Here is a 65,889-nt window from a genome sequence, read left to right as displayed (position 1 = left end):
TTTTCCAGCAGTTGAGGTTGGGACGAAGTCTGGCTCCCGTAGGAGTCCGGACGAAGTCTGCCTGTAGCTGGAGTCGGAGACGAGATCTGGCTCCCGTAGGAGTCGTCGAAGTCCACCTGCAATCAAGGTCAAGGATGAAGTCCGGCTCCCGTAGGAGTCCGGACGGAGTTTACTGTAAGTGAAGTCGTAGGCGGAGCTCGGCTCCCGTAGGAGTCCGGCGAAGCCTTCCCGCAGTCAAGGTCGAGGACGGAGCCCGGCTCCCATGGGAGTCCGGCGAAGCCTTCCAGCAGTTGAGGTTGGGGACGAAGTCTGGCTCCGTAGGAGTCCGGACTAAGTCTGCCTGTAGCTGGAGTCGGAGACGAGATCTGGCTCCCGTAGGAGTCCGGTCGAAGTCCACCTGCAATCAAGGTCAGGGACGAAGTCTGGCTCCCGTAGGAGTCCGGACGGAGTTTACCTGTAAGTGAAGTCGTGGGCGGAGCTCGGCTCCGTAGGAGTCCGGGCGAAGCTTCCCGCAGTCGAGGTCGAGGACGGAGCCCGGCTCCCATGGGAGTCCGGCGAAGCCTTCCAGCAGTTGAGGTTGGGGACGAAGTCGGCTCCCGTAGGAATCCGGACAAGTCGCTGTCGCTGGAGTCGGAGACGAGATCTGGCTCCCGTAGGAGCCGATCGAAGTCCACCTGCAATCAAGGTCAAGGACGAAGTCCGGCTCCCGTAGGAGTCCGGACGGAGTTTACCTGTAAGTGAAGTCGTGGGCGGAGCTCGGCTCCGTAGGAGTCCGGACGAAGTCTTCCGCAGTCGAGGCTGAGGACGGAGCCCGGCTCCCATGGGAGTCCGGGCGAAGCCTTCCAGCAGTTGAGGTTGGGGACGAAGTCCGGCTCCCGTAGGAGTCCGAGAAGTTGCCTGAGTGGAGTCGAGCGAGATCTGGCCCCGTAGATCCGGTCGAGCTTGTCAGCTGGATCCCAGAGGGTCACCCCATCACGAACTTCGGCTGGGGGTATTTTATACCCAACACCAGTCCCCCTACTTTCGAGTTCGAATTTCGAATGAAGGAAGTACAGAGAAATTTTCGCAGCCGAAGTTATCCCCTTGAATCCTGTGCACGATCGTCCCCAGATATTTTGGCATTAAATACGCACGTGCTGGAGTCTTTTCGAATCGGGGCGATTCGAAGGGACCCTTCAGAATTTTCGCTGGTACGTTGGCCCAGATATGGCTAATAATGGCTCCGTCAGCTGTCAGCCGCTTTTAGCCACCTGCCGTGGCGAGTGGGATACGTGTCGAGCGCGGGTCAGCCTGGGGGATTCACGATCATTATGGCGCCGGATCCAGAGTCTATTTAAACCTGCCCTTCCGCCTGAAAGTTCTATCGGTATCCGCCTTTTCTTCGAGAGCCCTGACCCTCCTTGGCGTCTTCTTTGGTCCTAGGCATCCTTCGAGTCATCCCTATCCTCGCCCCTCTGCATCCTTCAGAGCAATCTAGGTTAGTCCCGGAACCTTGCTTTTCTTCTTGCCATTTAGGGGCCTTTTCTCCTCATTTTCTTCTGTCGCATTCCTCTGATTTGGTCTCCCGCAATCCTTCGTCCCTTGTCCCGCCTGATTTCTCCGGGATCTTTAGGATCTTCATTTGAAATCATTCGAAATTCTTCCGGCCTCTGCCTCTAGCGGTTTCGAGAGTTCTTCCGCCTCAGCCCCCCAGGACCCCATTCTGTAGATGAACCCATATTGGGACTGGGCTTCGCCCAATTTTTGCGTCGAGTGTCATTCCCTGCTCCATGACTCTGGATGAACTCCTACTGATAAGGGTTCAGTACGGAGTTCCTCCGGAGTACGACCTGGAGCTTCCTGGCCCCTCCGACCGAGCTAGCACTCCCCCACCCGGTCGTTTCTGCCTGTATCAGGAGGCGTTCTGTGCTGGACTCCGGCTTCCGCTTCCACCCTTTGTCGTCGCCCTTTTCCGCTTCTTAGATATCTCTTTAGCTTCAGTTGCTCCGAATTCCTTTAGGTTTTTGATAGGGTTCATTTTCTTTGCCACGTAGTCGAAGTTCAGCCATCCCTTTCTTTGTTTAGGCATTTTTACACCTTCAAGCGTCACCCTTTGGTGAAGGACTGGTGGTATTTCTCCCCCTAGTTTGGCAAGAAGGGGTTGCTGAAAGGTGCTCCCTCTTCAATCCACAACTGGAAGAAAAAATACCTCTTCATCCACTGCCCGACTTTGAGGCTGGCCTACCCCTTTGGGGCTCTCTGAGGGACTCTGTCCGCCGGGCTCCCACCTGGGGGAGGACGACCTTCAGGCCGCCCGGAAGCTTCTTGACTATTCCGCTCCTTCCCTTCTCAACCTTTTGAAGGAGCAATTTTTGTTCAACATCGGCTTGAGCCCCCAGGATCCTGCGAGTACTCCATCTTTTCTTTTCTCTTCTTTTCTTCCGTCCTTCTTCTTTTTCTTCCTTTTTCCTTTTTTTTTTTTTTTTGCGCGTCACTTCTTCCTTTTTCACCCATTGTTGATTTTCGATTTTTTTTTTTCAGGAATGGACGCCGAAGCAGCACGGATGCTCGCCAGGGGCCTCAAGGCCCACAAGAGAAAAGGTGCCGCGGCCTCCGGATCAGCAAAGAAGGTCAGAGTGGAGGAGACAAGCTCGGCCGCGCCTGTCCAGGCGGCTCCCGCGATCGACGTTCCTTTAGACGCCGAACCACCGACCCCCGGGCCTCTTCAAGGAGTCTGCCGACTGGGGCTCCCGTTTCGGGGGTCCGTTCCACGGAGGCGCCCGGAGTCGAGAGGGGGATGAGAAGGAAGTTGGTGGCCCGCAGGGAGAGTAGCCACCGAGCCGTCGTTGAAGAGTCTCTTGGTTCGAAGAAGAGCCGGAGAATCCCTTCAATGACAGGGACTTGATCAAGCGGCTGATCGACGGCTGCATTCTGCCTGAAGTCGTCGAGAGGATCGACCGCGCCGATCTTGAGCAGCGGGTTTGGGACTCCCTAGGGTCCTTTCTTGAGGTAAATAAATCTTCATTTAATTGGCTTTTCGACCCTTGTTCTGATCCCCTAGCCGCCCTTGTAGATTGGGCACCAGCTCCTTGCCAACATCGAGGTGACGAACCAGGCGAGGAGGAATGCCATCCAAGCGAAAGAGCATCGCCGGACCGAAGTCACCTGCCTTACAGAAAAGGCCGCCGAAGTAGTTACCCTCCAAGAGGTCCTGGAGAAAGAAAAGCAGGCCCGGGAGGAAGAGAAGCAGACCTCAGAGGAGGCGGTGAGAAAGGCGGAGGCCGAGGTCGCCAATTTGGCGGAGTAGATTCCAGTCCTGGTCTCGGAGGCTAGGGTTCTTGCGGTAGAGGAGTTCAAGGCCTCCGCGGAGATGAGGGACCTGAACGTCCGATTCAGCCAGGAAGCATTCATCAAGGGGTTCGAGCTCTGCCAGGAGAAGGTGGCCAGAAAATTTTCGAGCTCGACCTCAGCTTCTTGGGCGAGGATCTGAAGATGAGGCCGGTCCCTCTCCTGCCGCTACTGCTGCCGCAGCCCCCCTTCCAGGGACACCGAGCTCCCCAACCCCTACCGCAGAGGTTTGAGACCTCCGACCTTGTATTTTTCTTTTACTGTAATTTTTCTTTTTCTTTTTGTTTTTAAGAAACATTCGATCAATAAAGTTGAATTTCTCGCCGTGGATGGCTTCTCCTTTCTTCCTTCCCCTTTTTTATTTTTCTTTCTGCAATGAGACGCTCTTGACGCTTTTGTCTCCCGATGACAGTGTCCTGCCGAAGCACTTCCCCTGCCCCAGGGGATTCCGCTGAAGTCCGCGATCCAGCGGCTGAAGAAGAAAGTTCTTCATTTGACGAAAAAGTCGAAGAAGATGGAAGGCGAGCTTCGCAGGTTGAGAGAGGGTCACTCTGAAGCCACCGCGAAGGCCACCCGCTTTCGGAATCTCCACGTGAAGGGGATCATGGAGTACAGTCGGAGGAAGACGAACTTCGCGAAGGAGCTTGAGGAACACAAGAAGAACGCCAGCGATCGAATTTGGGCTCAAGCTGCCAAGATCAGTGCTCTCAGGGTAGAACTGTCAGCTGCGCAGGAGAGAATTGGCTAGCTGGAAGGAAGTTCATCCCGGCTCTTGGCCCGGGTCGACGGCGACCGGGAGTGGTCGAAGAAGGTCTCTGACCTTCAGCAGCAGCTTCAAGATGCCGAGGCGGGCTACGACGCGCATCGGGCTGGCTGGTGCAGGCAGGTGGATGAATACAAAGGGAGACTCAGGGTGGCGACCAACGAAGTTGCCCGTCTTCAAGGGCAGCTAGCTGGCAGGGTTCAACTCGCTTTCGCTCGGGATTCCAGCAAGCTCCAATCCCTAAGAAGAACTGCAGAAGAGCTTTCTATCGCCCTTGGGGGAGGACGGTCGAGCTGCAGTAATTGAAGATCAGCTGGCATGTGAGCAGCAGGCCGTCAAGGACGCGGAGGCGGAATCCGAGGTCCTGAGAAAGAGGCATCGAGAGGTGGAGAACGAAAGCCAGCGACTCCGTCGGGCGCTCCAGGATGCGCTGCTAAAAAGAGAGAGCTAGAAGAAGAAGTCGAAAATTTGAGGCAGTCCTGGATAAGGAGTGAAGCAGATAATTCGAGGTCGGAAGGAGCAGAGCTTCCCTAGGGCTCTTTTTGGCCTTCCGTCTTTCATGCATACATTTTCTCTTTTGCTGTTTTGTTTTGTTCTTGTGGTTTTGCTTTTCTTCCTTTAGCCTTCTGGGCTTCGCGGTGTATATTTCGCAAATGAAATGAAAAGGAAATTTTGTGTTACCTCATCCACGTATTGTATTAAATTGTCGTCCACCGAACTTCTTTTGTCTTTTGACTTGTCCGACATCGACATCGTGTGGAGGTGCCTAGTCATCGCCACACTGATTTGCTTTTCTTGTCATCCATGGCCATAGGCTCGAGCTCGACGGTCCGAACTCCGCGTCACCTCGAAGGGGTCGTTGTTTTCTTGACCTGTGTTGAGAGCCTTCTTAGAGGCCGGGGATGTCTGGTAGGAACTTCCCGTCTTTATTGAGATGAGATTTCCTGGGCCTTTGGTGTGGTTTATTTTTCATCTGTTGCCGATGTAATTCATCGCTTTCCTTTCTAATTTTCCTCCTTTTTTCGAGTGAGGGTCCTCTCCTCGCTTTCTGAGGGGTCGCGTGGGAGTGTAGAGGTGCCATTGAGGGGACTTTTTCCCTTATCCAATTTTGTTGGGCAGTCAGATTTTTGTCATCGTCAGGACGAGGTTCTCCTCCTGTTCCCAACGGGGCTGTGGGGGCACATAAGGGTCGTTGCAAGGGCCTCTCCCCCCATCTGGTCTAAAAGAACTGGGCCTTCGACTTTGCTCATGTTAGGGCGAGGTTCTCCTCCTGTCCCTATCATGGCTGTGAGGGCGCGTAAGGACGTTGTAAGGCCTCTCCCCCCTTCGGTCTAAAAGAATCGGGCCTTTGACTTTGCTCATGTTAGGACGAGGTTCTCCTCCTGTCCCTAACATGGCTGTGGGGGCGCGTAAGGGCATTGTAAGGCCTCTCCCCCCCTCCGATCTAAAAGAACCGGGCCTTTGACTTTGCTCATGTTAGGGCGAAGTTCTCCTCCTGTCCCTAACATGGCTGTGGGGACACGTAAGGGCGTTGTAAGGCCTCTCCTCCCATCTGGTCTAAAAGAACCGGACATTTGACTTTGCTCATGTTAGGGCGAGGTTCTCCTCCTGTCCCTAACATGGCCATGGGGGCACTTAAGGGCCGTTATATGGGCCTCTCCCCAATTCGATCTTAAAATAATCGGACTTCCATTTTGCTCATGCTAGGACGAGGTTCTCCTCCTATTCCTAACATGACCATAGGGGCACCTAAGGGCCGTTATATGGGCCTCTCCCCCAATCCGATCTTAAAACAATCGGACTTCCATTTTGCTCATGCTAGGACGAGGTTCTCCTCCTATTCCTAACATGACCTCATTTTGATTGTTTGAAGGGGTTATCCCCAATCGTAATAAGTCCGTGCCAAAAGGAAAAGACATGCAAAATCGAAAGAAAATTTGATTCAAAGCAAAAGTCGTTAGTAATACATTTACAGATTTTTCAAATCCCATGGTCGTGGAGGGTCTGCTCCTCCTTGAGGTCCTCCGGTGACGGAGTTGATGGTCCCGATTGGAGGTCGATCTCCGGGCTGCTCCTCCCTCTTTGGCGGTTCAGGTTGCGGCAGGGCCCTTGGCCGATCCTCTCTGCCTTCAGGTCGGCGTCGAATAAACCTGTCGAGCCGACCTCATCTGATAAGCTCCTCGATCTCGTTCCGGAGCTGAATGTACTCCTTTGTATCGTGACCGTGGTCACGATGGTAGAGGCAGAACTTGTTAGGATTGCGCTTCTCAGGGTGTGTGCGCATCCTTTCCGGCCTTGGCAGCTGCTCCCTGACCTCCATCAGCACTTGAGTTTTTGAGGCATTGAGGGGGGCATAGTTGCGAAATCTTCCCGGTGGAGAACCCTGTCAAACTCCGCGGTCCGAACTTCTTTGCTTACGTACCCGGGGAGGGGTATGGACACGCTTGTGCCCGGGAGGAGTCCGAGAACATGGCCGAGCTTCTCTCGGCCTTTTTTCGACTGCGGGCTTGCTCGAGTCTCCCGCCTGCCGTTCTCTCGCAGTCTCCTCATCCTTCATTTTGAAGGCTTCTTCCGCTCGGGCGTACCCTTCGATCCGAGCCAACAGATCAGCAAAATCTCTGGGGTACTTTTTCTCCAGGGAGAACAAAAGGTCATTCTTCTGAAGGCCGCCCTTCAGAGCGGCCATTGCTACCGACTGGTCCAAGTTCCGGACCTCCAGCGTGGCGACATTGAAACGGTTGATGTAGGCTCGAATGGACTCCCCCTCCCTCTGCTTGATATTGATGAGGGACTCCGAACGCTTCCGGGAGCGCCGGCTGCTGACAAAATGGGCCACAAATTGGTGGCTCATCTGATCGAAGGAAAAGATGGTACTCGGTTTCAGCATCGAGTACCAATTTTTCGCCGCTCCCTTCAAGGTGGATGGGAAGGCTCGGCATAGAATGGTGTCGGATGCGCCATGAAGCAGCATCATCGTCCGGAAAGCCTCCAGATGATCAATCGGGTCCGAAGTCCCGTCGTAGCTTTCAAACTGGGGGAGTTTGAAGTTTGGCAGGATCGGTTCCTGCATGATCATTTGAGAAAAGGGAGGGTCAGTACAAATATCCTCACCATAAGTGGGGGAAGCATGGCGGAGTTCTTCGATCCGTCGGTTCATCTCCTGGAGCCTCCGATCCAGAAAATCCTCGCGACTACGGGTCTCGAGGGTCCTCTGGCAGAACGGGGGTAGAGATCTTCTAGGGGTGGAGTCATGGTCGGATTGGGGGCTTTCCACCCTTGGATTCGTCTTTCCGGGAAAGACTGGGCGGCTGGCCCAAGTGGCCCATCCCGCCGTCGGATTTTGGAGTTCTGGCGACGCTCTTTCCGGCCGCACCGATGCCTGCGGCGCTGCTGCTGTATGGCCTGCACAGCTTCAGTGAGGCCTCTGACCTGCTGCACCAACAGATCGAATTGCTCCGTGCCAACCGTCGTTGTCGGAGGAGGAGGTAGAGGCTGGGAGACTGGAGATGAGACCGGAGCTTGAGATCTGACCGCGGAGGTCGTGGATCGCCGTGTGGATGCCTTACGGGGAGGCATCGGGCGAAGATCAAGTGGAGGAGGGAGGAGTGGACGTCGGAGAAGATGACCAGAGGCGGTCCCATTGAGTGCTCCTTTAAGAACAAGGGTACTGCGAAGACACAGGCCCCTTCCTCTAGCGCCAATCCTGTTGGTGCAAAAATTTGCTTGCGTCGGAGAAGCTGGAGTTGTGGGGGTCGCGGTCGCCGTCGGGACCTGCAAAAGAAGTCTAAACCGGAGGTGGGGTTGCTCCGGCAAGACCCTTCGACGCTCAAGTCAGTTCTCTGCCTCAACAAGAATGGAGTGCTTGAACAAAAATTTTAGCAGAGTTTTGGGATAGAGAATAGAGCTTAGAGAATAACGTATCTCGGGGCCCCTTTTATAGGCGAAAAGGGGGCAGCAGACTGATAGCGATATCTGTAACCGTCTGGCAGTGGGCTGCCCAGAGTCAGACGGAGTTTGTTGCGAAGAGTAGTGGAGTGGGATCGTGGCCACCGTCGGGACGTGCCACGTGGAGTCTGTTGCGGGTAGTGGAACGGCGTCCGTTGTCGCGACTTGCCAGGAGGTGGGAGGAATCGCGCGGTATCCATCGCAGGGAGTGGAGCAGAATCGTGGTCATTATGGTGATCTACCAGGGAGTGATGGAGCCGTGCAGAATCCGTCGCAGGAGGTGGAGCAGTGTCGTGGCCGGCACTACGGCCTGCCAGAGAGTGATGGAGCCACGCGGAATCTGTTGCAAGAGGTGGAGCAGGGTCGTGGCTGTTGCTGCGGCCTACCAGTGGGCCTAGGCCTGTCGGCCGAAGTTCAGCTGGAGTGTCTGGCGGGGAGAGGTGGCTAGCTACCCGTCTGGAGTCCGGGCGAAGCCTTCCAGCAGTTGAGGTTGGGGACGAGGCCCGGCTCCCGCAGGAATACGGACTAAGTCCGCCTGTCGCTGGAGTCGAAGACGAGATCTGGCTCCCGTAGGAGTCCGGTCGAAGTCCACCTGCAATCAATTTCAAGGACGAAGTCCGGCTCCCGTAGGAGTCCGGACGGAGTTTACCTGCAAGTGAAGTCGTGAGCGGAGCTCGGCTCCCGTAGGAGTCCGGGCGAAGTCTTCCCGCAGTCGAGGTCGAGGACGGAGCCCGGCTCCCATGGGAGTCCGGGCGAAACCTTCCAGCAGTTGAGGTTGGGGACGAAGTCCGACTCCCGTAGGAGTCCGGACGAAATCTACCTGTAGCTGGAGTCGGAGATGAGATCTGACTCCCGTAAGAGCCCGATCGAAGCTTGTCAGCTGGATCCCCGTAGGATCACTCCCGTCACGAACTTCGACTGGGAGATATTTTATACCCAACAATTTGCATGATGAGTTTTTTATCTGACTTGACCTAATCCATCTCTTTTATTTATCCGACTCATCTAACTATTTGATCCGATCTAACCCAAGGCGAGTACAAGACCAATATGGACATAAGATTATTAATTGCGAAATGAATATAGACATTGACCAACTACGAGTACAAGACCAATATGGACATAAGATTATTAATTGTGAAATGAATATAGACATTGACCAACTAGACCCGTGCCCAAACCATTGCCATCCCTATTTGCATATCTGGTTCCCTCCCATGCGCCATGCCCCTCTTAGTTCTGTTGCTAAGACGACCTGCCAACCAACCATGGCCCCAGAATCAAAGGCTGACCCTTTGAAGATGAATTTTGCACCATCTCTTCCACGTCCATCGATTACGCTACCATCAAAATTGATCCGAAAAAATCTAAGATCCCATGCATCCCCTGCTCTAAAGGAGTCTCCAACAGCGGACGGATGGATAACCTTCGCCACCTGCATAAGTGCTCTTTCCAATGTAAATCTGGGCAACTGAATTGTCCTAAAAAATGCAGCGATTTCTTGCAAGCTATGTATGATAGGTGATGTAGGTTAGCACGAATGCACTGCATCCTGCTGAACTTTCTGCTCCTGCCCTCTTTTAGGTGAGCCTCTTCCGTACTAGGGACAAGGTAGGATTCTATGGAACTAGCCAATTAATATGCTTCAACAAGATCTCCTCTCTCATTGCAGGTATTTCAATTGTATTGAAGGACCCAAGTCACCCAATGACGGAAAAGGTGCCCAGGGTAGAAAGAAAAGCAATCGGTAAGACAAACTATCAAAAAGCAAACTTTTCTTTTTTCGGCAAAACTTTTTTCCTTGAAGAGAAGCTATCCCTTTTTTCTTTTCTGGTAGAAAGATGAAAAGCTATCCCATCAGATCCATAGAACATAAGCTTTCAATTACGCATTTACAGGAATAATCTGTATTTACTGAAAAAAGCACCTGGGGAACCCAAAAATAGTTATAGCAAAAGGTTGATACTTGAAACAACCTAAGAAGCACCAACACTAAGAGCACATTCACCCATTCTACCTTGCTGCTTACTGGCATACTCCAAGCACCCTCAAAAATATCATCTACAAAACATCAAGAACCTTTCACCTCTTGTGATGAAACCTCACTTTCAACAAGAACTGCAACTTGACCTGTTCACACAGACAAAAGCACAAACTGAAATAAGATTACCAGAGATGAGGGACAACAATTCAATTTATCAGCAAGACAACCTGAATTTAGAACATTGCTCCCTAAATGAATGTTTCTCTAGGATGCCAGAGATAAAAGGTGTATGCAGAGCCTAGAGAGAAGAGTATTCACCACCAACCTGAGCTGTATCATAAACAATGTACTCATTGTACAATAGCTCTGATGCTCGAATAGATGATGGAACGGGCTTTCCACAAGGCACGACCACTTGATCCTGCCACTTCACAAAATCTGACTCCAGAGGAACAGTCTTGCCAAGTCCTTTGGTTGAGTGCTTTCCTTTTGGGGGCTTCTCCATATACTTTGGGACAAAGAAATGTGCTCCATACAATCAGAGTAATGCTTATAAATGCTGCAGTGAAGATTTTAAGCTTTTTTCTAACAATTTTAAGAAGCAAATGACAGCATCTTATAACACAAAGTTGAACGGGCTGACTACTAGCATGAACAACTACCATTGATACTAAAAACTTGAGCAACAGCTACCAAATTATGCAAATAAGAGGCATACGACAATCATGACAAAGTTGTTAACTACATTAAGTGTTTGACACTATTCCCATGGTCTACGAATCATATAGATGACACACAAGTATTGAATGAATTCAAGCTACATCAACAAGGGTCAGACACTCACCGTGGCTTTCTTGAGCTCATAAATCTCACCCAAAGCAACCTCACTAAGAAGCATCAGACCTACGGGATTCTTTTTGTCCACATAGCAATATTGTGCACTCTTGCTAACAAGATCAGCAAAGTAAATCCCTTTGCCAAACTATAAACCATAACAGGAGACACAAGTAAATTCCTTTGCAATAAACTGTCCACATACACAATCATATACAAACATGATGAACAGAACAAAATTGATGCACTCATGCATGCATGCACCAGCATTTGTGCAAGCACGCGTGCGCCCCACAAGCGTGCATGCGCATACACACACACAAAGAGAGAGAAAGAGAGAGAGAACCATGTAACCCGTTGCTGGAGCTTCTGGAGGTGCTATTCGCAGTCCTTGGCTGATGATACCCACAAAATTTGTCAACCGTGAACCTGCCATTAAATAAATATTTAAGCTTGTTGTCTGGCACATAAATGGCCTTGGATAATTGTCGTTGAAACCAACAAAACTACAATAACTTTCCCCAATACTTGACATTTGGCTGCCTAAAGCCGCATTGCCTTCAAAATGTCGCGCATAATATGTCAAAATTGGGAAAAAAAGGGTAGTGAAGGTGCTATTTTACACCTTCTCGACAAAATCTAACTATATTCCAAGGACTTGCCTAATAAAAATGCCCAGCCACCATTTTCAAGACTTAAAACATACATCTAATGTTTAACCATCATAACATACCATGCCACAGAAGCATCTTATTCTGGAGTTTATCTCTGTAAGGTGTATATTTATCATATTCTCCTTCCCTCTCAAGTGCAAATACTTCTTCTAGTTCAAGTGACCACTCCTAGGAATCAGACAAAAATACAAATTAAACAAGTGAAAGGAATAAAGATGGCAAAGAAACAGTTTTTTAGAACTTGGAGAAGGCAAAACTGCATCACACCTTGTGTGTGGGAGCATGAGTATTAAGGAGATATTTTTCAACCAACTTATAATCTTCACTATCATGAGGCAATGGAGTAATATCACACTGGAGCTTCTTGTACTTCACATCAAGAGATTCGTCATTTCCACTATCAAAACCAACTAGTCTAGAAGCAATTTCTATGTCTTGAAGAGCTTCAAGCATCTTCACCTGAAATCAGAGAAGCATAAAGCTTCACTTTATCATGATAACAAGAATCAACTTGGTTTACTTAGGGATGCATTACATAGAAATAAAGAAACTACTTAATTTCATATGGAGGACAACTATTGCAGAAACATTGATGAACTGGACAACACCAATGAGCAACTCTCATCATTTTCGTCTCAATAATCTCAAGATAGGATCCCCATTTCAGTTGATGGTTAACATAAATAACAAAATAATTTAAGAGCAGTAACCAGTAGAAAAAGAATTGTGCATGTCAACATTAATCAAGATATACAATATAAATCAAGTTTAAAGACCATATTCTACACAAGAAGATGCACGGAAAACAGGGATATACCAGTATTGTCAGGCACCAATGATACCCGATGGTTCATCATCTTCAGATGTGGACTGTTCATGGATTTTCTATGACGGCAAATTATCCAATCAGTCGAAAGTGACGTCCTATGTTTGAGATCTAAAGCCCCAGAAATAGCTTATATCATCAGCCAGCATCAGCTTTTGACTCGATTAATTGTGTAATTTCTATTGATATGATTACTGTAGCTCCACCACTTATGAAAACTACTCATTATTTTGAAGATATGTGACAGAAATCCACCCCTCAAAACAAAAAGAAATTGAGGTAGGCATATTATACAAAACGGATTTTGACACAGTCCCATCACATTATTTCTACAGGAGATGGACATGTTATTTTGTGTACATACCCACTTCAATAAACTCAAGAGTCTATTGTTCACTGTATCCAATCAAGAAACCTCGTGGGTGTTAAGAAGAAGACTGATACACACATCACGAATTAATATATGTACTGTCATTGGAGGATTAACTTCAAGTAGTAAAATTAAAAGGGCATATCCTGTTTTACATTATCAAAGAAAATCAGCATTGATGTACATTAAACATGAGCTACAGAAAGATGGCTGTAAAATTTTATATTGCCCAGTTTACTGACAGGAGGATCAATTTGAACTTGAATAAAATAAGACCTGAGAAGTAGAAGGAATTAATTAAACATGTGTTTTTCTTAACTAGTATCCTTAAGACTAAACTAAGAAGTTCAACCAAAAACCCAATATTTCGTGTATGAACTCAGACTTCACATGCATGGAACTCTTAAGGCCAAAATTAATATTCAGTCTCACTGGAGTTTCATTAATGGAAGCCTGTTATAGACTTTCATTAATAGAGACTCATCATAAAAAGTTTGGCATATTAGAAACCATATGTTAAACATTTTATATGTCTTTGTCTTGAGGTTGGGGGGGTGGAGTGCGAGGCCACCACCAAACATTTCATATGCTGATTGCTGAAACTCCGACTTAAAATAGAGTTTCAGCCTGAGTTTCACCAATGGAAAGTCAAAACTCATTATATTCAGTTTCAGCTAATCTGAAAAACATATATAAAGTTCTATGAGTTGACACTCGATTTTCAAGATTTTATTTGCTGATTCTCTGACTGATTGGTAAGTGGAGTTTCATAATGTTGAAATTCTTAATATATGGATTCTCAATATTGTATTTTTTTCTATATCAATAAAAAGGAGAGTTTTGTAAGGGTTGAAGCTTCAAATTGAAAGTTTCATATGTCAAAACCTTAATTAGAGTTCCATCTTCAAAAACCTCGGAACTTTAATAGGACTTTAGTTTCATATTTTGGAACTCAAGATACAGGGGTCTCACAAGGGCTGAAACTTCTAATCTGAAATTCACATAATGAAAGCTCAGTTGCCAGAAGCGGGAGCAGATGGGAGCATAGATGTGGGAGCAGGTTCAGGGAAGCAGATAATTCAGAAACACCTTTAGTAAGAACGAGATTAGAAAGTCGGTGCAGATTTGAGATTTCAAAAAGATTCTGAACTGAGCGCACTACCCTAGATTGAAGATTCTGGCTACAAAGCTTGAAGCTCAAAGTTTGGGAAGTTCATGTTAAATATTGAAATTATCACTATTTTTTGGTAGAAGAATTCTTTTTAATAGTAGAGTTCTGTTTAGTTGAGTCTCATAAACTGAAGCTCACCAAGTAGAGCTTCAGTAACTCTAAAACTCAAGACTTACAAGATTTATGAGTTGAACTCTTTGAATGAATTTTAACGTTGCAAAGTTCCATGAACTGGAACTCTTCTTAGTTGTGAGTTTTCTACATAATGAAAACCATCCAATGAATCAAATTTTGGCTTCCAAATGAGAAAAAAATTTTAGTGCACGAATTTTATTTATGAAGATTGAACTAAATGTTCTAAATTTGAGCTCTTTCAAATCAGAATTTTATAATGTGAAAATCTTCAATTTCAGAGTCCCGTTTCACCAAAACTTTTTAAGTAACAACTTTCTTGAGTGAAGTTCTGTTTAGTGAGATTCATGACATGAAATTTCAATGTTTCATTACAATTAGGTCCATTGTTTATAAGGTTTCCAGCATTGAAGTTTTTTGAAAAATCAAATTTGTTAGAGTTTCTGGATATAAAAATTCTTCACTTTCAGGGATCCAGGAAACTAACACTCTTTTTTTCTTTTTTTTTTTTGTGCTTTACAGAAGGATCATTCATAAGTTAATTGGTCAGATAACTGGGGATAAAGATTACAATAATTCCAATCAATTTCATTCGGAAAACATTACTTGCTGCCATGACAATGTACCCAGGCCATGTTGAAGAGGTTAAGTTGTTCATTAAACTACTTGAAATAATTCTCGATTAAGTTCAATTGAATTAATTTTAAATATTCATCTGTCTTTCCAACAGTAACGTGTCATCATTTCAAGTGATTTGAATGACCATAAAATGAAGTCAAAGCATCACTCATCACCATTAATCAATGGTAATTTTAACATATCAATAATATTTTAGGAAAAATTATATTAATCTGCAATGTCGTTTATAGCGTATACCAACAATATACACGCTACATTTGTCCTTTAGTTTTAGATTATATTCCCGACAGCATTCAGTGCTTACAGAACATAAATCAGAATGGGATCACAGGAACCAGTTCCCTTAATAAGTCCTTAATAAGACGAATATCAGGGCTAGCAGTCCTCTTTGCCGAGATCAAAGATTTTCTCTTTTTTACAGGAGCCAATTTTTTGCTGCATCAGAAGTTCTACAAACACTGAAGTTCTAATTTAGATGCACAGCAGCAGATCTTTTCATGATTTCAGCACGATCAATGATCTCATTCAACATAAAGTCAAAAGATCTCTTGTTCCATAATCTCCATTAAGTGGTGGGGTTTCGGAATAATGGCAACGCTAGAGGCCCTATCTGCTGATATTGAAATTTAACATCTCATTTATGTAGGAACCAAAAGCTCTTTTAAAACCAAAACACCCACTAACAGTGGGACTTTGATTTTCAAGGCAAGGAAGTAACCTACCTCCATAATATCGAGATCAGTGATCTCTTTTATATAAAAACAAAGGCTCTTCAACATCAAAATGCCTAGTGTTAGGATTTTGAAGTGAAGGCAATGTCAAAATGCCTACTCTTTATACACCGAGATCTGTGATCTCACAAATGTTGAGCCAAAGACTCCTTGTCAGCAAAATCTCCATTAAGATGGAACTTTTGATTTAGGACTCATTTGGTTCGCAGGAAGAGGGGGGGACAAAGTTAATGGGAAAATGGAGAAATGCCTCATGTTTGGTTAGAGTTTTCAAAGGAAAGATAAAAAGATAGCTTTCCTATGGGAACAAGATTCCCACATTTCGTGGGAAAGAAAAACCCACGTGGGACATGGGAAAGTCCAATTGCCACCGACTGAGAATTGCGGTACTTATTTTTCTACCCTTACGTTTTTAGATAGAATGAGGTAAGGTCTTTCATTTTATTAAGAGCATAATAGATAGTTTAAATAACTTTCTCAGGAAAGTAGATGCTCAACTAAAGATAAGCAATTCTGACATGTGCTACTTTTCCATGGTCAACTAAACATGCAAAAACCACTTTTCCATGCATCATATACCCAAGCATCAACTTCCTATGCAAAATATTCCAATGAGGGGATATTCTTCCCCCAAACCAAATAAGCCTTTAAAGGCAAGCCTTAGTCCATTCCTCATATTGTTGAGACTAGTAACCGCATGCGGTATGGAGTCACAAAGACTCCTACATGAAGGCCTTTACTTTTAGTATGAGTCCTTATTTGAAGGCAGGGCTGGTGATATCATATCAGGGAAATCAGTCCAGGACACTCTCCACTAGCAGTGAAATTTCCATTTGACAGGAAGGCCTTCCATTGCATTAACTAAGACCAATAGTTTCAGATAAACAGAGACCAAGGCCCCTGGAATTCTCTGCTAGACAATATGTTAATATTAAAAGCGGGCCAATGACCCTCCTTGACAGATTGAGATTGGTGCTTCTATCTAAATAAAGCTTAAGACTCCCTTGAGAAGGAATTCTCAATGGATTCCATTCATTGATAGAGACCATCAAGTCCAACATCTATTCTTGAAGAATTATGAGGGGGAGAGAATTCTAAGGTTTCTATCTATCGTTGCGCCTGCTTTTTTATGATGTGGATATTTTCCCAAGCAGTGCTTAGTAGCATTTTGGGAATTGCTTGGTACCCTACATGGTTATTTATGAACCTTTTTGACCAGAAATAGGGTGGGGGTCCTCCAGGATATTTTGGGAAGGTAGAAACTACCTTCCTCACCTGAGTTGCAGAGGGGTAGTTGCCCCTATTCTCTGTGGGTCATCAGATATCACCTAGCTGACATGTATGGCAACCCATACCCTGATAGGAGTTATTGTAAAAATAAACTATCAATTTCTGCGGTCAGACAAGCAGAGTTGGTTATAATTCATTGCCATCAGGTCTAGTACAATTAAGAGCACAATGTTCAGTCCAAAAAGCAATGAAGAGTTGAGCACTCATAATGGTGAAGGCAGGTTAGTCTGGCCAATCCAATTGATGGCAACAACTGAAGGACCATTAGACAGAGTTGGAGTTCAACAGCCAACCCAGACCTAATCTAAACTATCCACTTGGTTGGGGCCTGCTGGCCATCCAGATCAGTGTTAGTCCCATCAACTGAAAAGGCAAGCACATATCTGGCTCATCCATTGATGAAGATGGCCAATTTGACGACTATATTAGGTGACTGCAGATCAATCTAAAAGGCAAGTCAATTGGTTTGAACTCTTCCAACAGGTAATTCACCCATCCGTTTAAAAGGTCGGGCAAAATATGGTCCATTGGTTCAATGAATTGTCCATCAGTTAAAGAAGGCAGGCCACATATAGCATGTAAATTTGATCAAGAAAACCTGTTGGCTGATCAAATGAAAAGTTTGCCCATCAAAATTAAGAGGATAGGCTTCATCTACCCTCTTTTGCTTAGACAGCTTTAAAGCCATTTAAATGGCAAAGATCAGTTTTACTACTTTCCCCCTAGTTTAGAATCCCATATACACAGGCTATGCAAAGTATCTAGCATCCAAATGTCCAAATAAGTGTTGGAAGCTTGCTTTTGCTTCCAGTTTCAACCAGGCCAAATGATTTAAGCTTTAGTAGTTTCAGCTCCAGTCTAACATGCTCAACGAAAATAATCATACAATCATGTCAATATTAGAGGAAAAAAAAATTAAAAAGAAGTCAACAAAGATAGTTATCAATTTAAAGTAATAAAGCAATGTCTAAGGTCACTTAATGTATCAATTCAGTCTGACTTGCTAAACAAGCAAAAGATCAATTCTGAGTAAAAAAGTTAAAATACCAATTCACTTTCTTTTAGGACTGGAAAATATTATTTTAACTCTTTAATGACAACATAACACATGAAAATATAAATGTTATTGATAAATAGATGGATAGCCATCTTTATGTTTTTTTTTAAAAAAAAAAAAAACAACTTCTCCAATTTTAGTTAATACAAAATATCATAACACTTTCACGTCTTCTTAAAATTTGTAAAATCCAAGCATGATCTAGAGAAAATTCTTTCAAAAAATTGAAAAAGAAATGTGCCAATCAGTGTCACTGGGCCAGCAATATAAATGTGCATGACTCCGTACTACGTATACCACCCTATGCAGGTCCATATGATCCTTGCTAATGTGTGTGGAGAGTATGAATCAGCATAGATTGAAGCAAACTGCCACACTCTGTTTTATTATATAAGCTCTAACGCATTGCTCAAGCATGTAGATTGTACAAAACGGTGGTGCCTCACATGGTGCTATGTGACTACCATGAGTACATCATGCAACACTTTATCATAAGTTAGCTCCAGCCGAATTCCCAAAACCAACTCCAAATTTGGACTGTTCTAGCTACACAGGAAGAACATAACCTTGGAAGCTTCAGTAGGGTTTCCTATGTCAAATACAAAGGCTCCTTTGTGAGTATTTATTCATTTCTGATCTTCAGAATGACATGAAATATAATGGTAAACTTCCTTTCTTCTAACCGTGGTTGCATTCCGAAAATAAAACATACTTACAGGTACATAGTTGCATATATATGGAAGAGCACCATTTTGCCACTAAAACTCATCTTTTAGATTAAGAAAATTTGACCCAACTTATTAATGTCAAGAGCTTTTTAATGAAGACACTATGCTAAACAAAGATAAGATGGATAGCAAAGAACAGCATACAGAACCAGTGATAAAGACAGATTCAGGAGAAATAGCGATTGCACCATGTGAACTACTGTCATGCCACAAAGTCATAGCTAGAGATATAACAGCATAGAAAGTTGAGTTTGATTTGCTCAGCTACATGATCTGAAAGTTGCAGGAGTTAAGAATGAAAACAAAAGAACATATCAATGCATATGGCAGCACATATGTACTTGCCTTTGCCTTAAAATCATCTTCATCTCTTATCACATGAGGATGGATTGAAGGAATAAGAGTAAAAAAGCGATTGCTGGCATCAACAATCAAGCTCTCTTTAACAACTGGATCATGTTTAGCATTATTATTTAATAAATTTTGTATCTCAGTTAATGCTTCAAAACCTGCAACACAATAACAAAAAATTTTATGACAAATAGCTAAACACATGGTGAAGCATTTATCAATCTGCATTATAACATCATGCTGGAATGGATATGAGATTGCCACAACAATGTAGTATCGCATCTTGAACAAAAACATATAGGATTCGATATACACCTTTCTGGATATTCATTTTACTTAGCTTTCCAAGTGGCATTTCAGACATGTTAATCTCAAATTCCAACATAGCAGCCCTGAAAAGGCATATGTAACCCTTTAAGCATCTTTCACTAAGGGAATAAAATCCAAAATGTGATGGAGCAGTAAGTGATAACCTGTAAGTTTCAACATCAAAAAGCATCTTCATCAATTCTATCAATTGAGGAGCTAGAAGGCTCTTTATATTGGCAGAATCCTTTTTCTTTGATACTTGCTTGACACCATAATCCTACAAAACCACGAATTCATGAAGGACTATAAAAAATCAGAAATCCATAAAAGGTTGTGTGCAAATTGAAACAATTGTTTGCAATCCACACATACAATATCTAGTGGAAAAAATCTGCCTGGTTGCTTCTCAAAGTTCTTCTTCTGTTCCCATGCTTCCCAAGGATTTCCAGTCTTCTCAAGAAATAAACGTTTGAATTCCTGAATTGCATCAGACCTTGACATCTCTTCCAATTTGGTCCCTCCAATTTTATCGTTGCCAACACGACCCCACTTCCGGAATACAAAACAAGCTGATCCTTTATCCTCTTGGATGATCTGAAGGATATAATAACTTCAAGTACAGAAAAGATAGTCAGGTTCACTGGAAAGAAAATAGAAGGGTTATTATCACAGGTGTAAGAAAGCATTACTTGTATGGATTGCTATGAACCAAAGACATATAGCCACACACCACAATTTATGAACGAATTCATCTAGATGAGCATTGGTTACAAGCCTACTACAACCAACCTTAAAAAAGATGTGAACATCTTGGAAGACTCTGGACCATATGACAACACCATTGCAATAAGTGCATCCATGTAAATTACTATGAGTAAAGATAACTTTATTTGTTGCAGAGACAAGATTCAAAAGCCAAATCAATACTCATAAAAAGCTTGGGAGGTTAGGGGTTTTTAACAACATGATACTTGATATTCTTTAACATTCGCTCACTCTCCTTTGTGATGAAAGTGCAACAGGAAGGCACAGAGATTATGCATCTCTGACCGGATATGGCCTATTTGACAAGTTCAGGCAATAGGCGATCAGTTATATTCCCATAGGTATCTTAGTCATCAGTGGCCCATGATAGAATCTTCAAGAGTCCCTTGTAAAATGAAAATGGCTCAGGGGAAAGATAGTTAAAGGTGAGTAACGTGCCAAAGTGATGGTGAAGACCTAAACTCCAAAAGAAACAATGAATCACAAAATACATGAGTGCAATCAAAAACCAAATTAAGTTAAAAATAAAAGAAAACAAGTAGTCCAATTTTAGGGGTGGTAATCGGGTCAAGTCAGACTAGATATGGTTGGGTCAGATATAGGATAGCTCAAAAATCTGTCAACCCGAACCCAACTTGTTTATTAAATGGGTCAAAAATCCAGATCCAAATCTGATCATTTTATTAAAAAGGTAATCCAACCCAACCTAGAATGAGTTGGAACAATTTAAATGGGTTTTCCAATATGATTGAAGTGACATGAAGAGTTTTAAACAGAATTGAAAATATGGGAATGGATGACAGGGTGCACCAAGAACAACCAACAGTACTATTTTCAAACAGTACAATTTTCAAAATTCCAACTTTTAGGACTTGGTTATCTTCCCAATAGCACATTTCTATTTTAAAGGAAGCATGAAAGACTAGAGACATCTTCCAAGCATGGACAAGAATGGGTATGAAATTATAGCAATGAGATTTGAATTGTACTGAAAATAATGAAGATGGAATCTATACCCAAGAACACCAAAAAAGGGAAAAGAAATCAAATCAAGCACTTAAATTGCAGCGGCATAATTAAGAAAAAAAGAACAATGATATTTTTCTTCTGCCATGAAATGGATGATAAAGCTGTTTAATCCAATAATGTTCAGGTGCAACCAGTTCAACCAGTCAAATATACATGGTAGGTGAGGGTGGAAAGTTGGACCTGATCTTGTTTATCCAAACCAACCCAGACCTGACCACCCATTTAACCTGAACAGCTAGGTAAATGGACTCGTTACGGGTCAAGTAAACCTGACCAGATGGCGGGTCAAGTTGGATTTGGTCAAAGGGTTTTAACCAAGGACCGCGGAACCAGTACCATGACCACTGCCAACCGGCCAACCAGTAGTACGAGTTGGTACGGATCCGTATCGGATCGATGTGAGCCGACATAAAAGCGAAGAAAGGAACCGAAGAAGAAAAGAGAGAGAGAGGGGAGGGGGAGGGTGGGAGGAGGAGATGCCAGCGATGACCACAAGCGGGTCAAGGCATACTCGGAGGGCCGCCAAGGCCTCTACTTCATCAAATCATGACCGAGAGAGAGACAGGGGGAGGGAAAGAAAAGAAGAGAGAAGAAGCTAGCAGAGAGGCCATCGAAGGACCTCTGACTGCCGTTGTGGCCACCGAGCAGCAAAATTGCGGCCTACTGCTCTGCGGACATGAACAGGAGCGATCGCCCCTGTTTCATGAGATCTGATTAAAAAAATTTCAACCATAGTGAAACCGGCAATCGATTTGCCGGCTCACTTAAGTAAAGCCGGCAAATCCATTGCCTCATCATTTAAAAAAAATGATGAACAGGGACGGTCGCCCTTGTTCCACGGCCGCAGCTCTAATCGCCCTTTGAGCTACAAAGGCCTCCACGGCCCTCCGACAGTATTGGCGGGCCACCGCCGAACCTCTAGCAGCATCGTCCCCTCTTTTCCTCTCATCTTCTCTCTCTTCCTCTCTTTTCCTATCTCTATCCGGATTCCGGTGTTCTAATTTGAAAGACCGAACCGTTCTGATTTGCAGCTATATGGCTCGAAACGTCCCGAATCGTTCAGTTCGGGATGGTTCGACGAACCCTCATTCTCACCCAACAAGTTAGAACCCTTTGACATATTTTATATAGTACTCTGATATATATTTTCATATAAATATGTTATATTCTAGTGGAAACCTAAAGCAAAACCATAATCCCACTTATATTCCCCATCTTCCCTTCCCAATCAACATCAACTAGTACCATCCTACTGCCATGTCATTCTCTCCTCTTCTTGCTTCCACCTCCTCTCCATCATCTCCTCCCTTAATCCATCTCCTCCCCCGCCTCCACCTCCCCTTTCAATTCCCCAGTCCATATCCTCTTTTCTCAAGGATGGATAGACAACTCTGATGGACATGAATGCTGCCCCCCAATCTCCTCTCAAGGGCGAATTTTGATGGATCTAGTGGATGTTGATGCTAGGATAGGGGCCAACAAAAAGGCAAATAATAATGTTGACAAGGCACTGCTAACCATCAAGATCTAGTGGGCAAAATTCATTGATGGTGGGAATGCAAGGGCAGAGCTTATGCTTCGGGTTCCATCATCAAATTAAAGGTCTTTCCTCTTCTTTTCCCCTTCCATATGTTGTCTAAGGTGCAGTTTAGAATAGGGGCGAAAGTGGATCGCACAATATCAGTCCAAATCCATTTTCATATCTGAATCTATCTGAATATGAATAAAAATTTAAGCATCTGACTAATATCCGTATCCGTATCTGTATTGTATCCATATCATCAAAGAAAAATAGATATGGATATGGATAGACAACTATCCAATCAGTATTTGAATATCCAATTCAATTTGTAATCTTATTTGTTTTTATATAGCACTCATGAACTTTTGAGGGAAATATATAACCACATTAACATACTATTTTGATTTACGATCCACTTAGTAATATCTTTAGTTCTATGGTCATAAAATTTAGATATTCGACTTATATGCACATTTATAACCATACTTCCAGTATCCCACTTGTATTCGTATCCATTTAAAATAAATATGAATATAAATTTTTGCATCCAACTAGTATATCGTATCCATCAAATAAAATATGGATATGGATATACTGGTACCTGACCCATATCTAATCCGCTTTCAATCCTAGTTTAGAATCTAAGAAAAGCCCAAAATGAATAGCCTAGACCAAGGTTCACCATCTCTGTACCAAACCCCACATAGGTACCATCCTCTTACACTGTCGGCACATAGTACGATATGAGATGGTGAGACATACTGAATGTCAGTATGAAAGAAGACTACATATCAGTACGATATGGTATGCTCAGCACAGTATGGTACCAATCGATACAATGAACCTTGACCTAAACCTTCGATTACCTATATAGTATTAAAAATTTATAAAAAAGGTTAGATTTGACCTTAAACAGGTCAACAGATGATATATAGGATGGTTAGATAGACCATGTCATGTCAGACATTCTTGGCTTCCTGGCAAATCATGTTGGGTTCAAATCGTGTCAAGTCCATACAAACTTAATATGCAGTATTGACCTGACCCGAACTGAATCCAGCAAAACCAATTATCAACCCTAATAATGGTAGGCCAGTTGGAGAAATAAATAACCCATCTAGGGAAAACACTCATGCATTGCAATTTTTTACAAGTAAAATGTGGTCAAATGAGCTTGAGTAGGAATCTTAGTAGTTAAAACATTTCGTATGCATTATTCACCAGCAAGATTGACAATTGATTGAAAAAACTAGCGATCAAGAAATAATTTGACATGACAAATCACATAGGAGGCTCCATAGGTAGTGTCTATAATTAAATCATGAGGATTTTTAATATACCTAACAAAGGTTTTAAATCCCTTGCGATGGGAATGCCCCAGTTTTCCGATGGAATAGGATGCGCTGCCATCTTGCCCCATCCCGACACTTGGGATAGAGAATGTCCCAAGACATGCTAATTAGAATGCTTGTATGACGTTGAGATGATCCCGTCCTGACAAATGGGATGGTATCCCATCCCAATGTCTTGTTAGGACTTGAATCCTTACACCAGACAACATATATTATTTTGTCTAGTGATTGTCAAGGTCTGCATTTCAATAGTACCCACCATTCTAGCTTGACATGAAGCAATCTTCACAAGGATAGTTTTGGCAAGTGCAAAATATTGTAGGGCAAATCCTCCATGTAGGGCATTGCATAAGCTTTAGACCATCGTTTGCTAAACCTATTCAAATTGGGTGGTTCGGCGGCTTCGGGCCATACCAAACTGAACCGACACCCGCCTAGAATGGTTTAGCAGGTCAGGTTGATTCAACCATTATACCACTCCCCCTCAACAACCTCTCTCAAACACTCTTAATCTAGCTCCACCGCTCTCTTTCTATGTAGGCCGCCGCTGAGAAGGTAGGTTCTCTCTCTCGTGATAGTGTCTAGAAGGGCTCTGAGTGGAGGTGCTCCCTCTTCGCATCCTCCCCCCGGGTTTCTCTCTCTCTCTCTCTCTCCCATGTCATATTTGGTGGTCAGAGCCTCAAAGGGCTCCAAGAGGAGGTGCTCCCTCTCCCCCCACTCTGGCAACACCCCCATCTCTCTCTCTCCCTCTCCCTCCCTTCCTCATTGTCCCCTTCTCACTCTCCTCCCTTTGCCCCTCTCCCTATTTTGGTGCACCCCAGAATGGCACAATATGAACCTATATTGTACCAAACCAATTGCCAACCAATATGATATTCAGTAATAGTTTTGCCGAACCTTGCTTTAGACTTCCATCTAGTTGAAACACCTATTTCTGACATTCCCCATCCCTCTTCCATCAAACAGCATACTTTTGCTACCAAATTTTATTAAGATCAAAAAATTTCATGCATATTATTTTACAGACATAGACATCATGTATGCAGCAATTTTTAACAATGAAGTTTATTTATAGAGGAAAAGAAGGGCAAAAAATGGGAAGTTGTATCTAATAATAAATTAAAGCGATATTATACACCTTTTCAACACATTCCTGGTTGCTTTTTTTCTCAAACACATTCCTCCTCGCTCCAACACATTAATAATCTCCTAAATGCTCTAAAGTAGGCGAGTCCTCATCCACCTCATAAGTTTTATAGTCTTCATTAGGACATTTATTGCTTCAAATGCTCCTCTCTAACTAGCTTACGAAGTCTGGCAAAGTAATTCAAGCAACATGGTTCCTCAAGCACCAAGTACAGTTATGGTAATTTCATCCATTCCACCATCTAGGATGTTGCCTTCATTGCTCATGTGGACAACATGATGACCATGGGAGGTATAACCCTCTTCACAAAGCACCTCAAAAAATTTGAAAGGAGATAGCAACTCTCTTCATCATTTTCTTGCTCCCATGGACGCTAATATGTACAAAGGAAACTGCTTTTCATTGTAAAATGGATAATTGATTTCATTTTCATTGCTCATTTAATGTTTGGAATTCTCACGATGCCTATTTAGCTTCATTTGACACTTAAGGTAACAGTGAGTAGTTTGCTTTTCACATTTTCATGCCAATGCATTGACAATCAAGTATATCTACAGTCTACATGCGCTCAACTATTTGTTGTCACATGAAACATTGCAGCATGATGCACTCTCTTGAATTTCATGGAACTTGCACCATGTTAATATTTTTCCACCTTTCACTTTCACCTGTAAGTCACTAATCTTCTCTTGATCAACATCCTTAAGAGAGGGACTAGCTTATCTCTTGGAAGCCTAAGAAGCATACATATTTATCTAGTAATGCATGATAATTCACCTTGACCTATGCTCCTAAGATAATTTGGCACCAGGACATGCCAACTGGCAATGATAATTGTTGCCACATTTGACACCCTGCAGTGTGACAACCAGAATACCGTTAGATAAACAAAACTCCAGCCATCAAAGCATAAGACCATCATTTTCTCACTAAACTGCTTTGCATAAATAATTTTAATCCACCTTGTTAGTCAACCTTTTCATGATGTCCTGCATGAATTACCATCTTTCCTTTATCAACGAAAGTGTTTTTGTTGCACACAAATATTGATGATTATCTTGCAGCAAGTTCAGCAGTATGAAAATCATATGATTATTATATTGTATTATACATTTTATCAATCTATCAAGCTATTGCTCCACTAGAGAATGGAAGCAACAAGAAGTGCATCTTAAGCATGAACAAACAAAATCAATGCTAGCTCACTAACATCAAGGCATGCTAATGATGCATATTCTCCTTTCCCATAGAAATGGTAAATTTCCTGTGACTTGCATGTTGATAATAGAAATCCAGGAGATCTCCTAATATGGAAATCTTACCTGTTAATGCCAGTGGAAAGGTCAGACATATTTAAGGTCGTATTATAGATGCTGTTTCCATCCTCAAGAATGTGGCCAACGTCCTGCAAACCAGACGCCTCATGTACAGCACTTCGCCCTTTAACTTTCACCGTGACCATACCACCTCTAGAAGTTTCAGAGGCCGCCTCAACTTTATATAAATCGAAAGGAATCTTCTTCTGCTTGCTAATACACTCATGCAAGTAATCCTCCCTCACAATGGGTATTTTCATTCTCCTGCCAAATTGGTCTATATACCTTAGGCAAAACTTCAAAGTTGTTGCATAGTTCACAGAACAAATGAAGAACCAACACACATCAGATGCACCCAGAGATGCAGCTAACCTGGCTTTTCTGATTTCAGAATCCTTGTCAACCATCTCTCCAATCAAAACCAAACAATTAGTGTCTGCAGGCAGCAAAAACATCCAGTGAGTTGATATCAATTGTACAACATGATTTGCATGAATCTGAACAACAAAAAGCAAGAAAGAGACTATATTGCAAACCAACTTGGAATGCAGAGTTATACCCTTCTTAATCTTGGCATGAATTTTTCCCCCAGCCTCCTCAAATCTGTGCTTCCACTCCTAAATTTAATCACCAAAAATGTAAATAAATTTCCAATATGTAAACCTCCTTGCAACTCTAAATGGAAAAAATATAGAAGTACAGTAAAAACAATTACAGAAATTCTAAACGTAGAAAACATGATAGAACCAGATATAAGAGCCTTCATGTCATCCAGCTTTCAGTCATTACATGGTCAAGTCTAGAAGAGGCACGATCTTAAATAATAGAGAAGAAAAAAATAATATAAAACATTCTCATTTTTTCAAAGACAACCATCACATTGAGCACAAATATGTAAAACCAGAAATTTTAGGGAAACAACTTACATTGGCTTTTTGAGGTTCTCCAACTACAGCCACTTTCAAACTCTCCAATTTGTCACCATTTGATGGATGTGACTGCATACCAGCACTACAAGAAGATTTATTGGAAGATGGAGAAGGAAGAACTCGGTTAGGTTTCTTTGCCTTTTGCGACTTGAACCACTGCAGCATATCATGCATTGAATTAGCAACTGGTAGAACCCTGTGCATAGGCTTTGATAAACATTGCATGTCATGTACCTTTAAAAGATACCGGTTACTTGTTTCTTCAGGGACTTTCCATTTTTCCTTCAGGCGTAAAGGATCGGTTGTGGAGTAAGAACACCTACTCCATGCTGATACATAGCCATGGCAACGATACTGGCCTCCAGAGTAATGCAGGGAACCAGAACAGATCGGGCACTTACCCAATGCTCCAAAGAGCATCCCATCAGCACTAAACAAGAAAATGGAAATATTGCTGTTTGTCAGCAGTAAATACTCTTCAGGTAAGAATTTATACAGAAAGTCCAGTTTCTAACAGTAATATGTCAGATCACAAAATTGCAGCCAGATAAATAAACAAGATGGCAACATACCAGAAACCAGAATTTGATGTGTGCATTAATCAGTAGAAAACCTCATTGAGCTTTATGGTTAGTTCAAGTTCCATAATGTGGAGTACGTTATATATCAATTTGGAGGTAACTGCCACTATGGTAACTGATCTTTGAACTAACCAGCAACAATTCCTCCTCCATGTTGGATTCATAAGCATGTACCAGGACTAATTAAATGCCTAGTACTAGTCATGACAAGTAATATTAGAGAGATTACTATGATACTCCTGCCTCTTGAAGCTATCATGTGTGTTGTACATGAGAAATACCAGTCAACATAAACATTCAGATCATAACTCCAAATCACTTTCATTGCAGCACTCCAAGCTGCTCCATCATTTGTGTCTAAATGAAATAATATTAATCAGGTTTTCTAGTCACATAACTAATAATGAGTATCATGGTAAATTACCTCAAGGAATCATCTCCAATTGATGGCATCATGAAGATTCTAAACACCAGAACAAGATTTTAAAAAATTACCAACGATCTCGTAGATCATACTCTGATCCTGCTGAATCCTGTCCATTAGCTTCCAGCATCTCCCGCAGCTCTGCAGTCATCACGTGCTTCTTAAGCTCGTCTTTTATCTCCCACAATGCTTTACTTTGCTCTTCCAGCTTTTTTTCCAACTCAATGGAGCTAGAATAAGCATTACCAGATTCAGCAGGATTTTCCTTACTCGATGCCCCACCTGCTGAATCATTTTCATCAGATTTGGGAACTTTAGAGTGATGATCTTCACTCCCAACTTTTTTGCGCTTAGTGCCTTTTGAAAGTTGTTGTTCTTGTGCTACAGCATTTGAAATTAAAAGAGGAATCAAGGTCAGAAAGTCATGACAATGCTCACAATAAATGGAACATCAAAAATCTGATAGAGAACCTCACCAAAATTGAATTCACATTAATACCTGTATTTTTGTTAGATTTATCCTTTTTAACAAGTGCAGTAACTGTCACCTTGTCTTCGGGTGAAAGGCTATCCCACCCAGACATTTTCTCTATAATGGTGGATGGGACATCTCTATAAAACAATTAACATGGTGCCATGCTAGACCCCTAGCACCTTGTCCCTCGGGCTTGGTGGAGACACGAACCTAACATTAAAAGCAGCAAACTCGAATTGAAGTATTCTAGGATCCATTAAGTCATGAACTGAAGTAGGAAGTGACATTAAAAGTGACTTGATAATTGAGGACAATGCTTGATGCTTATGGCTACAGACATGGTTATGGTATTAAGAATGGCTTCAAATCACTCAATTTATAACTGTTTAAAGGACAAAAAAGGAGGATAAAGTAACATATGAAATAAATGAAGATAAACATCTTAAATATATATAATGCTATTTGGAAACATCAGAAATGATAGGTCGAGAGAACAGAAACACCTTATCCACTGGCTATTCTATGTTGGCATCAAAGACATTGAAAACTAAAATGCATCACCTAAAAATGTTAAACTATTTTTTTTTAAAAAAAATGTGGCTCTGCATTTTTTTTTTAAATTACAGAGAATCACTTACAAAAAATTGACGTGAAACCCAGCATCAAGCTTCGAGGAGACATAATGCCTGAAACTAATGGTTTATTTCTTCCCCCCTTTTTTTCATTGAACTCCTAAGCTTGCTTTATTCTACCTTCATGTGGACAAGCATTTTCCTAATTTTGTTGCAATATGATCTAGGGTATATTGATTCATCATTCGAGTCACAAATGATTGGAAAGGGGAAGAATGGCACATGTCAAATATGACCATGTGAACCCTATCCCTTACAATATCTTTCTTAACCACTTACGGTTTCTTTGCCTTTCCTTCTCACATGGGATGAGTGCATTAAACATGAATATCCGTCTCCAATCTCTTAAATTTTTCTCTCATTTGATTTACCTCCTGCTGGTTGACCCTCAAACTTGGGTTGATAATAAGTTAACAATGTCAACATATGTTTTGCCAGAAGTTGGAGATCAACCTACAACACTTGCAATGTGAAAGAACTGCTATTGACCCAATGATGTAAATCATGCACCTCATACAAAAGTGAAATTAATTTAAGAATTTAAACCAATTAAAGATGCCTTCAGCATCAGAAGATATGCAAAGATTGTTATAGACAAAGGGCTTTAGGTAATGCAAGTCATTGATGTGAAGCATAAGACCGTCCTACCAAAAAGCTCAAGGCCGAGCAGCAAAAAACCATATTCCCAATCAAGTGCATTCTGATTTATCACTTTTGAAGTCACGTGTTTTGGAATCATTGCTTAATTTTGGTTCTGTATTGCTTTTATCGAACCAAAAGTCATCTCTAGACCTTCCTGAGAATTAAAGTCATGCGCTCTTCCTAATGTTTAGATGATTAGCAAAGATCGAGTGCCTAGCAGCATTGTTCCTATTTTAAGTGTCTCTTAATGGGTACAGGAATTATGCAAATTGCCTCCTATATATGAAAACCAGAAATATGGAATGTTTCACCTCATGAAAAAGAGGAAGCTACAAAACCAAACAGTTATGTAAAAGAATGAAACCTACAGAACTCTCAAATGACAAATGACAATCTATCTTTAATATACCAGCTGCCACACATATACCTAAAATCATCTCACTAGTTCATAGAAGCAAGTTTGAGAATAGTTTGCTCAGAGGCTATTAATATTAGCCTATAATATAAAAACATTCTTAGCAAGATGTTTATATGCTCATCTAGACTGGTGGTGAATAATGACATGTAATGAAGTGTTCGGCATTTTTATATGCCATAAGAGCATAAATTCATTAAACAACAAGCAAGTTGCATGAAAAACAATCAATTTCGAAACAACATGTCAGCCAATAGCTCATGCAATATATGTAGAGCTTGGCTATGTAGAGGTTGGTTGGGTCAACATCAAATATCTATATTGTTTCCAGCCAAGGTTTGCCATCTTGATACCGGACCTCATGCTGGAAACATCCTATCAAAGTGTTAGTACGTGGTTTGGTACGATATGAAATAGCATACCAAGTGTCGGTACGAGATGAGACAACATACCGATACGAAACTGATACTGTACAGTACGTAACGTATTGAGCAGTATGGCAGACCGTGCTTCTAGCTCAACTCTAGAAAAGATATTTGGCAATGTACCGTCCAATGTCAACTTGGAAGGTAAAAGCCAACGTGCGTTCAACAAAAACTGCTTATATATTCTTTTTATAAAAAAAAGAAACAAAAAGATGTAGCTCTTTATCATTTTGAATTAGCAAGGCAAAGATTTGAGATAAAGACTTAAAAACGGGAAGCTGTTTGTACTATTTCTCAGAAATTCTTATGCTCTTTAGTGTGCATAAAGTTTGAACAATCTCACCCTTATCCTCTAAAAGTTCAAAGTTTACAAACATACTGATGGGATGAATGGTAAGTGATCATCCTTTAGCAATAAAGTTACTGCCATCAGAAATATTATTCAACTGTTCAGAGTCTTCAGACCATTGTTAGCACCCCAACTATATCTCATATCTGCTAGTGTTCTTATCAATTCCAGCACTCCAGCCCAATTAATAATTTAAAAGCAGTATACAAATAACAGTAAATACATGAGGATATCATCCCGCTGGAGATCAATATCAATAAGCAACTTACAATTTTCACATACATTAAAGGCACCCAAATAAGAAAATAACAGGAATGTTTGGAGTTTACCTATAAAACAACTCCAGAGCTGCAGGTTCATATTGTAGGAACAAAAAGTTAAAAGCTTGATTCACATTTTAAAGTTTTTGAGAAGAATTTTGTTAATTATTTTCTCAACCATCATTTTTCCCTGGCGGCATCCTATAGCTACTAAAATTAAGTTTCTTTGCAGAACAATGCACACCTACATGCAAAAACCTTCAAGAGTGACAGACAGAGAGGGTTAATTTAGCCCTAGAAACAGTTGCTTCCCACGAGCGACATGCAATCTGTAAGTGACATCCTAAAGTAGAATGTAAAGGTCATCTAAAATTACCAACCATTCCTTTCATTATTTTCTGGTTGCAACGCCTACAAGCAGCACGAGAAGTTTGAGAAACTTCAATGGTACACTCATCATTACTAACAGCAGTTGTACTCACAGATCCACCCTCTATGTACTTCCTTATCTTCTGCTGATCCTCCCAACGAAGCAAGTCTATGCCTTCAACGTCATCAACACTGGTATCATTGTTAGACACCAGGATCAATTTTCAGGTAACAAGTACTATAACAAGAATTCTGCAATCAATCTAGCAAATGAAAGGTATTGAGGAAATCTTGAATGTAGGCAATTCAACTATTGAACAAGATCTCAATATTATTACTATGACTAATTATTTCAGACATACGATTTAATCTGGTTTCCTTTCTTGAAGATGCACCCAGCATGATTCCACGTCTGAATTCAAAAGAAAAAAAAAAGGAAGAAAGAATAATTAGATCTTCAGATGGTACTAAAATAACAAGATACTAGACATGCATAGCAATACACATATGCAACAAAAGATGATGTGACTTGAATTCAGGATTCTTAACCAATAATGGTTGCAGTGGAAGAAATAAAAGGTGATGCAAAGTGGGGATACTCGCAGATGCAGGAAGAGTTAGACAACATCTGGAGGAAACAGAACATAGAGAACACAAATTAGGGCAACAGAGATTGTTTATCACCCTATGCTGGCACACCTGTCATAAATGAAAATTGCATGAATGAAGAATTTCATAAGTTGCATCATCGCGCAACAGAATCTTACAAGAAGTTTGATGACTATGTGCACCAGTAAATATGAAAAGATTAGGGTAGAATAAGCTCAAATAACAATTAAGAAATGGAAAATGAGCCACAGTATGAGAACAATGTATGGGAAGAAGAACTTTGTGTATCTAGACTTGAGAATAACATGCATGCATGGACACCCCATAAAAGCTCAAAAAACAAAGGCAGTAGTTCTAAACAATTCTTAATAATTAGATAACAATCCTAACTGTTATTTTCTACCATATAATTGTGCATGTTTTATAATGAAATATAAATTATTGCCAAAAAGTGATAACAAAAACAGAACCAGAATATTTAATTTTAGTAAATTACTTTAACATGCAAGTTTGTTTTTTATTTTAAAGATTAACAATTCATTAATGGATGGAAAAGACCAGTTCAATTCTGTATATAACTTTAAAGGATCTATAACATCAATTACAAATATCGAGGCATTCACGCCCACAGTACCACATGACAAATTGATAGCCAGAAGCTAAGTTAAAGATGTACCCCAAACTTTGGTGCAGGCACCATATGCCTCACATTACACTTTTTGCATGAGGGAAGATAGGAGGGAAAGGATAACATCTATCCTTAAATATTACTTCAATTTACCACGCAAGTGTTGGAAGAAGAACTTTTCTACCAATTCTTGTCTGTCTTCTATGAAATGGCAAGCTAAATGGAATCAAGGTGAGATCCCTATTTGAAATATCAATATATAAATATATATAATTTGACTGAATTAGTATTTGGAATTCAAGAAATTCTTGCACTTTGTATGGGTAATATCTCTTGCATCAATTTGGTATTAGATTCACATTGTCAACATGCCCAGGATTATGCTAATACAAAAATGGATTCAGATGGATTAAATAAACGACATATATGAAGTGGCAATGCCAAGATTGGATCACAGATCAACAACAATAGCTTCTCAGATTGTCAAACCTCTTCGCCTATTTCACCTACCATGTAGGATCCTGTCCAATGAAGTGGTTCAGTGTATGATGATAATCAATGATTTGATAATGGAAAAGAATGAAACATTAAGCAGGCCATTTATCACTGACTGCAATGAGAAAAGATAATATATTTCAATTTTGGTTGTAAACAATGTTACTCATTTCTAGGATAAAAATATATGTGAGATGATGGCAGCAGGCATCTTGGGCCCTCTGCTAAATATTTAGCAAGTTGCATTCAATCAACTTGGAGACCTTTGTGTAGAATTACCTTAACCTCACTCATCTCCCTAGGTTTCCTAGGAGTTCTCTAGCTTCAATCATTGGACAGATACTCCATGGTTGTGTCCTTGGACGCTATTTCACCCATTTAGCTCAACTACCATCCTTGTACTGTGCATACCAAATAAAGCAATGGAAAAGGGGAAGATAACAAAGGGAAGAATCAACGACAAAAATGAGAGATCAGTCCCTAGAGGTAATATCTGCACAGAACTGCATAATATTCAATAGATGTGGTTATTATTCCTAGATAAAAATCCAGTGGAACAGTATTAAGGAAACAACTATGCTAGACTTATATAAATTACGAATGCAATAGCTGATATATTTTTTAACGTCACTCAGTAGGACCCAGAAAAAAGCCAAAAAAAAATTGCGGTTCTCCAAACCAAAGCCCCTTACTCTCTAATTGCTCTTTAAAATATGCATGCTAAGAAGAATTTAGGCATATTATACAATTTGGTCAGAGTCTGGCTCCAAATTCCTAGTGTGAAAAAAAAAAAAAAAAAAAACTCAATCTTTTTTAAATTGAAGTGGGACTCTCATAGTTGTCATAGGATTAATGCTATAGTTTGTAAAAGCAAAGTAAGCCTTTTCAAAAGAACTGATGTTCCTATTTTTATTTAAAAAATCATGTAATGGATAGTTACTCAAGTGTGATAGGGAACATGGCAGTGGGGCTTGTAATGTCGACTACATTTTAAAAGCAATGACAAAGTCCGGAAAGTCTATGAAATCACATGCATTTGTGATATTCCGTCACTAGACTTGCGATCACCATGTACTCGTTTAGTCCACAAAGATAACCCCTAAATGCAACCATAGGAAGGACCTGTCATCACACAAGCAACCAAGATCTTCTGATATACTTCGCAAAGACTAAGTGAACCCTAAACAACTACCAAGACATGAGATATTCCACTTGCAGATCAAGATAAATCCCTAATAATCAAAACAAGGAAATCGTCTAACCTTGTTCCAGAACCAATAGATTTAACCACAATAAACTAGATGCTTTTTTTTCTCAATCTGCAACAAAGATCACATCAAAGTAACCCACACAATTGATCAAAACCAGCATGAGAAGATCAAAATTTCAAGAACACACAAAATGGCAAGAATCAAGAACGCAAATCCCTCGTTCTTCAAAAGAATGCCTGAAAGCACAGCGACCAAAGAAAAGAAACAACTTTTTAAAAAAAGGCAAAAAAAGAAGCCAAGAAAAATCCCAACTTTGCAGTTTGCTCCACAATCGTATAACGCAGAACTCGATGGAGAAGGGATATGAATCATCTCATCAAGGACTAGCCTAAATAGTAGGAAAAAAAACCTAGAAAGGACCCTAATGTAGGATGATAAGTTTTTCTTTACCAGAGAAATAAATAAAAAGATTTTTTTTTTGGTCTTACGGGCATGAATCCGTCGAACTGGGTGGCGGTAACCATCTTGCCGAGGCGGAGCTCGTCCTTGCCGATGGAGTTCTTGCACGACTTGCACGAAGACCGCCCCGACTTGGCGTACTCCGCCTTCCATGGTTTCGGCGGGGTCGCCATTGCCGATGAATTTGAGGGCCGACCGAGGTCTAGGAGGATCTCCGCGAGCGAGCGAGCGAGCGAGCGCGCGAGAGAGAGAAGGGGTGCGCCTTTGGAGTATTTAGGTGCTGAGTGCTGACGACGGAAGAAATATAGCTGGTATATATGTCGTGTTTTCGAGTGCGCGGGTGCATTTTAGCAACTGAGGGGACGCGGCACGTGTGGCGTGTGCGAAGCTGGGAGCTGCACGTGCGTTTCACTGATGATTGGAATTCGAGACAGATGGGCCGTTCTTTTCTTGTTTGTTGTACCGCTTGGCTAGAGCTCAAACAGGGCCGGGCTAGGCCGAGCAACATCACTACGTGAGTTCGGTCCGAAAAATTTTTCAAACTTCGGAATAAATTTTGATCTGAAAAAATTTTAAAATGTAAGGATTGAATCTGAATTATTTATTTGAGCTAAATATTGGGCTGACGGGAATTTAAAACCTCCAAATGTTTATGAGGACAACACGATGTCCGGATCATGGATGCCAAGGATTAATCATGGATGTGTCTTGATCCATATCTAAATCCACTCTTGGCGTTGGTGATTTGAGCAAAGAAGATAATGACCACATCAATAGATTATTTAATGTCTTCCATTATTTGTGTTTTTTAATTGATTTGGATGGTTCTCTTCATTATTATTTTGAGTTAATGGAAAATGTATCCAATTGAAGTTTGCTGATATCATCCGGCCCAACCCATTTACCTCAGCTCTTCATTTTATGAAGGCCTGAACCTCCAAAAACAAGTCCTTGTTTCTGTAGAACCATTAGACTGCCTTAGATCTATTCAGCATAGGAATCTCCTATTGGACTGGATACATATAGATTCATTGATTTAACAATAATATATTACAAAGACCCATCCATTTTGTGCATTCAGATTTATGTATTTTACCAATAATATGTTATAAAGGTTCACCTTTTAGTATTACAAGTACAGGTAGCACAGACACTCAGAGAAAGTTCTACTTGATATTATTAGCTGACTAAATTTTAAAAGCATCGGTATCCCTTCCCAAGATGCTGGACTGAAGAACAACTCAGCTCCATCCCTTGGTCTTGGATGTGGATCGAATGCTATACCAGCCTCTAGATTTAGAAATTCCCACCTGCTCCAACAAAACTTGTTGATCAGCCAGGTTCTAAAAATAACATCATGCCATTGCACTCCCTGAGTATTCTTACATATATTGGGGTAAACCGACCGATCCCCGATTTGATCATCACGATGCTGACTACACATCGACTGAACATACAGTTCGACTTTTCATCGACCAACTGAGCAAACTGCACCACTAATATCAGTTGACTGACTAATGATTCGACTACTACTGATCAACAGCGAACGATTTAAACTGTCGGCATAACAGAACTACTAACTGACGGTCACTCATAGATTCTACCGACATACAGTCGGTTCTACCGATATATGGCCAGCTAATCTGCTCAACATATCATAATCGTCACAAATAGTTATCAACTACATGTCATAGTATTAAGAAAAATAGCACCCCACTAATTTCATATTTATGTCCGATAATTTACACATAAAAAATGGAACCACGTGCTCTATGGTTACACCAGAATCATCTATAAAAAGGGATCAGTGAGCATATTGGTAAGCCATCTCGGGACAGAACTCTGCTACTTCTACATTCAAAAACTATTATTCACTAACTTCTTCTCTGACTTAAGCATCGGAGGGTCCCCATCGGACACCAATTCGATCTGTGTGGACGCTGTCTTGCAGGTGCTCGTTCCCGACAATAGGCGACGAGAGTTGGCCGCAATAGATTGACGCGCCAGGTAGAAAAAAGATTATATACACCATGACGAAGATCAAACCCAACACTCGACTGCAATCGGATTAGCAAGGCACCCTTCCGTCGGAAAGAGATTCCTCTCTCTCCTTCAGTAGCAGAGCCTAGTTCCTCACGTCCTGTGATCACCACGGATGTCAGATCCTGCGCTTGTGTAGCAAATGAATGTTCTCATGAAGCAGTCAAAAGCCTCCAACAACAACAAACCCAGCAGCCGCCGGTGGCACGGTTGGTGCCGTCCAGGCACAGCACCGTCATCCACGACGATTACCTTCTCCTTCTCCAGAGTGACCGTCTCGACTCTCCCACAGAAATGATAGCGGCATTCTCGACACTCTCGTCATACCACCCACCACTCGCGACGTTCTCTCTCTCCTTCCCATCTCGACCGTATTAGGAAGGAGAAACGCCGCGAACACCTTCTGCTTCTCCTTCAAACTCATCGGAGGGTTCTACCCCGGAGTTTTTCAACAACGGCGGTTCGACGACTATGAACGCAAGTTTCAGAAAATCAACCGCCGACTTGCCCAGCTTCAGGTGGAAGGTCAGAAGTCCTCCAACGATTACGACTTTCACACCGCCAGCCTCTCTCGGCACATCTTGGATGAGCCGATCCCATCTCGATTAAGATGCCGCTAGTGGAGCCATATGATGGCTCCATCGATCCGATCGACCACCTTGAGAGCTACAAGCTCTCCTGACGATTCAAGGGCAACCAACGTCCTCTTGTGTATCAGCTTCCCGGTGACTCTTCAGAAAGCTGCTCGAGCCTGGTACTCCGAACTTTAGTCGGAAAGCAATACTCCTTCGGACAGCTCAAATACCCTTCGTGGCTTACTTCAATGCTAGTCGAAGGCCCCATGAACCTCCGACAGTCTCTTCTCGATCAAACAAGGAGAGACTGAGACACTTCAGATTTTGTGATCCATTTTAATACGGCTACGCTTGAGGTCAAGATCTCAACGAAGATATGGCCATATCGGCTATGAAAAGAGTCTGAGAGGATCTCGATTCACATTTCTTTGGACAAGACTCTCTCTGGACTTATGCTAAACTTTTGGAGCGTGCATACAGGTATATGTATACGGACGAAGGAGCTTCTGATCGACGTCAGACAGATGGCAAAGGTCAGAAGAAAAAAAATAGAAGAAGGAAGGAGCTCTGGCCGAATCAAGTCGGCCACCTTCCAATAAGCGAGCTTCACCCCGACGACGGAGTCCAAGGCTGAATTACGGCAGGTATGACCCTATACTCCTCTTTTTACTCTCCATGCGTAGATCCTCATGGAGATTAAAGGAGCAGAATACCTATGACACCCTCCATTGATGAAAGTGTTGTCAAGGAATCGCGATCGGAGGAAGTATTGTCAGTTCCATCGTGATCACGATCATGATACCGAACAATGCATTCAACTCAGAGATGAGATAGAAGTTCTGATTCGATGAGGCTACCTCAAAAAATATCAGAGAGATCCACCGACTCAACTCTTATCGATTGACGATCTCAGCCGACTGAGGAAGCTGTAAATAATCAGCCGACTGCAGGGATGATCAACATGATCTCCGGACGACTGGACGGGGAGTAACTTCCGAAGAAGAGTCAGCGAAACGGCGATAACTCAATAATATAATAACTTTTTCGAAAGAGGATGTTCGGAGAATTCAGACTCTCCATGATGATGCTGTTATTGTCTCGACAACAATAGCAAATTATGATGTAAAAAAATTCTTATAGATAATGAAGTTCAACTGATATTCTGTTTTATTTGATTTTTTTTCGAATGCGACTACCGACTAACCAACTCAGGAGAGTCTCGATGCCATTAGTCGGCTTCACAGGAGATGCTATCACAGTGGAAGAAAAAATCTCCCTCCCTTAACCGCTCGAATCGAACCACAACAGAGCACCGTCTTCATAATATTCATGGTAGTTCAAATACCTTCAACTTATAACGTCATACTCAGACGATCTGGACTCAACGCTCTAAAAGTAGTAGTTTCAACATATCATTTATTAGTCCAATTTTCGATGAGAAATAGAGTCGGAGAAATGCATGGAGATCAATAACTTGCCCGACGCTGCTTTCTTGTCTCCATCCAAAATAATAAGCTTGAAGACTCTGCTTGTCGGCAAATTAGACCAAAGAGAGAATCAAAAAAGGGGTGAACCAGTTGAACAACTGATTTCTATCCCATTAAAAGAAAAAAAATCCGAGAAAATGATCCAAATTGGATCGCAATTATCCGACTCAGAGCGACAATAATTAATAAAATTACTCAGAACCAATGTCAATATTTTTGCTTAGTCGGCCACTGACATGCCCGAAATTCCTTCAAAAGTAATAACTCACCGACTTAACATCAATCCAAACGTTAAGCCAGCGAGACAAAAGAAGCGATCTTTTGCCCTTGAAAGATAAAAGGTCATTGATGAAGAAGTCGACAAGCTCCTCGCAGCAGGCTTCATTAGAGAAGCTACATATTCCGATTGGCTCGTCAATGTGGTAATGATGAGAAAAGCCAATGAAAATAGAGAATCTGCATCGACTATATGGATTTGAATGAAGCTTGTCCGAACGATAGCTTCCTATTGTCGAAGATTGATCAATTGGTTGATGCGACTTCAGGTCATCGACTTCTGAGTTTCTGGATGCCTTCGTCGGGTATAATTAAATTCGGATGGCACCAGAAGATGAGGAGCACACGTTTTTGTAACCGACAAAGACATATACTGCTATAAAGTAATACCTTTCAGTTTGAAAAATATCGGAGCTACTTATCAACGACTCGTCAATAAAATCTTCAAGACCCAGATTGGATGAAATATGGAGGTGTACGTAGACAACATACTGATGAAGAGTCTCCAAACTTCAGATCATGTTGAAGATTTGGAGGAAGCTTTTGACACACTTCGACGACATCAGATGAAGTTAAAATCGATCAAGTGTGCATTTGGGATGACCTCCAAAAATTTTTCAAATTTCTTATTTCACAATGAGAAATCGAGGCTAATCCCGAAAAGATAAAGGCCATCATCAACATGAAGCATCCAAGCTCAAAGAAAGAGATACAGCAACTCAATGGAAGGATCGCGCACTCAGTCGATTCATTTCTAGGTCGGTCGAGAATACTTGCCATTCTTCACAATTTTGCGACAGACAAAGGACTTCTTATGGTTGAATGAATACCGACAGTCTTTCAAAGATTTAAAAAATACTTGCTTCTCATCTTTACTTACAAAATCGAAGGTCAGAGAGACATTGTATCTTTACTTGATGACTTCAACAGAAATGATTAGTTCGGTGTTCATCCAGAAGATGAAAATCAAATCCTCGATCGATCTACTATACCAGTAAAGTACTTCACAATGTCGAAGTCCGATACTCAAGAGCGGAGAAAATGATCTATGCTCTAATCATATGACACAACGACTTCGTCCGTACTTTCAAGCACATCCAATTATGGTCTTGACAATCAATCGTTGAAGATGATCTTACATCGACCTGATACATCAGGTCGGATGGCGAAGTGGGCAGTGAAGTTTGACGAGTTCGACATACAATATCGTCCCAACCGTCCATGAAGGCGCAAGTTTTGGCCGACTTCGTCGCAGAATATACAATATCCGACAATAAGTCAGAAGATATAAATGATAATACATTAAAGCAAGTTACGACTCTCGAACCCAACCTAAGGTCAACCTTGGTGCTACACATCGATGGAGCATCTAATGCACAAGATAGTGGAGCCGGTCTTATACTCATAAATTCGAAGGGATAGTCACTGAATACACTCTTCAGTTCAACTTTAAAGCCTCAAATAATCAAACCAAATATGAAGCACTCTTAGATGGCTTGAAGATAGTCAAAGAGCTTAAGATCGACAGTTTGAAGGTCTTTACCGACTCACAACTGATTGCTGGATAAGTCAAGGATGAATTTAAAGTCTGAGATCCCACTATGATGAAGTACTTTCAGAAAATGAAAGATATTACAGTGAGCTTGAATTATTTCAAGATATTTCACATTCTCAGAACCGAAAATGCTCGGATCGACATATTTTCATGATTGGCTACTACCGCTTTCAACTCGCTAGGTCAGATATTCGTTGAATGCCTCGAACAATCGAGTATTGACAAAGTCGAGGAAGTATTGCAGTTCATTATCGAACCAAACTGGATGAATCCGATCATCCAATATTTGATTGATGAGATTCTTCCTGCGGATCCTTTAGAAGCCAAACGAATCCAATGGACAGTCTCTCAATATGTAATAATGAATGGTCATCTCTACAAAAGGTCGTTCTTATTTTTTTGCTAAAGTGTTTGGGACCTACAGATGCTGACTATGCACTTCAAGAAGTACATGAAGAGATTTATAAAAATCACTTGAGGGGCAAATCTCTAGCTTATAAAGTCTGCGACAAGGATACTATTGGACCACCATGAAGAAAGATGCAGCTGAACTTGTCTGGAGGTGTGAACTATATCAAAGGTATGCAAATATACAACATCAATCGACTGGTCAGTTGACATTGGTTGTAGCACCATGGCCCTTCGCACAATAGAGAATCAACATAGTTAGTCCTTTTCCCCTGGCATCTGGTCAGAAAAAATTCATAGAGATTGCTATTGACTGCTTCACCAAATGGGTAGAAGCCGAATCTCTGACCCAAATCACTAAAAATAAAATGAAAGACTTCATTCAGAAATCCATCATTTACAGATTCGGTTTATCGCACACCATCATCATCGATAATGATCGACAATTCGACAATCAAAATTTTAGAAAGTTCTGTGTGAAGTTTCATATCACATACAAACTTACGTCAGTCGGTCATCCACAGTCAAATGGAAAGATGTAGGTAACCAACCGAATAATCTTGCACGGACTCAAGACCCGACTGAATGAAGTCAAAGACCTCTGGATGAAAGAATTATATCCAGTCCTATAAGCGTACCGAACAACTCTCCGCATACCGATTGGAGAATCCCCTTGAAGGGTCGGCAATTTTTCGAACATAGAATGCCGACAATTTGAAGATGTATAACCCATATAGTTGTTGATATATACATTATTTGGAATACAATACAGAAATTTCAGAATCACCAACCTTGGTCAAGTTCTATCAACGATCGACTATGTGTCGGCTTTCATTGTTAAAGCCGAACTATCGACTATACTTCGACATGAAGTTTATTTCAGCTTTCACTGTAAAAGTCAGAGAATCAACTACTTCGGTATCAATTATATTTTGGTTCTCTTGCAAAAATCGATATACTGACTGCAATCTCAAACCGACATCAAATACACAGGCTTTTACTGCAAAAGTCGTAGTGCCGATTATATCTCAATTTTTAATGTCGGCTTTCTACTTTTAAAGCTGACTAAAATCGAAAGACTAATATGCCGACTTAGTCCTAGCTAAGTAGAATGAAATGCCAAAGCAATCAAGGTTGGATTGAAATTATACCGATATGGCTACGGCCAGTCGAAGGATATTTGGCTTACCATCGATTATCAAATGATCTGACGTACAAATCCGATCAAGCATTGGGTACAGGATATTCGACTTACCATCATTATCCTAACTTTATTAAGTACGTCAAAGACTACGCGACTAACGGATATTCTGCAAGCTCTATCGAATGATCGAATAATCGATTAATGTTTGGTGGCTACTTCACATTACAGACATTGCAGACTTAATATTCCAGACAAACAGTTCAAACTCAGAAAAAAATATTTTCATTCATTGTCAAAAAGAAGTTACAAAATTAGATCGAAGTCCGATTATAGGTATCTGATTACACAAAAAGAAAAATAAAATACACCGACTAAGCTTTGTCGTCATTTCTATTCTTCTGCTCTAGTATAGTGTCAGCGATTTAAACAACTTCAAGCACGATCGGTGCTTCGTCTTGAGTCAGCACGGCTTCTTCAATAACCCATCTTTCGATCTTGGAGGGATGATGCTGCTCAAGTCGAGGTTCGGATATAATTTTCTGATCGCATCTTGACCGTCTTCATATCCGATGTAGTACGAGTGGAAGCCACCTTCGAGGATCTCTTCTTTGAATTCTTTCAAACTCCAAAAATCTTTGATTGTCCGACTCAATGCTCCCTTGTCGACTCCGCTTCTGCCTTCTCCAAATCAGCATCGGCTCGAGTAGAGGATGACTTTTCTTCGGCTAGTGCCAATCTTTTCAGGCTGGCCCGATGACGTTCACATTCGGCTTCAAGTTCTTCGATGCATCCATCTCGCTCCCATCGAAGCCGATGGATAGAGTACTTTTTGCTCTTGACCTGTGACTCAAGAGCCGAATAGTCTCGCGAGCTGACTTAAGCTCGGCCTCTGAGGATGTTTAGTCGTTAGTTAGTCGGGAAACCTCCTCCTAAAGCTTGGCTTCCTGCTCCGCTATCGATTTAAGTTGATCGAGTGTGGCCGCTTTCTCAGCATTGACGGCTACCACCTTATTCATCCACGACCTATGAAAATTATCGATCTTCACGTAGCCAGTTTTCAGGTCGAACATATCATGGATCAACTGCAGACAAAAGATAAGTCGGGTTGAAAAAAAAAAAGAAAAGAAGAAACTTACCCCGATTATCATCGGATAAAAGGATGAAAATATCTCGGCCACCATCCATTTCTTTCGATGCTCCCGATCAACCAGAAGAAGAGCGGCTTGGCACAGTCACTTGGCTAATGTCGGATTGGCCAAGGTCGATTCATCACCAGGCTCTTGAAGGTCGAAGTAAACCATCTGGCCCTCCGACGCTGCATCTTCCGTCAAAGTCACCAAAGCTTTCCCCTGGTCCCTTATCGGCGGTCCCACATTCGAAAGCGAGGGGAAGCTTGAACTCGACTACGCCCCAGCTAAAGGAGCAACTAGTGCAGCCGCAGATTGTTCGAGTTCTTCTGCCTCGATTCGAACCTCCTCAGTTGATGAAACTATCGACGGTGCTTCGGCAGTTTCCCTTGCCGTCCTTTCTTCGGATGATGCAGCAGGGAGCACTATCGAGGCCAACAGTGCCAAGATTAGCTCAGGAATCGATGCAGATGGAGCATCGGATTCCTCAATCGACATTGAAGCGACGATTGGAGCTGGTGCTACTTGAACTTGCACCAAAGTTTGATGCCTCTTCGATGGTCGAGAAGGTCCAGCCTCAGATGCGGCCCTCTTTCTGGCAGCATGCTGACGAATGTCAGCATTCGTCAGCATTCGATACTCGCATCCTCGCTGTATGGCTGCAATTACAACAGAAGTCAGTACAACTCAACAAGTAAAAGAAAAATGAAGTCCAAAATAACCGACCGACTATACTATACCTAGATGGACGACCGAACTAAGGTCGACATTATAAAGGGCCTGTTTGGTCACAAGCTCCTTCTACACTGGGATCGTCATGTCTTTCAGTCGATGAAAGTCTTCCCGATCATCAACCTCTACTCGGCTATTATCGTTGGGACTGGTTTGTGGATCGTTCCAACGGGAAGGAAAACCCCAAGGAAGGGTAAAGGAAGCAAAGAAGAATTGGTTCTTCCATCCATGAATGGATGATAGAATATCGGTAATAAAAAAAAGACCTTTCGGAAGAACCACCACTCTCGAGCCTTCGGATGAGGTCGAAGGATGAAGAAAGCTCAAAAAAAAAAGGACGAGGTTTAGTCGGTAGCAACCGACACAACAAGGCAAAACTAATTATCACCCGGACCGAGTTTGGTGCCAGCTGAGCTGGACAAAGTCTGTAGTAATCCAAAATATTTTGGATAAATTTTGAAATTGAAAATCAAAATTCGTCCAAAGATCTTCGATATAAAAGGCCATCTGGCCTGAAGGAGGGGTATTCACCCGACCATCGATCCCAAGAGTGAAAAGCCGAAACTGCTCTGGGATACCATACTGTTCCTGGAGCCGCTTGACATTCGGCTCTGAAAGTGAAGAAACCTCCACCTCCAGATCTGATTAATATTCGTCAGTCGGATTCTCCGACCGATCGTCTCGAGAAGGAGAAGTCCTAGCCATAAGAGACAAGACTCTAAAGAAGCGGAGATTCTAAAGGAAAAGGGACTCAAGGAAAGACAGGAACTTGACCTGAAAAAGATGGAAATAACAACCTCAGACGTTGGGCGACCGTCCGACAAAAAGATGGAAATAACAACCTCAGACGCTGGGGCGACCATCCGGTAGAGTTTCAGCACCAAGAAAGGCAAAATAAAAAGTAGAAGTTTGGTTGAAAGCGACCCTATATATATAGGATCCCTCAACGGTCGAGATGAAGGCGATCGAATCAAAGATTTATCAAATGATGACACGTGACAACATCTGGACCGACCATTGATGGGATGGTTCGACGTACTTGCCCCAGATCAAGCCACGTCACCTTAATTCGCGTGAACAGATCCGACCCAATAACATTCAGACATGTGGCACAAATCTATTTGTCAGAATCATATCGTCCGACGCTGAATCAATTTTTCGAAATGACATCTGACACTGACAACTGATACTGAATCATCCGATCAGTGTGATAGTTTAAAGATGACTGTACCCATCAAAATGATAAAGCAGTCGATCACCCATATCTCAGAGAAAGCGGCATCAAAATCAAGGTTCGACGTGACAAAAATAACTTCCTTTGTCCAATGTGACGAACCACGTGATAATATACATGTCGGTTCACCTTGGACTTGAGAGTGAGGGGCAACTGTTGGGGTAAACCGATCGACCCCCGACTTTGGTCACCACGACTTCGACTGCGCATCGACTGAACATGCGGTTCCGTCTCTTCATCGACTGACTGAGCGAACCGCACCGACTATTATCGACTGACCGACTAATGATTCGACTACTACTGATCGACAGCAAACGACTTAGACCGTCGGCATAACAGAACTACTAACCGACATGCGCTCATAGATTCTACTGATATATAGTTGGTTCTACCGATATATGGCCGGCTAATCTGCTCAACATATCATAACCGTTACAAATGGTTATCAACTACGTGTCACGACAATTAAGGAGAATTAATGCCCCACTAATTTCATATTTATGATCCGATAATTTAGTGCCATAAAAAGCAGGACCACGTGCTCGACGGTTATACCAGAATCATCTATAAAAAGAGGGTAAGTGAGTAGTACTGGTAAGTCATCTCAGGATCAGAACTCTGCTATTTTCTACATTCAAAAACTACTGTTCACCAATTTTCTTCTCTGACTTAAACATCGGAGGGTCCTCACCGGACACCAATCTGATCTGTGTGGATGCTGTCTTACAGATACTTATTTCTGATGACAGACGATGGAGAGTTGGCCGCAATACATAGTGTAAATAAGTCATCAAAGCAAACTACATATTCATTCTTTTTACCTATATTTGAGGCACACATGATGCAGAAATATCATTACTTGAAGCCTTGCAAAGTTGCTGCCTGGTTAATACCTCAGACCTCCACCAAAAATAGAATAAACATTTAGCTTGGGCATAAAATTCTGCACAATGATATGCATTGTATCACTCTCTCTTGTTAGTTTCAGTTTCCTTTCGGTTTTAATGAGTCATTCAATTCAACACAAATGTCATCGTAAAAAGAATGCTGAATTAAAGAACTCTCTTGTTACTTCTCTTCATGCCTATAGAGGTGCTGAGATGAACAGGCGCATTGCATGAGATGCACTTCTTCAATAAAACATCAGCAGCGAGGAAAACAACAAACCAACAGAGATAAGAAGTGTATCCTCTCAATGCACATGGAATCCATGATTGGAATTACCTGCATAGTTAAAAGGTGGACTAGCCCCACTGCAGTAAGTGAAAAGAAATTCTGGATGATGCCCATGAGTCCATGACTTCTGCATGCTTTGAAATCATAGCTTCCTGAATTTGCTCAATAAAAGTAGCATGATAAAGCAGCCCACATGGAAGTATACAAATTAATGGTGAAGGTTGATATGCAACTGATAATGAATAGACAAGCAAATTGGAAAATATAAAGAAGAAATTCTAAAATTATCCAATGAATCCATTCAAAAGTTAATAAAAATAAAGTATGCTCGAATAGCTAAATAAAATATTTTCTAATTCCAACAAATTATTTTTCCTCCATCTTCATTCATCCATTATCATGACAACCTGTATTTAAAATAAATTAAATAATTAAAAGATGAAGATATTTAACTATGAAAATTTATAACTTGATATGGATTAAAAAAATTATAAAAATGGTTACATAATATTATATCTATGTCCCAACTTTACTGCTTAGTTTGCTCCAGAGTACCATCATCTGCATTCAACTTTAAAAAACTTCAGCAACTTGTAACTGTTAATATACATATCAATTATAAATCTTCAAAATGTAAGTACTATAAGCAAATAAAAATATTAGATAAATTAAAATATTTATATATCTTCATCATAATCTTCACGAATCTAATCTTAGGTACAAACTAAGGCGTCGATAGTAAATGGGCTCAATGAACTCTGATACTGATCTATAACTCTACCATCAGTATTGAATACCGACTCTGATGAAACAGTAAAAACTGAAATAGCGAGAATATCTCTAGCCATTATCAATAATATACGATAGACTACTGCATTGATTTTCTATCACGCCAAGATATCAAATCGCTTGTCTCTCAAATCAAAAAGTACATCATTATCCAATAAATAACTATCTAGCTCTAATCTTTTTGGCCTTTTCGAAAAATTTTGATTTCTAAACTGAACAAAATCCATGTCCAATTTTAATTTACTCAAATTAAAAAAAAACTGAACTTATATCATTTTGCCCATCAAAATTAGATATTAGCTCACTTGAACCTATAAGGCTGCATTATTGTTACATCTGCATACTCATCATAAAATTTATAAAGATAAATATGGATATCATCAATCTTCTTCTTGCTCTCCTCCACATCAAATGCCATTTGACAACAAAACTCTATAATTAAATATAACTTTGATTTGAAATCCAAATTAGAAGCAATGACCAATAAAGTATTGCACTGAGACCAATATTTGTTAAACTTTTTTTGCATGTCATTTATCAATTACTTCAGTGTATCATTAATATCAACATTCCCATACATTAATAAAGTCCTAATTTTCAAACTCCTTTATATATAAATTAGATGTGGAATACTTGTAATCAAAAAATACTTTAATGGTATCTAGAAAGCCTTCCAAGAATTTAAGAATTACATCGACTTGTATCCATTTATCATTGCTAGGATATACACATGAATGCTCGATTGCATATCTAATAAATATATCTTTATAAGTAATTGCATCTTTTAAAATCTCATAAGTAGAATTTCATCTAGTAGCAACATCCAAAATGAGACCTTTTTTAGTAGGAAGTCTCATATATTGTACAATTTTATTAAATACTTACATTTGAGATGGGCTTATAAATACATATCTAATAATCTCTCTTATATATTCAAAAGCTTCATAAATTATTTTCATCTTATCTTGAACCATAATATTTAATATGTGTGCATAACATCTAATATGACTATACTCCCCATTAAATAACATTTTAGAATAAAAATGATCTTGAACTTTTCTAATTATAGCATCATTTGTGGAGCAATTATCTAAAATAATAGCATATATTTTAGAATCCAATTCTCATTCAAAAAGATATTTTCCAATAGTATCTTCAATTACAAAACTTGTATGATGGTATACAAATTTTTGAAACTAATTATCTTCTTATGCAGAATAAATTTAGAATCAATATAATATGCTGTGAGAGAAATATAATTGATTTTCTAATTTAATATTCAAATATCGTTAGTGAAAATCAGAGAACTTAATTTCTTAAATACATCATATATTTTTTTTCTATTTGATACAAAGCCATATAATTATTTCTTACTGTCTTACGACCAATAACATTAAACAATAGTTGAACAAGATGCTCAACAATACAAAATGAAAGCTTGACACATATAATAAATTTTGTAAAAAAATTTTTGCCCTCTTTTTGATTAAATTTAAAAGATTTTATGGAGTCTTTTGAACTTGCTACTATAAATATTTGATTAACAAGATTTTTTGATACTTCTTAAAAATATTTTCAAGATATCATTTCAAATGACTTATTCCTCCTTTAGTACTGCCACTTAATATCTTTTTATAATATTTGTATATAACTATTAATCCATTAGATTTTTTTTTCTCAACAAAGTGATTCCATATCTAAGATCTTTTTTTAGAACTTCTATCACTTTCAATAGCTTTAATAGTATCTTTATTTTTGTCATCCTCATCTCTCATATATTTAACAGTCTCATTTTTATCCATTTTAGAACGATGCATTAACAAAAACAATCTATCCAAATAAGAACATACATTATTAAAAAGAAAATCAATATTCAAAAAATCAATATTTCTAAAAGCATGTAATTATTTTATTTCGAAGAATTCTAAAATAATTAAATTTTAGTTTGATTGAATATGGCCTCTTGATGCCATGCTATTATAATTTTATAAATACAATATCAAATTAGCCATTCCAAATGACAAAAATTTAGATTACAGATAAAAGGTGAAATTAACTATTTAAATCATGATGTAAATAGCTATTCCAAATTAGCCACTCCCATTCTCATCCATCACCCCTCAGATATATTATCAATGCAAAGGAAAATAGTAAAATCATTATAGATATAATGAATCACCAAGCTATAGGAATAATTCAAATGTAACTCATTTTAGCTAGTGGTTGTTTGTAGAACCTTCCTTCCACTCATAATAAGTTGCAACTATACGAGTTTTATAGACTATCCCAGCATGTGGCTGATGTGTAGAACAAAGTGATGGCAAACAACAAAAATATAAAGCATCAAAAACAGCAGCAGAATCTAATCAACATTGTTACTATTTGTTATTTCTAATCAATGCTTGATGTAATTTTAAAGTTCTTGCATTATTTCTAAAATGTTATGCTACCAAATCAAGGAGCCAGCTTGTTGGTGCCCCCAATGATTTATGCCCATATCAGAGTGAAGAAGAGGCAATATTATGTTTGCCTTGGACATGATTTTGTACAAATATTGATGTTAGCCCTCTAAATGTCTTGACTAAGTCTTAATCCTAAAACCCTGGACTACAAAAACCCATGTCACTAGGGTGAAGGAAGGAGAGAAATCATTGGCATAAGATTTACCGATAGGTGATGATAGTAGGCAGCAGACGGCCTTTGAGGCTTTGAGCAAGAAGAACTTAAGGTCCTACTAGAGATAGAAGGTGGAGAGGTAGTTGGTGCAAATCTCGACGATATCAACCGATAGTGAAGGTAGAGACGGCTTCAAAAAAAAAATCAAAACTCTACACCCCAAATATTGAGAGGATGAGGGATTGAGATATACCGACAATGAGGAAAGACCGAAAGAAGGGGAGTCAATAGGAGCCGCACTATTAGAGAAGCTGATGAACAACAGACTGGGAACGGTAACCGACGTTGATAGGATTCGTACCAATTAGGGGTGCAGATGAACATGAATGGTGACCGACAAACCTTGAAGTGGCCAATCGGTGGTGGAGGCGGCTGCGAAGAGAACTTCCAAAACTCGAGAGGATGGGCATTGGCGATGGGACAAGATTGAAAGTTGGAAGACAGAAAGAAGAGGGGTTCAGGTTTTTAATCGCTCTTTTATTTGGATAGAGAAATAGAATATAGCAGGAGATTTTATTAGGTACTCTGGGATCGAGCATGATCGGGCCAACTCAAATGACTAATTGACTCAGGCTAACTCAAATGGCTAAATTTATTTGGGATCGAATTTAATCGGATTGAAATTCAGGCTCGGGCCCAGCTCGGACCAAAGTACATCCGAGCTTGGCCCGAAAAAAAAATAAGCTTTATATTTAAGCCCAAGTCCGACTTGAATTGTTTCGGATTGAGTCTGAAGTTCAATCTGGAGTTGGCTCGGCTCGAGCCCACTTTCAGTCCTACATTTGGTGCTGCAAAAATTGAAATAAGTAGAGTTTTATAGTGAAATTTTTTTCTTATAATCATTATTCTTTCTTTTGAAAAGAGTTTTTTTATTTTTTTATTTTTTGATACAATTGGTAAGTCATACCCATGGAGCATAAATACATCCAACAAAATTCAAAAACTAAATATCTCGGAAGTGAGGAGAGACATTAAAATAACGCTCCCACAACATTTAAAAAAAAATAATTGAAAGGAGTTTCTTTTAATTTATAAAAAATAGTGATGTATACAGCTATTGCAGGGGATCAATTTGTGTATGACAGCTAATCCATGGTTGGGACTCCATTTCAATGAGCATAAAATAGAGTATTTGCATGGTCCAATTTTGTCACCTCTTCTCACGCATCATAGAAAGAAAAACCAAAAAGTGTTACATATAACATAATCCTAGACCTATACTTGTATTCAAGCAATTCAATCATCCACCACTAAAGGGGTACATGCTATATGGACAATAATCAACAACTGAATAAGAACTTATCTGCCATACAAACATATATAAGAGGATTTGAACTAACAAGATAAGTGGAAGATACAAGCAAAAAAGTTATACATTTTATAAGAAGGATACGGATGCATCTGCGTTTGCTAGGGACTGAATTTCTATATTAGATCTGTGATTTGATTATTGAAAATTTTATAAATCTAAGCTCATATGTACTTGACTTGATCATGGGTTGAACGTGGGCATAAAAAATATCAAATTTTAAATATATCCGGCCCGGAGCCCGACTAAAAATGGATGTAGTTGCTTCCTGAGGCCCGACATATGATTTAACTCTAATTTGCACATGGAAAGAAAAATAAAGGAAGCTGGAGTTTCAGGAAAATTGGTGGAGATTTTCATGCAAATAATTTGTTTACCCAAAATATTAATTCCAAAAAGTTTAATTTTAAAATCAACAAATACTTTTCTCATATTGGATCATCATGATTAAATATTGCATGGTTATTAAAATAGGAGCAGCAGCTAACCAATTTTGATAAGTTGTCAACTTAGAATGAATGGCACTCATTGTGTTTTTCACTGCGATTACATATATTCCATCAGTATCCATTAATTCGTTATATGGTTCATGTATCGCACCGAAATGAGTGAGACAATGAACCAATGATGACGAACCGGCTGTAGTGATGAGTCCAGAGAAGCAGCAACAGAGCCCTTTTGAAGGGTGAAGTTTGTCAGTGCAAGCCGCTCATCAAATCCTTTTCTCCAAGAATAAGCATCTTGAATTCTCCCGTTGGACATTTCACACTTTTGAAGAAGTCCATAGAAAACATTCATGTTAAACCATGAACAACCAAACCAATACTTTATGATACACAATAACTTAAATTATAGGAGGTTTTTTTTTTTTAAATAAATTACCATGATCTTCATTGAAGTTTGACTTATAAATTTTTACCTAACATTTTAGAAATATACATTCTATTATCTAACTTTTGCTATATATATATGACACATAATCTCCTACGAATGTCTTTCTGTTAAATAAACTAATGATCGTACCAATATTATTACTATCTATTTGAATCTTAAAATATTTTATATTTTTTGTTTTGATATTTTTTATTTTAAAATTTAAAATTTTTATATTTGATCGAGAGGTTACATGTATATTTTTAAAATATTGAATGGAATCATGTAATTATCCCAAATCTCGAAAAGGATCAGTGTATTTTATTCTTTTTTTTTTTTTGGTTGCCTGTTAAGAGGGTAAACCCCTTAGTTACAACCTTCCAGACTGAACCCAGATGCATCAGCAAAACACAAATACAGTAAAGTGGAAGGAAAGGACCATTTCCATTGAGACCAAACAGCAACATTGGCCAGGTAAATAGCAGGTTGATTGTTCTCATGGAAAAACTACACAAGGATCTAAGACGGAAGAATTTTGCTATGACTCTAGCCAAGTGGAAATTGCAATTGCATCTACGTGTTAGACACCAATCAGATATCCTTGGAGGTTCCTGAACAAGAATTGAAAGAAACATTGGTCATAATCTTTTTTTCTTTTGAAAGAAAAAGAAAAAATCTCTCAATAAATTCAAATCAGCTCCACCTCCAAGATCAGCTCAGCATTATATGTAACCACTCAAAGTTTGTCATGATCTTTGTGCAAACCATGGAGACCAGACATGTAGCTCACTCCTCGTTGAGTTAGAGCTGGGCCCATTGGCCCTTCTCATGCTTTCCTCCTGGCCAGATAAGTGATTGCGGTATCTCCGAACCTGAGGTTATAACAAAAGCAAATGCATCCCCAAAGCCAGCACACATGGATCAAATGATAGCAGCAAACCAACCCCCCTTCTCCCCACTCCTCTCCTTCCAAACCAAACCAATCCCCAAACCCACGCACCACCAATCTGCAAACCCTCCTCCCAAACAAACCATCACCACCGCCACCTTGGAACAAACCAAGCAGCTGCATGCCCACCTCATCAGAACCCAATTTGAATACTTCAGTCCCCTTCCTGGCTTCCCACTTCTAACCCATTCCAGCCCTCCAGCGCAACTCAATTTCCTCATCACCTCTTACATCAAGAACAGCAGGCCGGCTGCGGCGCTGAGGCTCTACGCTTACATGCGAAAAACCGGCACCGGGCTCGATAATTTCACCGTGCCGTCGGTCCTCAAGGCTTGCGCGCAGCTCTCGAGCATCCGGCAGGGGATGGAGATCCATGGCTTTGCGCTGAAGGCTGGGTTGGACTGGGATGTCTTTATACATAATTCTTTGATGCAAATGTATTCGGAATGTGAACGTATAGACTCTGCAATCAGAATATTCGATGAAATGCCTGAGAGAGATGTAGTCTCATGGAGTACCATGATTAAAACCTTTGCACGGAGTAAATTTTTCAATGAAGCCATTGATCTTGTCAGAGAAATGTTCCTGCTAAACATGAAACCCAGTGACATAACGATGATAAGCATGCTCAATCTATTTGCCGATATTGCAGATTTAAAGAAGGGAAGACCATTACATACTTACCTGATAAAAAATGGCGATGCTGGATCAGCAAATGTGAATGCTATCACTGCATTGATCGACATGTACGTCAAGTGTGGAAGTGTAAGTGTGGCAAGAAGGGTCTTTGACGGGATGACTGCAAAGAGCATTGCATCATGGAGTGCCATGATTGCTGGATGCATTCACTGCGGAGATTTGGAAGCAGCAGTGCAACTTTTTGGAAAGATGCGGCAGGAGAATGTAAGTCCTAATGAGATCACAATGCTGAGCCTGGTTACAGAATGTGGGCAGACAGAGGCCTTGGAACTGGGCAAATGGCTCCATGCCTACATGCTTCGAAATGGATTCAAGATGTCGGTAGTTTTGGCCACAGCATTGGTTGATATGTACTGCAAATGTGGTGATATGAGGAGTGCAAGAGCATTGTTTGATAGCATGAACGAAAAGGATATACTGACATGGACTGCCATGATTTCAGGATATGCATGGGTCAATCATATCGAAGAGGCTTTTGATCTCTTTGGACAGATGAAGGATGCAGATATAAAGCCGAATGAAGTGACAATGGTTAACCTCCTGTCTTTATGTGCCGAGGCTGGAGCTCTTGACCATGGAAGATGGGTTCATGCCTGCATAGACAAGGAAGGAATAGAATCAGATGTTGTGCTCGCCACTGCCTTAGTAGATATGTATGCAAAATGTGGGGACATAGATGCAGCTTATATGGTGTTCTATGGAGCTACTAATAAAGATGTGTGCATGTGGAATGCAATGCTGAATGGGCTAGCAATCAATGGTCATGGAGATGAAGCAATCAAACTATTTTCCCAATTGGAAAAAGAGGGGATCAAACCTAATGATGTCACCTTCATTGGAATATTGCATGCATGCAGCCATGCAGGACTAGTGGCAGAGGGTAAACAGTTCTTTAACCGAATGGACCATGATTATGGACTGGTTCCAAAGATTGAGCATTATGGATGCATGGTGGATCTCCTTGGCCGAGCTGGAAAACTTGATGAGGCACATGAATTGATAAATGGAATGCCCATCAAGCCAAATGTGGTAATATGGGGGGCACTTCTTGCTGCATGTAAGGTTCATAAAAACCCCAGCTTAGGGGAAGTGGCCGCCAATAATCTTCTCAAGCTAGAGCCTCATAACAGTGGGTACAGAATACTTCTTTCAAATATTTATGCGATGAATCATAGATGGGATGAGGTTGCACAGGTGCGGACGACTATGAAGGACACAGGAATTAAGAAGACGCCTGGGATCAGCTCGATTGAGGTGAATGGGTCAGTTCATGAGTTTGTGATGGGGGATGAATCGCACCTAGAAAATGAGAAGATTCAGATGATGGTGGCTGAGATGCAAGGGGAGCTGAAACAGGCAGGGCATGTTGCTGACACCTCAGGCATCTTTCTTAACATAGATGAGGAGGAGAAGGAAACTGTTCTTGCCTATCACAGTGAGAAACTTGCTATGGCTTTTGGTCTCATTAGCACAGCTCCACATACACCTATTCGGATTGTGAAGAACCTCCGGGTTTGTGATGACTGTCATGCTGCTACGAAGCTTCTCTCCAAGATATACCGCAGAGTGATAATTGTACGGGATCGGAACCGCTTTCATCGCTTCAGTGAAGGCTCCTGTTCGTGCAAAGATTATTGGTAAAAGAAAGTAAAAAAAAAAAGAATAATCTTTGGTTTTTTTGGTAGAAAAAGGCCAATCTTCTGAATGAAACATAGAAAGTTTGCAAATATGTCAAAAGGAATTGCAATTCATATAAAAATGAGGATATTGGATTTTGGTCTCATATAAGCTGCAAGAACCAACAAAACTAGTTAGCCAATCCTTTGCCCGTTGTGATGTTCACCTCCACCTTCAAACACATGCACTTTGACCATTTTCTTGGATGCATATCTTTTCCTGAAGCCATCTGAGAATATTGATCTCAAGTTCTCAAGTGAATGGCTTTGCTTATTTCTGATCTGAATGTCCAAATGCACCGAGAAATAAGAGAATTCGCTGCACCTATTGACATTAGAGGAAAATACTCTGTCCCTCAATTTTAGCTACATTACTTTGTTTTGAACTTTATTCTCTAGAACCTTTCAAGTTTCAGATATTTCCAGTTTATAACCATCCACCCTCCACTGACCAACTTATATTATGTCATTCGGTTCAATTCTCCTTTTCACATGCAGTTTCAATTCTCAATACATTTAAAATATCATGTTTTTCCTGTACTTCAGCACAGTTATGCTTGTGCACACTGCTTTTCCTAAACATTCCATGAACATTCAGGAGCAATTAGCTTGTATTGCACTATAGTTTTGGTAAAATGAGTTTGGCCTGAAAGAATTCTTTCAGGAGTAGGGAGTATTTGCCTTGCTTGTCCAAAGGCATGCAATGATGTAAGTTTTTCTCCAACTCTTGAACACTTCATATCATGCCAGAGCCTTTATTGATAAGGTATCAATTGCAAATACATATATTGAAAAAATAATGCGCTTATTATTATTGTCATATATTACTGAAATGTAGTTTCAATACTTTCCAACAACTGGAGACACTTCTTTAAGCAGTTTATCACTAACAAGGGCATCTCAAATATCTGGTGCTGGAGTGCGATGTTTTTGGCCTAATTCCAGATATCAATACCCAAATTACGGACGTATAGTCAGATCAAACTTCCATTGTAATATGGTAACCCAACTGCAGTATTGTGAAATAGTTGGGAACACATCTACTTTTTCATCATTCAGGGTCACATCATCGCAATTTATCCCTTCTTTTTCCTTCAATAAATCACAATATGAATTCTTCAATTTTCTATATCATGGCATTTATCTCTGATCTTAGAATCCAGTTTCTAATTAATCCTGACTCCTGAATTATCAAAAAGGTCCTCTTCCCCATCTAAAATCCATGTCTACACTCAACCAAACACAAGTGACACATTTAGAATCCACGGGAGATACTAATGGAGTTACAAATTCAAGAAGCACATTCTCTGAGGTTGCGGTTAGTGGCGGAATAGATATGAAATTATAAGCTTATAAAATCTCCGAACAACGCAATTATCACATTGGGAAAAAATGAAAACATAGCAAAACTATTGAAGAAGATGCGCATAACCCAGGGATAAATCAAGAGATCAAGCTGAGAAAAATAGAACGTTAGAGCAGACGAAATCACAAAACTTCATAGCACCATACCTGCCTCCCCCTTTCGTTCACTATTGGACTCCGTGGGCAGTTGTCGCGCTATGTAGGATTTGGAGGGTTTTGGACCCCCGATATCTCGGCCATTTTGTGGGCTGTCGATGCGGACTTTCCAACTGATAGTATCTCGGCCCAGATGGAGTTGCAAGCCTACTATTGCTATGGTGGGTTCGCCAGGGTAACACGACTGGCCCAACCTGCCCTATTTGCATTGTTATTCTAGTGATCATCTTTATCTCTCTACTATAAGTCAGCTTGATTTGAGTGAGAAAAAAATGACTAATTATGTCATAAATGGCTGTGATTTTATAGAATTACAGCAAAAATTATTGCGGCCAATTCTCCCGTCGCCCGATCGCTGGTGTCGCGCACCTGCAAGAAAAGTCCTCACAGACCGGAGATGCCTCCGACGGGGACCTTCCGACGGTCAAGTCAGAGAGGAGACTAGGCAACAGTGGAAAATTAGGGGCTCAGCGGGAGAGTGGGAAAGAGAGTTCAAGAGCTTAGAGGCGCTTCTCGAAACTTAGAACTTAGGCCTTACCAATACTGTTGCCTTACTCCGTTTTATAGTAGAACGCGGTATGGACCCGCCATTAATGGTGCAGACAACTGGGGAGTTGTCAAATCATCGGGAGCTATCAAATCGTTATGGCCTGTCAAGTCACTGGGATCAGTCTGTGTCCTTGGCAGGACAATGCCCCAGGACGGCCATGCCACATGTCTTTGATAGGACAACTGCTAATAGCGATCGTACGGTGTTTGGGTGGGCTGGCCGACTATACGTCGGTATTCGGCTGCCGGGACGTCGGGTGATGACTCGGAGACACCATCGGCTGATTTGGTGCCTGACGGAAGTCGGACGTCGGCTGCCACCCCCAACAGTGAGTCGGTGATTTGAGCTCGACTGCTTGGCTGGTTAGAAACAGTATGGGTCTGTTCGGCCGACATACCTTCGGTCGGATATTGTCGGCAGCCATTGTCGACAGTCGTCGGTCGGTAGAGTCGGGTGTCAGTTGGACAGGTCCGAGGGTAAGTCGGTGTAGAGGGGCCGGTTGGTATATCCCAAGAGTTGCCCCCCCACTCCTGAGTTGGATATCGTGTTGGCCAACGTTTCCACATGGACGACGGCTTCGGGCGAAAGGAGTGGTTATACATCACGTCATGCTCCGACTCTGACGATCGTACCAACGAACGATCTGGTGTCAGACGTCCCATTGGGAACGTGAACTGCCGTCCCCTTGGGAACATGAACCGCCGTCTCCTTGGGAATGCAGACCGCCGTCTCATTGGAAACATGAACCGCCATCTCCTTGAGAACACGAACCGTCGTCGGTTAATGAATCCTGAGACGTGATTTTTCTGCCACGTGTCATGGGGCTATTGGGCCGGAACCATTCACGTGGATGGAGGCGACATGGCTCGATCTGGGGACAGGTGCATCGAACCATCGGACCGAGAAAGGGCCCAGGCACCACCACGTATCGACATCCGAGAAGCCCTCGTTCGACGCGCTTTCATCTCGACCGTTGAAGGGCCTTATATATATGCAGCCACTTACATCCAAAACTTCATTTTTGCTGCAAATCTGCTCCTGACGCTGAGGCTCTGTCGAGTTATCCCCCAGTCTCAGGTAGTTGTCTCCGTCCTCTCCCTTTGAAAGCTCCTTTCGAAGTTTTCTTTTCTGTGCCTGTTTCCTTGCATCCTTTCTTCTTTGCCACTTTTCTCTTTGTTCTTCTTTCTGGGGCTAGCATTATGGCTAGGACCTCTCCTCGAGGAAGTCAGTCGGGGAACCCGACCGACGATTTTCGGTTGACCCCAGAGGTGGAGGCTTCTTCACTTTCGGGGCAGAACGTCGAACGGCTCAGGGAGCAGTACGGTATCCCGGAGCAGTTCGAACTCTTCGCCCCTGAGGCCGAGGGTCGGGTTAACGACCCGCCTTCGGGCCAGGTGGCTTTCTATGTCGAGGACCTTCGGGCAGGTTTTCATTTTTCGATTTCAGAGTTCATCCGAAATGTCTTAGATTACTACGGGCTTTGTCCGACGCAACTGGCACCGAACTCAGTCCGATTGATAATCAGTTTTGCATTGTTGTGTCGGCTTTTGTCGATCTTTCCTCGTATTTCTCTCTTCCGGACGTTCTTCGTCCTCCGACCCCACCCGAAAGCCCGAGAGTGGTGGTTCTTCAATCCCCAGAAGGGTCTTTCGTTTATTACCGATCTTTCATCATCCATCCACGGGTGGAAGAATCAATTTTTCTTTGCTTCTTCTTCGCTTCCTTGGGGGTTTCCTTCTCGTTGGGGCGACCCTCGGACTCGACCGAACGAAAACAGTCGGGTGGAGGATGGAGATCGAGAGGACTTTCTCCGACTGAAAGATGTGTCGGTGCCGAAGCAGAGGAAGCTCGTCACCGAGCAAGCTCTATACGACACCGGCCTGAGTTCGATTCTTCGTTTAGGTACATCTCGGTCCGTCGGTCATTTTTTATCTTTTTCATCTGTCTTTGGACTTGTGCTGACTCTTTGTTGAAATTGCAGGGATGCTGCCGAGAGTGAGGTTGACCGACGCCGACATTTGGCAACATACGGCAAGGAAGAGACCGATGCCCGGGGTCGGACCATCGCAGCCTCCCAAGAGGCCTCAGATATCATCGCCGACCGACCTTACGGCGGTGGCAGCGCAGCCCGACGTCGAACGTGCATCGGGCTACGAGCCGATCATCGCTCTGTCAGTGCCGGCGGTGCCACCTGAGGTGCCGTCCGAGGAAGGGGGGTCGAGGGGCAGCTGAAGGAGCGTCAGCTCCCCCACCCACAGAAGAGGTTCGGGCCGAAGCACGTGAGCCCGAACGACCTGCGGCGGCTCCCGTCGCACCCTCGGGAGGAACTCAATCGAGTTCAAGTTTCCCATCTCTCTCCGATCTCCGGGCCTGGGCGATAGGTCGGGGGAAGGCTCCGATGGCACCGACGGATGACTCGAGGTCGGCAGGCTGCATCGCATCGTCCGACATTCGGGTCCCCGAGGGAGCGTCGGCCCTGGCCAACCATGACTTGGCCAGGAGGTTGTGTCAGGCAACCGTTCTCCCGACTGACCGGGAGCTCTTGAGGGGTCGGCCAGTGTCCGACATGCTTTCTTCCTTTTACCCGATCATGATCCAGGTGAGCTCCTCTTCTTTTTATTTCCTCTTCATTGTTATTTTTATCGTTTCATCTTTCTGACGACCGACCTTCTATTTGCAGCTGATTTACAATATATTCGAGCTGGAGGTCAGGTACCGGAGGTTCGACGACGTCCGAGCGACCTGGAAGAACAGGGCCGAGATCGTCGAAGCTAAGAAGGCAGCACTGGTGGACCAACTGAAGTTGTCGGTCGACCGTGAGGCTAGGCTCGAGGAGGAGATCTCCCGACTCACCAACGGCCTAGCCACCTCGGAGGCCGAACTTCAGTCGGCTCGCGAGCAGATCCAGTGCAAGACCAGCTCCGTCCACCGACTGCGGTGGGAGCGGGACGGCTGTGTCAGGGAGCTCGAGGCCGAGTGCGAACAGCTTTGCATTAGCCTGGAGAACCTGGCTAAGGCCGAAGAGAACTTATCCTCCACCCAAGCTGACGCCGACATAGCGAAGGCGGAGGCGGAGTCAGCCAAGGAGGCACTGAGTCGGGCGGTGGAGGACTTTCATGGCTCGGATGAGTATCGGGAGGAGCTCCTCGAGAGCGGCTTTGCCTCCTATCGGGTGGGGTACGAGGATGCTCGGGATGTGATTCAGAGTCTGCATCTGGAGCTTGACTTAAGCGACATCGTCCCTCCAGGGTCGGAGGACCAAGCCACAGAGGAAGAGGCCGACCCACTGCCGACGGAACGAGTTACCAAGGACGAGGCGGCTCCAACCCCCGATCCCTCCCCAACCCGAGCGGGCACGTCAGTTGCTCTCGAACTCCACCCGATGCAAGAAGTCGACTCCGATGAATAGTCGAAGTATCTGCCCGTTATCTTTGTATTTCTATTTTCTGTTTAATCTTTGATATCTGTAATCGGGTTTCATCCCAATTTTGTAGCCGGACTTCGGCCCAATTTTGTAAATCATTTCAACTTAACAAAATCAAAGACTTTTCTCACTTTTCTTGCGTGCGGTCCAAAGTGTCTAATTTGTCGAGCCATCCCCGAGTGTATAGGTCGTAGCTTCGACACACCTCGTTAGGATGTTCGGTAGAGTCTAGCATAGCCGATCAAAGTAGTCAGTAACGTGCGCTGTGCCAAAGGCAGCGCAAGCTTCGATCGCAGGCCGGCATCCTGACCGTCATATAGACAGCGTAGGATCCGATGGTCGAGTGCCACACCAATTGTAGGTCGAGTGTCCGCCGCCCGAACCTTGGTCGGGCGTGTATGTCAGGCCGAACGTCGGCCAATCACCGAACGTAGCATGTCGACATGATTACTTCGTTGAGTCCGATAGTCGAGTAGGGTCCGACGTATTCGGATAGGACACCGATGAAGGGTCGAATATCTGTTGTTCGGCCTTCAGTCGGGCGTGCACGTCGGGCATATGATAAATGATGGCAAGCCGAATATCTTCCGATCGATCGTGACCAAATCGATTCATCGCAAGTCGAATACCTGTTGCCCAGACCTTGGTCGGGCGGGTACGTCGTGGTGCATGATAAACGGTGGCAAGCCGAATATCCTTCGATCGATCGTAACCAAGTCGGTTTGTCGCAAGTCGAATACCCGTTGCTCAGACCTTGGTCGGGTGGGTACGTCGCGGTTGTCTTGGCATTTTGCCCTTCTCAGTCAAAGCTAAGTGGGCAAGTTAGCCAGCCGCGTTGGTTGAAGCCCTTTGCCTTTAGAGACGAAGGCCGTTGGTTCGGCGATCGAGCCGTAGGCTCGACGTAGATTCGGCAATCGAGTCGTAGATTCAGCGTAAAGTCATAGATTCGACGTAAAGTCATAGATTCCCAATGAGATGTTGGGATCAAGTCGGGATGTCGAGGCCCGTATTTCGACACGGGCCGACCTTCGACGGGGAGCTAAACTTTGTAGACTCTAGAGTTTTGAAATTGTATTGTATTCCGAGCAAGAAGGGCATACAGAGTTCATTGGTAATACAATTTCAGGTTGTCAGCATTCCAGGTCCGGAGAATGGCCGTCCCTTCCAGGGTTTCAAGTCGGTAGGCGCCCGACCTGCAGGTGTCTGCAATCTTGTAGGGTCCTTTCCAGTTTAGGGACAGTTTTCTTTGATCCTGAGGCTTCGAGACTTCAGCCTTCCTCAAAACCAGGTCTCCGGATCTGAAAGATTTTGGCCTAGCTTTAGCGTTGTAGTATCGAGCCACTCTTTGTCGGTAGGAAGCCATGCGGAGTTGAGCCTCGCATCGGAACTCGGGCAGGAGGTCCAAGTCAGCTCTCCGACACTCGGAGTTGCCCGATTTACAGTATTGCTCAACTCTAGTCGATGGTAGCTTGATCTCTAGTGGGATCATTGCCTCCGTCCCATAGGCCAGGTTGAAAGGAGATTCTCCCGTTGGGGCCCGGGGTGTTGTTCGGTATGCCCACAGGACCGAATGCAACTCTTCGACCCAGAGGCCTCTGGCTTCATTCAGTCGAGTCTTCAACCCATGCAGAATGGTTCGGTTGGTTACTTCGACTTCTCCGTTGGACTGTAGATGGCCGACCGAGGTCAGTCTATGCGTGATATGAAATTTCGCACAAAATTCTCTGAAATCATTGTTGTCGAACTATCATTCATTGTCAGTGATGATGGTGTGTAGTAGTCCGAACCTAAAGATGATGGACTTCTGGACAAAGTCTTCCATCTTACGCTCGGTAATTTGTGCTAGAGATTCGGCCTCCACCCACTTGGTGAAGTAGTCGATCGCGACAACTATAAACTTTCTTTAGCCAGACGCCGGAGGGAAAGGGCCGAGTATATCGATCCCCCATTGGGCGAAAGGCCATGGGGCGACAATGGCAATCAGTTGGTTGGCGGGCCGATGTTGTAAGTTAGCATACTTCTGACATGGCTCGTACCTCCGAACCAAGTTAGCCGCATCTTTCTTCATGGTGGGCCAGTAGTAACCTTGCCATAGAACTTTGTAGGCCAAAGATTTGTCCCCCAGGTGACTCCCGCAGATCCCTTCATGCACCTCCCTGAGTGCGTAGTCCGTATTCGTCGATCCCAGGCACTGTAGCAAGGGAAGGGAGAACGACCTTTTGTAGAGTCGTCCGTCCATCGAAGTCGCCTAGCTTCCGTAGGATTTTCGGGGCTGGTTCCGTCAGTCAGATACTGAACGATCGAGTCCATCCAGCTTGGCTCGGTCATCAGTTGCAGTACCTCCTTAACCCTGTCGATGCTCGGTTGCTCGAGACTATCCACAAGTGTCCGACCCAAAGTGCCGTAGGCAGATATCGCAAGCTTGGAGAGTGCATCGGCCTGAGCATTCTCCGACCTGAGAATGTGGGAGATCTCGAAATACTTGAGGTGTGCCCCGAGATCTCTCACCTTCTGGAGATATTTCGCCATGGTTGGGTCCCGTGCTTCGAATTCGTCCTTGACTTGCCCCATAATCAGCTGGGAGTCGGAGAAGACTCTGAGGCTGTCGATCCTGAGCTCCTTCACCACTCTCAAGACAGTGAGAAGTGCTTCATACTCGGCTTGATTATTGAAAGCTTTGAAGTTGAATTGGAGGGCGTACTCGATAATCACTCCCTTCGAGCTGGTGAGCAGGAACCCAGTCCCGCTCCCTTGGGCATTGGAAGCTCCATCTATGTGTAACACCCAGGTTGACCCGAGGTCAAATTCAGAAGTCGCAGCTTCTTTGGAGCTCCCGTCTTCCGATATTTGGTCGGCTGTCGGGCATTCCGCAATAAAGTTGGCCAGGACTTGGACTTTCAAAGTAGGTCATGGTCGGTACTGGATGTCAAACTCGCTTAGCCTCACCGTCCACTTCGTCAGTCGTCCTGATGTGTTAGGGCGACGGAGGATCGCCCTCAGGGACTGATCGGTGAGGACCACGATGGCATGTGCTTGGAAATACGGACAGAGTCGTTGCACAGATATGAGCAGGGCAAATATCATCTTCTCCACCCTTGAGTATCGAGTTTCGGTCCTATGGAGCACTTTGCTGGTATAGTATATGGGCTGGTGGGTTCGGTTCTCATTCTCCCGGACGAGTACCGAACTAACAGCCTCTGGGGCGGTGGCCAAATAAAGGTACAATATTTCTTCGACCACTGGCTTTACAAGCAGAGACGGAGAGGCCAGGTACTTCTTCAAATCTTCAAAGGCTTGCCGGCATTCATTCGGCCAAGAGAAGTCCTTCGTTTGCCTCAGGGTTTTGAAGAACGGGAGGCATCTTTCAGCCGACCGAGAGATGAATCGGTTGAGTGCGATGATCTTTCCATTAAGCTGCTGCACCTCTTTTTTGGTGTTCAGGTGCCGCATGTCGATGATCGCCTTTATCTTCTCGGGGTTAGCCTCGATTCCACGCTGAAAAATGAAGAACCTGAGAAACTTCCCCGAAGCTACCCTGAAGGCACACTTAGTCGGATTTAGCTTCATCCGATATCGTCGAAGAGTGCGGAAGGTTTCTTTCAGGTCCTGGACATGATCTGAAGCCTGTGCGCTCTTCACCAGCATGTCATCCACATGCACCTCCATGTTGTGCCCAATTTGATCTTTGAAGACCTTATTGATGAGGTGTTGGTAGGTGGCCCCGGCATTCTTCAGACCGAAGGGCATCACTTTGTAGCAATAGAGGTCCTTGGCGATCACGAAGGCCGTATGCTCTTCATCCTTAGACGCCATCCGGATCTGGTTATACCCGACGAAGGCATCCTGAAGCTGAGCAGTCGATAACCGGATGTCGCATCCACCAGTTGGTTGATCTTCGGCAGGGAGAAGCTATCCTTCGAGCAGGCCCGATTTAAGTCGGTGTAGTCGATACAGATCTTCCACTTTCTGTTGGCTTTCTTCACCATGACGATATTTGCGAGTCAGTCGGGATACGTGATTTCTCTGATGAAGTCCGCTTCGAGTAGCTTTTCCACTTCCTCATCGATGGCCTTCTGTCTTTCGGGGGTGAAAGTCCGTTTCTTCTATCTCACCGGCTTCGCATCAGGGGCGATGTTGAGTCGGTGAGTCATTGTTTCCAGAGGTATGTCGGACATATCCGCTGCCGACCAAGCGAATACGTCAGCATTAGCTTTCAACAGCTCTATCAGCTGCCGTAACTCCGGGTCGGACAACTGTGACCCGACCCAGATGACCTGTTCAGGATTCTTGGTCATCGGGATGGAAATCAGCTGTTCAGCCGGTTCACTCCGCTCCTCCTCTTCCCGTTGGTCCAGCTTGTCGACCGTCAGGGAGTCTTTTGATTCATTGCTTTGAGTAGAGATTTGGAAGCACTGTCGGATGAGTTGTTGATCCCCGCGTATTTCTCCGGCTTCGTTTTTAGTCGAAAATCGGACCAGCAAGTGGTATGTCGAGACTATCGCCC

At 42.4% G+C, this 65,889-nt stretch overlaps 2 protein-coding genes across 2 annotated transcripts; one reads left to right on the top strand and one right to left on the bottom strand.

Annotated features, from left to right (window-relative positions):
* Nucleotides 1-9,875: 9,875 nt before the first annotated feature.
* On the bottom strand, nt 9,876-35,460 carry LOC105043061 (poly [ADP-ribose] polymerase 1). The gene is given in 21 exon segments (XM_073256242.1): nt 9,876-10,165; nt 10,345-10,527; nt 10,864-11,001; nt 11,200-11,282; nt 11,587-11,695; nt 11,795-11,986; nt 18,817-18,980; nt 19,138-19,214; nt 19,296-19,408; nt 19,504-19,741; nt 26,269-26,526; nt 26,635-26,698; nt 26,822-26,879; nt 27,189-27,347; nt 27,426-27,621; nt 28,268-28,588; nt 28,689-28,803; nt 28,806-28,881; nt 31,775-31,955; nt 32,126-32,175; nt 35,195-35,460. Coding segments are annotated over 21 exon segments (2,967 nt in total). The 5' UTR covers nt 35,339-35,460; the 3' UTR covers nt 9,876-10,117.
* A 17,772-nt stretch (nt 35,461-53,232) lies between these two features.
* On the top strand, nt 53,233-56,002 carry LOC140857435 (pentatricopeptide repeat-containing protein At1g08070, chloroplastic-like). The gene has a single exon (XM_073256241.1). It carries the CDS (start codon nt 53,483-53,485, stop codon nt 55,853-55,855), a length of 2,373 nt encoding a protein of 790 aa, XP_073112342.1. The 5' UTR covers nt 53,233-53,482; the 3' UTR covers nt 55,856-56,002.
* Nucleotides 56,003-65,889: the final 9,887 nt, after the last annotated feature.

The sequence above is a fragment of the Elaeis guineensis genome, chromosome 4 (genome assembly GCF_000442705.2).
Source record: "Elaeis guineensis isolate ETL-2024a chromosome 4, EG11, whole genome shotgun sequence".
Taxonomy (NCBI): domain Eukaryota; kingdom Viridiplantae; phylum Streptophyta; class Magnoliopsida; order Arecales; family Arecaceae; genus Elaeis; species Elaeis guineensis.
This window is presented reverse-complemented; position numbering and strand designations above follow the sequence as displayed.

What these genes read in the sequence shown, in the direction of transcription:
- LOC140857435 (XM_073256241.1), top strand. Translation starts at nt 53,483, where the DNA reads ATGGATCAAATGATAGCAGCAAACCAACCCCCCTTCTCCCCACTCCTC.